Source organism: Gossypium raimondii, chromosome 10 (genome assembly GCF_025698545.1).
Source record: "Gossypium raimondii isolate GPD5lz chromosome 10, ASM2569854v1, whole genome shotgun sequence".
Classification (NCBI taxonomy): Eukaryota; Viridiplantae; Streptophyta; class Magnoliopsida; order Malvales; family Malvaceae; genus Gossypium; species Gossypium raimondii.
Genome location: NC_068574.1, coordinates 60474135 through 60544459, shown reverse-complemented (window position 1 = coordinate 60544459; position 70325 = coordinate 60474135). Strand labels below are relative to the sequence as shown.

The 70325-nt window shown below is 32.1% G+C and overlaps 8 protein-coding genes and 3 long non-coding RNA genes across 47 annotated transcripts in view; 3 read left to right on the top strand and 8 right to left on the bottom strand.

Moving 5' to 3' along the window:
- The window catches only part of LOC105775194 (disease resistance protein RUN1), a 20084-nt gene extending 5969 nt beyond the window's left edge, over positions 1-14115 (bottom strand). For 3 of the 6 annotated variants that reach the window (XM_052622179.1, XM_052622180.1, XM_052622181.1), the window contains exons 1-4: positions 13521-14115; positions 12928-13437; positions 212-721; positions 1-122 (exon numbers count right to left, since the gene is read on the bottom strand). The exon at positions 1-122 is cut by the window's left edge and continues 974 nt beyond it. In XM_052622179.1, the coding sequence (XP_052478139.1) occupies positions 1-122; positions 212-721; positions 12928-13437; positions 13521-14005 (1627 nt within the window). In that variant the 5' untranslated portion in view covers positions 14006-14115. Of the gene's footprint in view, positions 123-211; positions 722-801; positions 1407-12927; positions 13438-13520 lie in introns of those variants that run through there. The other 3 variants (XM_052622184.1, XM_052622183.1, XM_052622182.1) reach the window with 3 other exon arrangements.
- Positions 6496-7114, bottom strand: LOC105775202 (uncharacterized). Its single transcript, XR_008189969.1, has 2 exons — positions 6965-7114; positions 6496-6875 (listed from the first exon to the last, which is right to left on the bottom strand). It is a non-coding gene; the product is annotated as an uncharacterized LOC105775202 (long non-coding RNA).
- A 2594-nt stretch (positions 14116-16709) lies between the features above and the next one.
- Positions 16710-24824, bottom strand: LOC128033848 (disease resistance protein RUN1-like). Of its 8 annotated transcripts, none has more exons than XM_052622215.1 (7): positions 24091-24824; positions 22937-23993; positions 22244-22552; positions 21683-21787; positions 19299-21462; positions 18793-18858; positions 16710-17555 (listed from the first exon to the last, which is right to left on the bottom strand). In XM_052622215.1, the coding sequence occupies exons 1-5, from the start codon at positions 24579-24581 to the stop codon at positions 21427-21429; spliced, it is 1998 nt and encodes a 665-aa protein (XP_052478175.1). In that variant the 5' UTR covers positions 24582-24824; the 3' UTR covers positions 16710-17555; positions 18793-18858; positions 19299-21426. The 8 variants fall into 8 exon arrangements, with proteins under 8 accessions (XP_052478175.1, XP_052478171.1, XP_052478173.1 ...); XM_052622211.1 differs by having other exon boundaries at positions 16710-16859; positions 17054-17555; positions 19299-21829; positions 24091-24820; XM_052622213.1 differs by having other exon boundaries at positions 21683-21829; positions 24091-24820.
- Positions 24825-26866: 2042 nt separating this feature from the next.
- Positions 26867-29789, bottom strand: LOC128034032 (disease resistance protein RPP2B-like). The gene is made up of 4 exons (XM_052622567.1): positions 29760-29789; positions 29361-29675; positions 27030-29065; positions 26867-26943 (listed from the first exon to the last, which is right to left on the bottom strand). The coding sequence occupies exons 1-3, from the start codon at positions 29787-29789 to the stop codon at positions 27623-27625; spliced, it is 1788 nt and encodes a 595-aa protein (XP_052478527.1). The 3' UTR covers positions 26867-26943; positions 27030-27622.
- Positions 29790-30069: 280 nt separating this feature from the next.
- On the bottom strand, positions 30070-32403 carry LOC128033849 (disease resistance protein RUN1-like). Its single transcript, XM_052622218.1, has 3 exons — positions 31690-32403; positions 30529-31603; positions 30070-30441 (listed from the first exon to the last, which is right to left on the bottom strand). Exons 1-3 carry the CDS (start codon positions 32175-32177, stop codon positions 30361-30363), a joined length of 1644 nt encoding a protein of 547 aa, XP_052478178.1. The 5' UTR covers positions 32178-32403; the 3' UTR covers positions 30070-30360.
- Positions 32404-35104: 2701 nt separating this feature from the next.
- Positions 35105-36904, bottom strand: LOC105775216 (uncharacterized). The gene is made up of 2 exons (XR_001127676.2): positions 35794-36904; positions 35105-35651 (listed from the first exon to the last, which is right to left on the bottom strand). It is a non-coding gene; the product is annotated as an uncharacterized LOC105775216 (long non-coding RNA).
- Positions 36905-46120: 9216 nt separating this feature from the next.
- LOC105775217 (disease resistance protein RPV1-like) lies at positions 46121-54033 on the bottom strand. Of its 25 annotated transcripts, none has more exons than XM_052622191.1 (13): positions 53420-54033; positions 52824-53333; positions 51627-52734; positions 50905-51228; positions 49334-50655; positions 48392-48593; positions 48206-48257; positions 48041-48145; positions 47753-47896; positions 47586-47665; positions 47369-47444; positions 47187-47281; positions 46121-46692 (listed from the first exon to the last, which is right to left on the bottom strand). In XM_052622191.1, the coding sequence occupies exons 1-5, from the start codon at positions 53902-53904 to the stop codon at positions 49408-49410; spliced, it is 3675 nt and encodes a 1224-aa protein (XP_052478151.1). In that variant the 5' UTR covers positions 53905-54033; the 3' UTR covers positions 46121-46692; positions 47187-47281; positions 47369-47444; positions 47586-47665; positions 47753-47896; positions 48041-48145; positions 48206-48257; positions 48392-48593; positions 49334-49407. The 25 variants fall into 25 exon arrangements, with proteins under 25 accessions (XP_052478151.1, XP_052478152.1, XP_052478147.1 ...); XM_052622192.1 differs by having other exon boundaries at positions 48041-48134; XM_052622187.1 differs by having other exon boundaries at positions 48206-48593.
- Positions 54034-55366: 1333 nt separating this feature from the next.
- LOC105775221 (uncharacterized) lies at positions 55367-57172 on the top strand. Its single transcript, XR_001127685.2, has 3 exons — positions 55367-55454; positions 55898-55969; positions 56842-57172. It is a non-coding gene; the product is annotated as an uncharacterized LOC105775221 (long non-coding RNA).
- A 3026-nt stretch (positions 57173-60198) lies between these two features.
- Positions 60199-61510, bottom strand: LOC105775204 (protein SRC2 homolog). The gene has a single exon (XM_012597738.2). It carries the CDS (start codon positions 61330-61332, stop codon positions 60415-60417), a length of 918 nt encoding a protein of 305 aa, XP_012453192.1. The 5' UTR covers positions 61333-61510; the 3' UTR covers positions 60199-60414.
- Positions 61511-62907: 1397 nt separating this feature from the next.
- LOC105775203 (peroxisomal nicotinamide adenine dinucleotide carrier) lies at positions 62908-67434 on the top strand. Its single transcript, XM_012597737.2, has 11 exons — positions 62908-63212; positions 63309-63386; positions 63682-63756; positions 64903-65033; positions 65210-65264; positions 65493-65603; positions 65879-65947; positions 66015-66122; positions 66229-66297; positions 66449-66503; positions 67048-67434. Exons 1-11 carry the CDS (start codon positions 63132-63134, stop codon positions 67239-67241), a joined length of 1026 nt encoding a protein of 341 aa, XP_012453191.1. The 5' UTR covers positions 62908-63131; the 3' UTR covers positions 67242-67434.
- Positions 67435-70271: 2837 nt separating this feature from the next.
- Positions 70272-70325, top strand: part of LOC105777832 (signal peptidase complex subunit 2) — a 2862-nt gene continuing 2808 nt past the window's right edge. Inside the window, exon 1 of the mRNA XM_052621549.1 lies at positions 70272-70325. This exon is cut by the window's right edge and continues 113 nt beyond it. The gene's annotated coding sequence lies outside the window, so the exon portion shown is untranslated.

Genomic DNA, 70325 nt, shown 5'->3' with positions numbered 1-70325 from the left:
TCAAAATCGTCCTTTTCTGATCATCTATTCCAACCAATTCTTCAGAAGCACTTTCAAACCCAATATTCGTCAACTTTTTTATAACATATTCGACAACATCTTTAATGTACGCGGTTTCAGGTCTAGAAAACAATAAAAAATGTAAATAAGTAAATATGAAATCTAAAACAAAGATAAGTTGAAAATAACAAGATGAGAAAATTATAGTTACCTGTCAAATTTGCCTCCTTCTATATGCCACCCTTTTAATTTACCGACCTCTGCAAAAGCAGTTTTCCATTGTTGTACTCTTTCAGCTGGTTGCTTTGATTCATGCTCTTCGAAGGATGTCTTAAAATGCCCACCACTATGTCGCACATCGGAAGGATCAACATGGTAAAAGACGGGAAGAACAATATGTTTGTCAGTGGGATTGTGCTTGCGATCCATGATGTCAGAAAGTTGATCTAAGCATGATTCTGAAGAAGCATAGGCTTTAGATAAAACGAGGATTGAGAGATTTGAGGCCGAAATTGTTCGAGAATATGTTGATCGAAGTTTCTCTCCCTTTTTCAGTGTTTCGTTATCGGGGAAGACATTAATTCCTACTTTTTCCAAACCATTGACTAGGTGACTGGAAAAGTTGAGGCATGTGTCTTCACCTAAGCTTAAGAAAACTTGATGCTTCATCAACTTTTGCATAACATACGCAACAATATCCTTGATGTACTGGGTTTCAGGTCTAGCAAATAATAGAAGTATATATATGAAATCCAAAACGAAGATAAGTCAAATATAAGGAGATGAGGCAAATATAGTTACCTATCCGAGATGCTTCCATCTATATGCCACCCTTCTAATTTACCGACTTCAGCAAAAGCAGTTTTCCATTGTTTCACTTTATCAACTGACCACCTTGTTTGGTGATCATCAAAGGATTTCTTAAAACTCCCATCAATATTCTCCACATCGGAGGGGTTAACATGGTAAAAGATGGGAAGAACAATTTGTTGTTTGACGCTATAGAGCTCCATGATGTCAGAGAGTTCAAGCAAGCATGATTTCGAAGAGGCGTAGTCTGCAGACAAAACGATGATTGAGATATTTGAGACTGCAATTGCTCGAGAAAGTGCATCTGAAAGCTGCTCTCCCCTTTCCAGTTTTTCTTCATCGAAGAAAACATCAAGTCCCTCGTCTTTCAAAGCTTGAAGTAAGTGAGTGGTGAAATTAAGGCGCGTGTCTTCACCTCTGAAGCTCAAGAAAACATGATACTTCATTAGAGTAGAAGAAGAAGAAGAAGAAGAAGAAGCCATGGAAGAGTATTGAAGCAAAAGAGAGAAAATTTGCTTGGGTTGTGGTATTATTGTAAGAATAAAAAGTGTAAAACATGCATAATCTTTGGTATCCTTTTATTAAATGGGAAAGAGATTGAAGGCGTTTTCCTTAGACTTCTTAGCCAATTATCTTAGACAACACCACCAGAGAGAATCAATTCTCCTTTTTATCTTTTACCGACAAAAGTGGGAGTGCTTTCATGGTGGGTCCATCAAACCCAAAATGATTCTTATTTGAACGATTAATAAAATATAAATTTAAAAATCGCGATTAATTGAGCTTAGATGAGAGGATAAGTTTACAGTTTTATAATAAAGTCCCTCGTGATAGTTTTAAATTTTTTAAATCAAGATAAAAGGTAAGAGTGCTTTTGATCAATTTAGTTTGATGTAATTTTATTTGTTTGTTTATTTTTTACTAAAAATCAGTTATTTTCTGAAACCGAATCGAATTGAATTTTATTTTTATTTCATACATAATTAATTTTAATTTTATGATATAAAATATATATTTTATATTTAAAATAGTGAAAGTAATTTAAAAATTAAAAAATGAAAATGAATTTAAAATTTATCAAATAATATTTAAAAGCCATAAAATAAAACTCATTTTATCAAAATAAACCTTAAAAATTAAAATAAAAACTTAATATCAAAAATTGTGAACAAATCGAGCCGAATTAAACTATAATAGACGATTCAAAAAATATAAATAACCCGACCCTGTGAACCTCTTAGAAACTTCAGTATCCATGAAATTAGCCAATTTGAAAAGGGGTCAAAATTTGATTTTGAGTCTCTCTACTATTCTCAAATTCGAGATTTAGTCCTTTAACTTAAAATAATCTCTTTATTTATATGTTGTCATTAGTTAATTCAAACAACACAGTTAACTATTTCAATTAAAATTAAAATTTTAGTACATATTATTATTTAAGTGATATAATATCTTGTGAAAGGTCACCAAAATAAACAAATAAAAGAACAAAAAAAAATTGAGAGAGAAGTGATGAAGATAAGGGCATAGTTAACTTTTTCCATGTTTATTAAGGTAAATAATCTTATGAAGCAAATCCAAAAAATTTAATTTGGACCCAATTCTAAGGTTTGGCTGAAGCATAGGCAAAGACTTGAATAACCCACCGCCATAAAAAAATTTACTGGAAAACAGTTAAATTTTAATTTTGATCCCTATATTATTTTCAAATTTAAGATCTAATTTCTAAACATTATATACTAAGTATTCCTATTATGACATTATCGATTTGGAGTATTCTCAAATTTAAAATGGAATCCCTATATTTCAAAATCACTTGTAGTGAAGCATAGGCGACGATTTGAGCTTAGCCAATTATCTTTGACGGCAATAAAAAATACATGTGCTTGTGGAGCTTTGATAAATTGCATAGTGAATCTTGTTTTTTCTTGTCTAGTATGTTAGTATGCATTAACTGAACTATCTGTCCCACACATCTCAAATGTTAAGCTAACATGTGATTTTAAAAGAAATATGGGTTATGGTGAGAAGAATTCAGAACACTTTTGTCTTCAACTCAATTAATCTAGTGGGCTCCAAATTGGCTTTTTTTTGCTTTTTTTCTCCATTGTATTTTACATTGGAGTCTATTTGATAAAACTAAAAATAAGTTCTTTTCATTGTTTTTCAAAGTTGAAACCCCACCACCCATTCAATCCTATCCATTACTTGATAAAAGCTGAAGCATAGGCCACGAATTTAGCTTACCCAATTTTCTTTTACCGACAGAATTGAGCAATAAGATTTACTCTTTCGACAGAATTTTTTTAAATGTCATTCATCATATAGTCGATGCTACCCTCAACAATTGTTCCATATCGAGATTTTGTCCCTAACTTCCACGGAGAGCCATTGTATGGTTCACCGGACAGGAAACCTCGATTGGTGGAGAAGATACGTACTTGTAGGAGAGGTAAAATATTTTTCACGGGCAAAATATTTAAAACCAACATGCTCCCAAGGAGAAGGTTATTTATGCCTTGATTGGTGGTTTGAATCTCCACGTGCATATTTTAAAATGATTAATATTTTTGCATAATGCTCACGCTTCTCTCCTAATCTCCTAAAAGCACGTATCTCCACCAATTGAAGCACTCCACTCCCTAAATCCACAAGGCTCTCCACTTAGTTGAGACGTAAAAACTTCAACACGGGATAATACCTCTAATAGTTGGGTGAAGTACTGACTGCCCGACAAACAACACCTCAAAGACTTCTCTTGAAAGAGTCGGACCCCCTCAACAAATTTAAACCGAAGTTCTTTTTTCATGAAAACCTAAAACAATAAAAGTGGGACAAAATAAAAATTTAGATTACAAACTGTAAATAGTTTGAGCAAAAACATTTAAAATGATGTTTTATAATGAAAACTTATTTTAATTATGAAATTTGATCCATAATCAAACAACACAGCTCGTTTGTATATGTCATGCTACGTACCTTAGCTGTAAAGGGTATCAAGTAACTAGTCGACAATCCAAAATTATAACTTATTTCAAATATGACATTTCCATCATTTTCGGTATCCAAGATATCCAAAATCTTTCGGGGATTGAGTTTTAGCATAGATATCATCGTTGGCATTACAATAATTAAGAGGATGTGTTTAAATATTTTAAAAGTTTGATAGTTTATGATAGAAGTAGGGATTATATAAGAAAATTAAAATTCTTCCAAAATGATGGTGATGATTAGGAATTTCCAAGTCAAGGTCTTCCAATGGGACAAAATTGTTAAGCAAGTGACTAAACTAATAAAAGAGTCGTTGAACTAGTTAACTACTTGTGTTAAATAAGTTCAAAAACTTTCGGTCTACTCAAATAAAACTCTAGTTATTAATTTATATTAAAGATTTTATTTAAGATATAAATTAAAGGTTATTTGGATAACATTTAAAGTTTGAATGCTTATTTGGGGTATAATACAAGTATAAGAAATTATTTAGATAAAGTGATAAAACTTAAGGGCCTATTTCATATATTCATATAAGTAAATTATCTATAGGAAAAATATATTTGTTGATTTTTTTATAGATATTATCTATATTAGTAGTTTCAACAAATTGAAAAAAAATGGGTTTCTTTTTATAGTTAAAATTTATTTTAATTTATGAAATTTCGCTTGTGATCAAGTAGCTCTGCTCTTATGTTGTAGGTATACCTATTCATGGGTCGGGTCATTCGACCCGGTCTGAAGGCTTGTCTGAAAAGTGGGAGAATTTTAGTAAAAATATAGACTCGAAAAATGGAATTGAAAAAAAATAAAGCCTGTTTAAAAAACGGATTAGGCCCCAGGTAAGACATTTTTGGCCCAAGCCTGTCCCAAATTCACTAAATGACAAAAGAATATACTATTTTTTTGTTATTTTAATTATATATTCTTGTTGTTTCCTCCTTATTTTGCTACCATTTCACTATTATGTTGCTAATATTTTGTTGTTATTATTTGGATATTGTATAACACTTGTTTTACTGTTAATTTTGTTATTATTTGAAATATATTTGCTTGTTAAGTTGCATCTATGTTAGTGATATTTAATTATACATATTTTTTAAAATTTGTTTTCAATTTGTTGAGAAATATGTATTTTAATGTTTTTAATATTTTTTATATATTATATATATTTAAAAAATCATATAAAAATTTAATATGGGTGGGCTATGTCGGACCCAAGTTTTACATTTTTATCTAGGCCCGACTTGGATAAATTTTTAGGCCTATTTTTTAGCCAAACCCAGGTCTAATAAATAGACCTAAATTTTTACTTGAGCTCAACTCAGCCTGACCCAGTCCATGAGCACCTCTAGTTTTATGTGATGCTATTTTTTATTTTTGAAGATAATCAATAACTAGTCAGCAATCCAAAATTAGCCATTGTTTCATATATGCATATTTTTGGAATGGGATAAAGCAACATTCAATCTGACATTTTTTCTTAACTTGGTCCTCAACTTGGTTTTTTGTCCATATTAATCTTGAAACATGTCAATTTTTAGCAATTTTGGTACCTGCGATGATGTGGCACTTTTAGATTGAACTACATCATCAATTAAGTTATTATATATTTTAAAGTGCAACATCATTATAGCGATCAAAATTTGAAAAAAAAAATACTCATTTTCATTAAAGTTCCCGATAACAAAAACTAATTTATCAAATATTAGCACGGAAAAATTTATAGACATTCCACTAAATAACTCATAAAAATAATTATATTAGGATAAGTGTAAACTAATTGAACACTTTTAAGAATTTTTACATACAAAAAGTGTTTTCTTTTCTTTTCTTTTTATTTTTTCAAATCAATGCATTAAGTATTTAACTAAGTCATAAACCTTGAGCAGATTCTACATTATACCTAAGACATAGTTATTATGTATCATTATGCATCAATTCTGTCATACCAGGCCCTTGGTGCTTAAGAAAACTTGATGCATCATTTGATGAGAAGAAGATGAAGAAGACGCCATGAAAGTGTATGGATTGTGAGATTGAGGAAAAAGAGCACAAATAAACCGTGGGAGCTTTGCTTTTGCTTCTACTTTTTATTCAAATTCTCTTATATTTTGGATCAACCTTCGAGCTTGACATTTGCATGTTGTTAGTAATACGAGCTGTTATCCTTAGATGAATATCCAATTTAAAGGGACTGTTTTTCTTGCCTAGTCTGTGAAATAATTGTTCCATCCATTAGTGTACTATTTGGTCCCCGACGCCCCACAATTAAGTTCACATAATATTGATTTTCATGTGTTTTTTTCCTTACCTTCATTCATTGATTGCAAAAAAGCAAATCAATACTATGCTACAAAGCCGTCAGTCATCCTCTTGGCTGAATTTTCATGGAAAATCTGCAGATTACAGTCTTATAGCTGTAACTTCATAATGCACCAAAGCATGAAAATTCACCACTTGATATTAGACACCCATCATCCAGTTTGGTTTTTAAATAAGCACTTCGTTTCCTATCATATGAGATTAATTTATTTAAAAATTGTGGATGCAAGCTTACAACATCTATCACTAGCTAATTTGTAATGCTAATGGACCTGAATTTGTGTAATTACTGCAATATATAATAATCAGAGTTGTATAATTTGTGTTTTTTCTTATAGTAGATCATAGTTTAGGATTACAGAAAATTAATTTAATTACTAAGCTTCGAATCTTGAACTTGTTGGATATCATCTCATCAAAACCAATGTACAAACCAATTCCAAAACAGAGTAGAACTCTGGAATTTTAATTACAAAAAGGGAAAATTGATTCAAGTTTTAGCCCAAACTGATGTAACAATCAAGTCAAATATATAGCTTTACCATGAAACCAACTCTTCATTTTGAAGTTCCAACTAAACCAAAATCATTTGGATTTTTTTTTCCAGGTGTTTATGTTGGGTTCCTCTATGGGGTAAACAACAATCTAGCTTGAGAATGAAAACTGTGATAGGGTTGGCATTGAAAATAACATCCAGGCTCCATGTGTTCATTCAACGAGTTTTGAGATGACAGCAACACTGCCAAATTCTGCATGCATTTATATGGTCCATTGATAAAGCAGGGGAAAAGAATGCCATGAGGATACTAATAATCAGAATGAGTCAATAGTAATTTACCCAAGAGCATATGCTTCCTCTCAATGGGATAAACAAGGCAACTCTGTTGACAAGTTGCAGTACTGCTTCAATATCTAAGTCCAACCACAATATAAAGAAATCATTTAGTAGACGAAATTGAAGATCTTAAAAGCTTACTTGTTACAAAAATCTGTTATTTATTCCCTCATCTGCTTTCCTTACATCAATCATTGCCATCTTTATTCCCTTCACATGAATCTCTAGGTAAAAGGGCACATCTATAAATGTGGATTTTGTGGGAACTTCATTTTTTGGTGAGAAAGAACATATCAAAAAACCACCCATAATCTGCAACTTCAATTCCAGTAGAGTATTGAATCTGTGTCTGGCTTGACTTTCATGCAAGTTTTATGAAATCTACAGATCACAGTCATAAAAAAAAAAATAGAACATAACAAATAGAAAATACGTACTCCTAGATCAATATAAAAGCATAGGTTATAAGATTAGCCAATCTCAAACATATGTTGATTATATTTAGGTAATAGTTGGTAGGTTTAGCTAACATGAATGTAAATTAGAAATCATGAACTGAAACATTATATATATATATATATATATATATATATATTTACCAACTTTCAAAGGAAACATGAAACATAAATCAATGGGTGAACAAATCATTGAAGTAAAATGCAGATAGTATTGAGATGCAATATGATTAAATCTCTACTTGCTGCCTATGGCATGAGCACCAATGGTGGAACCTAAACAATTAAGCTGAATGATGTCCACCACTGATCCTATGAATCAAAACCAGCCAATAACAAGTCAACTGTCAAAAAGAATTCAAGTATGAATCTTAATCTCTCCTCACTACAATGCTCAAACAACATGAGAGCAGTAACATACAAAGAAATTTCAGCCCAAACTGATATGATAATCAAAATCCAAGATAAGAAAATATCAACTCCAATAGCTCTACCATGAAACTAACCCAATCTAGCTTGAGAAGAAAACTGTCAAAGGTTGCCTCCAGCTCCATGTGTTTATCCCACAAGTTTTGAGATCTGTTGCAAATTCTGGATTTATATAATCCCATTGATAAATATGGGAAAAATGGCGAGGATTCTGAAAATCATTATATGAACCTAAAATCATGATAATAAGTCAAAGTCAAAAGGAACTTACTTATCCACCAAGACTGAATTGCCAGAACCCAAAAAGGGGCTTAAAAGATTACTTTGACTTTGTGTTGACAAATCTGTTGACAACTTGCATTGTCACCAAATATCAGTTCAAACACTTATATAAAGCAAGCATTCAGTAAATAAAATTGAAGGTCTTACAGCTCAGGTGTTCCTCCTTGTATGGCTAAAGCTCCAATTCAGCAGTGGCATTCCCAAAGATTTGTCATTCCCTAATCTTACATCAACACAGAAGCAAAGGATATAAGAAAAAACAATCTCACAAATAACCAATCTTTCTAATGAATCAAGATATGATTGAAGGAAAATGCAGCAAGCATTGAGATACCAGATGATACCAACGCTGGAACTAAACAATGAAGCTGAACCGAGTCCACCAAATAGCTAAAGCTCCAATTCAGCAGTGGCATTCCCAAAGATTTGTCATTCCCTAATCTTAAATCAACACAGAAGCAAAGGATATAAGAAAAAACAATCTCACAAATAACCAATCTTTCTAATGAATCAAGATATGATTGAAGGAAAATGCAGCAAGTATTGAGATACCAGATGATACCAACGCTGGAACTAAACAATGAAGCTGAACCGAGTCCACCATTGGACCTATGAATTAAAAAAAAAAAAAAAAAAAACCCAATAACAAGTCAACTGTCAATAAGAATTAAGTATGAATTTTAATATCTGAATTTTGGCAACCACCAAAATCCCCTATGGATATTTTATCAACTCCAAAGCAGAATCATTTTGCTACTGTATTGAAATCTCCAGTTACTGTTCAATTTTCCTCTAAATTAATTAATATATATGGAGAATTTCCTTCTTGGACAATATATGCTATATCTACAAAAGAACACAGACACGACAGGGGAATGAAGATGAGAAAAATGATAGTAAGCAACAATCACAACTGTTGAACAAATTTCCAATTTTATGTTTCATAAATTATGCTTTTAACATTTACAATGTGGAACTACAAGGTTTCAGTATGGTAAAGCACCTTCTAGAAGACAAGTAATTTATAAAGCAGAGCAAGTTTAGATTCATCCTGGTCGGTTTTAATTAATTAAAGCACTTCATTTGCTGTTATTAATTTATAAGTTCAAAATTTACTATTAACAATTGTGGAAAACAAAAGCATGGCAATATGAAAAATGAAATGAAAAAACTGAAAAATGTATGATAATATGAAAAAATGAGATGAAATGAAACCCTTACCTATGCATTTGGATGACATAATTGACAAGTTGAAACTCCTCAAAAGCAGAGCCAAAGATGGAAAGAAATACAAACTATTTCAATCTTTTAAGTCCTCCATCCCCTTCTTCACCATCATGGCTAAAGCTTCTTTTGTTCCCAGCATGTCTCTTTTCAGTAGCATCTGTACCATCTGTACCATCTGTAGCATCTGTATCATCTGTAGCATCTCTCTGCATCCACGTAAAATACATGAACACCACATCTCTCCACCTTGATATACTCTTTTCCTCCTCTTCTTAAATCCAAAAGTCTGATGTAGAATTTGAATGATGCCTCCTCATAATTCTGGTCTTCTTTAACCATATCGGCGGTAGATAGAATAAACAAGTGATAATCCTTGTACATCTCTGGCTTAGGAAACAATAACAAAGATATTTTACTTCTTAGCTTTTCATAACCACCACCACCACCATCATTGCCACCATCGGCGGCTGTAAGTTGGTACCTACAAATACATTCAACATTACTAATGTAACGGCAGTGAGTGAGATCTGCCACAAGGCAGAAAACAAAAACCAAAAATCTGCTCCCACCACCCCCATTTGGGGCTATCTTCAAACTTAAGGAAGAATTCATGCTCTGACACTTGAACTTATTTGCTGAAATTTTGTTTCCTGGGAAACAACAAATCAAACTTGACAAATCAGGAATCTTGCCACAGCAATCAAACCTCGCTGCCCATTTCTTAGCTAGGAATCGAATTTTGAGCATGGCATTTTCCTCAATGTTATTAATTGACTCTTGATTCAAGTTGAAGCAATTACAGAATAACATGCGAAACACACCATCACGTTCATCACCTAACGAATCAAACTGATATAAATTTTGATCTGCAAAGGAAACTTTTTTTAATGATGTGCAGCCATGTACATTCAGGTAGAGCAGATATGGTGGAAGCTCTGAGAGTAATTTGAGGCTCTTGCAACGATTCATATGCATATACTTAAGGCTTTTAAACCTAAAGCTAGCTGAGCGCACATCAACAGTTGGAAATTTAACGATTGGACAACCACTAAGATCTAGAACTTCAAGGGATTTCAACTTTGAAATATTGCTTGATACATCTTTTACCATTGAGTTTGTCAAGGTCAACCGTTGAAGTCTGTCGAGACGCTCAATGAAATCAGGTACCTTTTTTATTCCGGTTTCTGATAAATTTAACGTATCAAAGTTATTTGGGATCTCCGGAAACTTCTTGAGACTACGACATCCCTTAAGGCGAAGGTATTTAAGTGATGTCAAATGGGCAAGGGAAGGAAGTTTAACCAAACTTTCGCAATTTCCACAGGCAAGTTTTTCAAGGTTGAGGGCTCCTAATAAATTAGGGATCTTCTTTAAATTTTTGCAACTGAAAAGGTTAATTTGCCGTAAATGAACAAGATCCTGCACATGATGAGAACATAAAGTAGTTAGAGCATCATTTACTTAGACTCTATCAAAATAAAAATTTATATTTGATGTATTGTTTCTTTTAAAAAATAGAATAAAATCTTTTATATTTATTTTTTAAAAATTTAATAAAAATATGTTATTTAAATGCTATATCAATTATAAATTTTTTTTCTTAAAAAAATTCTTGGACGAAGAAAGTATAAAAGTATATATACCTGATGAACTTCGTTCCAAAGTTGTTCCATCTTTCCATATGGTAATTCCAATGCAATAAGGTTCTTTGGATTAAAACTTGATGATAAAGATTTGAAGGGGTAATAATGCCATACAAGATACCTTAGCTCATCCGGAAGAGAGATAATATCATCTTGGTATGTATGTAGCTTCTTATACTCCTCATGCTCTTTCCTCAACCAACTCCGTGGAAAATAGAAGAAAATATATCTAAGTTTAATCATGCTTTCAAAAACAGAAGGTTGGAATAATAGGTTACCCATACGTGACAAATCTACCTTTATTCCTTGAATTCGATCAGTTCCCTGATAACAAAAACCAATTTATCAAATATTAGCATGGAGAAATTTATGGACATCCATTAAATAACTCATAAAAAATATAATTATATTAGGATAGGCGTAGACTAATAGAGCACTTTTAAGAACTTTTACATACAAAAAGTGTTCCCTTTTCTTTTGTTTTTATTTTTCAAATCAATGCAATAAGTCATAAACCTTGAGTAGATTCTACATTATACCTAAGATATAGTCATTATGTGTCCAGTATGATGATAATTCTAAATACTAATTAAAAGGGATAATACTTGATATGATATCAAATGTATGGGTTTATATAGTGGCATTCAACCAAATGACAATATCTCATTAAAGTATATTAAAAATATAAAAGAATATAAATATAATTAGTGCTTACTTTATTATGTTTGAGCACTTCTTCCACGTCTTTCAGATTCCATAGTCTACTGCACTTACCAATGTCCTTTCCCATCTCTTCAAGCATATCATGCATAGAAATTGCATCTCGTAATAATTTACGGGGGCCCATTGTAGAATAACCAAAATAATCAAGAGAGAAATTAGTAGATGAGACATTGATCAGGCATTTGTCAACCAATTTGTTTATTCCACACTCTGCACCCTTATAACAACCACTTAGAATAAGTTTTGCTCTTTCCATGGGTTCCCCTTTAAAGAAGCATGCAATGTCAAGAAATATATTCTGCTCTACTAAATCTAGCCCATCATAACTACTTCTCAAAGCCTCTGAAATTTTTTTTTCTGGGGGACAGTCCTTTAGCTTCTCCGCCTTACTTTTCCAATAATTTATACTTTTATTTAAATCAGAACCCAAATCAGAACCCAAAACTTTAAGAGCAAGTGGATTGCCTTGAGTGTACTTTACAAACCTACCAGATAGATCTTCAAAACCAACTGCGGGATTCAACTGCTTAAACGCAAAGGTAGACAAAAGTTGAAGAGAATGGTTCTTATTTAACCGTTTCACCTCATGTATTGTGTCAGCTCCTCCACTCTCAAGCACTTGTCTATCTCTTGATGTTATAATTGTTTTACTTCCATAACCAAAATGTTTAACACCCATATAATCTATTTGGTCTGAGTCATCAACATCATCAAGGACAACAAGTACTTTCTTCTTGTTGAGTCTCTCTTGAGTTAAAGTGGATCCAATGGAGGGGGTGCCTATATCAACATTTGATTTCAATAATTTCGAAAGAAATTTATTTCGTAAAGATTCCTTCCCTTTTTTTTTTACTTTCACTCTAACATTTTGAAGAAACCAATGACTTTCAAACTCTGAAGAGAATTTTTTATATACAGCCTCAGCAAGGGTTGATTTGCCTTGACCACCCATTCCCCAAAGTCCTATTACACGACAGTCTTTTTGCTTAATCAGCTTCAAAATCGCATTTTTCTGATATTCTATTCCAATCAATTCTTCAGAAGCACTTTCAAACCCAATATTCGTCAACTTTTCTATAACATATTCAACAACATCTTTAATGTACTCGGTTTCAGGTCTAGAAAACAATAAAAAATGTAAATAAGTAAATATGAAATCTAAAACAAAGATAAGTTGAAAATAACAAGATGAGAAAATTATTGTTACCTGTCAAATTTGCCTCCTTCTATATGCCACCCTTTTAATTTACCGACCTCTTCAAAAGCAGTTTTCCATTTTTGTACTCTATCAGCTGGTTGCTCTGATTCATGCACTTCGAAGGATGTCTTAAAATGCCCACCACTATTTCGCACATCGGAAGGATCAACATGGTAAAAGACGGGAAGAACAATATGTTTGTCAGTGGGATTGTGCTTGCGATCCATGATGTCAGAAAGTTCACCTAAGCATGATTTTGAAGAAGCATAGGCTTTAGATAAAACGAGGATTGAGAGATTTGAGGCCGAAATTGCTCGAGAATACGTTGGTGGAAGTTTCTCTCCTTTTTTCAGTGTTTCGTTATCGGGGAAGACATTAATTCCTACTTTTTCCAAAGCATTGACTAGGTGATTGGAGAAGTTGAGGCGTGTGTCTTCACCTAAGCTTAAGAAAACTTGATGCTTCATCAACTTTTGCATAACATACGCAACAATATCCTTGATGTACTGGGTTTCAGGTCTAGCAAATAATAGAAGAAGTATATATATGAAATCCAAAACGAAGATAAGTCAAATATAAGGAGATGAGACAAATATAGTTACCTATCCGAGATGCTTCCATCTATATGCCACCCTTGTAATTTACCAACTTCAGCAAAAGCAGTTTTCCATTGTTTCACTTCATCGACTGGCCTCCTTGTTTCATGCTCATCAAAGGATTTCTTAAAACTCCCATCAATATTCTCCACATCAGAGGGGTTAACATGGTAAAAGATGGGAAGAACAATTTGTTGTTCGACGCTATAGCGGTCCATGATGTCAGAGAGTTCAAGCAAGCATGATTTCGAAGAGGCATAGTCTGCAGACAAAACGATGATTGAGATACTTGAGACTGCAATTGCTCGAGAAAGTGCTTGTGAAAGCTGCTCCCCTTTTTCCAATTTTTCTTCATCGAAGAAAACATCAAGTCCCTCGTCTTTCAAAGCTTGAAGTAAGTGAGTGGTGAAATTAAGGCGCGTGTCTTCACCTCTGAAGCTCAAGAAAACATGATACTTCATTAGAGTAGAAGACGAAGAAGAAGAAGCCATGGAAGAGTATTGAAGCAAAAGAGAGAAAAATATAGCGAGTGAGTTTTGCTTGGGTTGTGGTATTATTGTAAGAAGAAAAAGTGTAAAATTTGCATAATCTTTGGTATCCGTTTATTAAATGGGAAAGAGAGTGAAGGCCTTTTCCTTATACTTGAGCTTAGCCAATTATCTTAGTCAACACCACCAGAGATAGTCAATTCTCCTTTTTATCTTTTACCGACAAAAGTGGGAGTGTTTTCATGGTATTCTTATTTGAACGATTAATAAAATATAAATTTAAAAATCGCGATTAATTGAGCTTAGTTTACAGTTTTATAATAAAGTCCCTCGTGATGTTTTAAATATTTTAAATAAAGATAAAGTTAAGGGTGCTTTTGATAAATTTAGTTTGATGTAATTTTATTTGTTTGTTTGTTTTTTACTAAAAAATATGTTATTATCTGAAATCGAATTGAATTTTATTTTATTTAATATATAATTAATTTTAACTTTTATGATATAAAAATACATATTTTATATTTTAAATAGTGAAAGTAATTTAAAAGTTTTGAAAAATTATTGTATGTTAGAAATATTTATGAAAATAAATTTGAAATTTATCAAATAATATTTAAAAGCCATAAAACAAAACTTATTTTATCAAAATAAACCTTAAAAATCAAAACAAAAAATTAATATAAGAAACTGTGAACCAAACCGAGCCAAATTAAACTATAATGGATGGTTCAAAAAATATAAATAACTCGGCCCTGTGAACCTCTTTGAAACTTCACTATCCATGAAATTAGCCAATTTGGAAAAGGGTCAAATTTTGATTTTGAGTCCTCCTACTATTCTCAAATTCGAGATTTAGTCCTTTAACTTAAAATAATCTCTTTATTTATATGTTGTTATTAGTTTATTCAAACAAGACAGTTCTATTTCAAATAAAATTAAAATTTTAGTACGTATTATTATCAAAGTGATATAATATCTTGTAAAAGGTAACTAAAATAAACAAATAAAGAACAAAAAAAATTGAGAGAGAAGTGAAGATAAGGGCATAGTTAACTTTTTCTATGTTTATTAAGATAAATCATCTTATGGAGCAAATCCAAAAATTAGTTTAGAGTCTACTGTTGGAGAGGATAATGATAGTAGTTATGGATCATCTGTTGGTGATGAAAATGCTGTTGATTTTGCATTAGATGAAGTGGACAATGTTGCGGTTGCAATTAGTGGAAAAGAGGAGGATGGGAATAATACTAAAACTGAGGTATGGGACTTAGATGAACATGGCAGCTTGGTTGGGTTCAATGAAGATGAAGAACATGAAGATGGTGAGAGAAGAAGAAGCAAGTTTCTTTTATACAATGATTGATCTAATCCGTTAAAATTTAGTTTAGGAATGTTGTTTAAAGATGGCAAATAGTTTAAGAGTGCAATTCGAAACTACTCCAAAGAATGTAGAAGACAACGGAAGTTTCTTAAGAATGAATCGAAAAGGGTTGTTGTGAGGTGCATTGCTTCCCCTAACTGTCCATGGAGAATTTTGGCTAGCTACAATCCTATTGCCAAATACTTGCAAGTAAAAACTTTTCAGGAGAAGCATCATTGTTTGGGTAGTTTTGAGAACAAAATGATGATTGCTGCTATGATTGCCCAACATTTTGAAGCAATTATCAATGATCACTTTAAGATGGAACTAAGGAAAATTCAAAGAAGATGTGCTTCAGAGATGCATGTAAATGTGAGCATTCAGTGTTGTTATAGAGCTAAGAAAGTAGTGAAGGAGAAAATGGTTGGGAATTATGAGGAATTTGGTCAGTTATATGACTATACTCATGAGTTAAGGTCAAAGATGTCAAGCAGCACAATAAAAATGGTTGTTCACAGTAGATTTCCCTCCTCATTTTAAAAGGTTTTATCTGTGCTTTGATACACTAAAAAGAGGCTGGAAAGTGAGGTGTAGGCCACTTAGTGGATTAGATGGTTGCTTCCTAAAAGGGCTAATTAAGAGTGAATTTCTCACAATTGTTGGAGGGGACGCAAACAGCCAAATGTTCCCTATTGCATGGGTTGTGGTTGAAGTGGAATACATTGATTCATGGGCCTAGTTTCTTAGTCTACTATCAATTGATTTGGGCTTGGAGGATAGATATGGGTTCACAATTATCAAGGACCAGCAAAAGGTTAGGGAATTAACTAATTTGGGCTTGGTCTTGTCTTTTTATTTTGTTAAGTATAATTAACCATACTTTTCTAACAATCTATCTGCTTCATTAAACACAATTAAAGCCTTTAGATTGCAATTTTTGACATATCACCAAAGGTGGAGCATAGGAATTGTGAGAGGGACATGTTTGCAAATTGGTCAGGAAGGAAGCTCGGGAAATCTTATGAGTAGGATTTCTGGCAGATTGTGAATTCCACGACTGAGAATGAGTGGGAGGAATTATGTGCAGCACTATGTCCGACTTGACTTTCATGAAAATTTTATGGAAACTACGGATCACCGTCATAAAATTCAAAATAATAAAACATAACAAATAGAAAACACCTACTCCGAGATCAATATAAAACCATATGTTAGAAGATTAACCAATCTCAAGCATCTGTTGATTATATATTGGGAACAGTTGGTAGGTTTACCTTATCTAACATGAATATAAATCAGAAATCATGAACTGAAAACATATATATTTACTAACATTTTAAGGAAATATGAAGCATAAATCAATGGGTGAACGAATCATTGAAGTAAAATGCAGATAGTCTTGAGATACAATATGATTAAATCTCTACTTACTGCTCACGGCATGAGCACCAATGGTGGAACATAAACAATTAAGCTGAATGATGTCCACCACAGATCCTATGAATCAAAACCAACCAATAACAAGTCAATTCCCAAAAGGATTCAAGTATGAATCTTAATATCTCTTCACTGCAATGCTCAAACAACATGAGAGGCAGTAATATACAAATAACTTTCAGCCCAAACTGATAAGACAATCAAAATCCAAGGTAAGAAGCTATCAACTCCAATGGCTCTACCATGGAACTAACCCGATCTAGCTTGAGAATGAAAACTGCCGAAGGTTGCATCTAGCTCCACGTATTCATCCCACAAGTTTTGAGATCTGTTGCAAATTCTGGATTTATATAATCCCATTGATAATATGGGAAAACATGGTGAGGATGCTGACAATCATTATATGAACCTAAAATCATGATAATTAAGTCAAAGTCAATGGTAACTTCTTCACCAAGACTGAATTTGCCAGAACCCAGAAAGGGCCTCAAAAGATTACTTTGAAGTTGTGTTGACAAATCTGTTGACAACTGGCATTGTCACCAAATATCAGTTAAAACACTTGTATAAAACAAGCATTCAGCAAAACAAATTGAAGCTCTTACAGTGCATGTGCTCCTCCTTATATGGCTAAAGCTCCAATTCAGCAGTGGCACAAATAACCAATCTTTCCAATAAATCTAGATGTCATTGAAGGAAAATGCGCACCAATGCTGGAAACTAAACAATGAAGCTGAATCGAGTCCACCACTGGTCCTATGAATTAAAAAAACCAACCAATAACAAGTCAACTGTCAATAAGAATTAAGTATGAATCTTAATATCTGAATTTTAAGAACGCAGACACAACAGGGGGATGAAGATGAGAAAATAATAATAATAATAATAATAATAATAATAAGAAGAAGAAGAAGAAGAAGAAGAAGAAGAAGAAGAAGAAGCAAAATGACAAGCTTTTGAACAAATTTCCAATTTTTTTGTTCGTAAGTTATGCTTTTAACATTTACAATGTAGAACTACAAGGTTTCAGTATGGTAAAGCACCTTCTGAAAGACAAGTAATTTATAAAGCAGAGCAAGTTAGATTCCCCTCATCATTTTAAAAGGTTTTATCTCTGCTTTGATGCACTAAAGAGAGGCTGGAAAGTGAGGTGTAGGCCACTTATTGGATTAGATGGTTGCTTCCTAAAAGGGCCATTTAAGAGTGAATTTCTCACAACTGTTGGAAGGGACGCAAACAACCAGATGTTCCCTATTGCATGGGTTGTGGTTGAAGTGGAATACATTGATTCATAGGCCTAGTTTCTTAGTCTCCTATCAACTGATTTGGGCTTGGAAGATGGGTATGGGTACACAATTATCTGGACCAGCAAAAGGTTAGGGAATTAACTAATTTGGGCTTGCTCTTGTCTTTAGATTCTGTTAAGTATAATTAACTATATTTTTCTAACAATCTATCTGGTTCATTAAAACAAAATTAGGGCCTTTAGATTGTAATTTCTGACATATTGCCAAAGGTGGAGTATAGGAATTGTGTGAGGGACATGTTTGCAAATTGGTCAGGAAGGAAGCTAGGGAAATTTTACGAGTATAATTTCTAGCAGATTGTGAATTCCACGACTGAGAATGAGTGGTTGGAATTATGTGCAGCACTATGTCCAACTTGACTTTCATGAAAATTTTATGGAAACTACGGATCACGGTCATAAATTTCAAAATAATAAAACATAACAAATGGAAAACACCTACTCTGTGATCAATATAAAACCATATGTTAGAAGATTAACCAATCTCAAGCATCTGTTGATTATATATAGGGAACAGTTGGTAGGTTTACCTTATCTAACATGAATATAAATCAGAAATCATGAACTGAAAACATATATATTTACTAACATTTTAAGGAAATATGAAGCATAAATCAATGGGTGAACGAATCATTGAAGTAAAATGCAGATAGTCTTGAGATACAATATGATTAAATCTCTACTTACTGCTCACGGCATGAGCACCAATGGTGGAACATAAACAATTAAGCTGAATGATGTCCACCACAGATCCTATGAATCAAAACCAACCAATAACAAGTCAATTGCCAAAAAGAATTCAAGTATGAATCTTAATATCTCTTCACTGCAATGCTCAACCAACATGAGAGGCAGTAACAATATACAAAGAACTTTCAGCCCAAACTGATACGACAAATTTCCAATTTTTATGTTTATAAATTATGCTTTTAACATTTACAATGTAGAACTACAAGGTTTCAGTATGGTAAAGCACCTTCTGAAAGACGAGCAATTTATAAAGCAGAGCAAGTTAGATTCATCCTGGTCGGTTTTAATTAATTAAAGCACTTTATTTGCTGTTATTAATTTATAAGTTCAAAATTTACTATTAATAATTGTGGGAAAAAAAAGTATGGCAATATAAAAAACGAAATGAAAAAACTGAAAAAAATATGATAGTATGAAAAAATGAGATGAAATGAAACCCTTACCGATGCATTTGGATGACATAATTGAGAAGTTGAAACTCCTCAAAAGCAGAGCCAAAGATGGAAAGAAATACAAACTATTTCAATCTTTTAAGTCCTCCATCCCCTTCTTCACCATCATGGCTAAAGCTTCTTTTGTTCCCAGCAACTCTCTTTTCAGTAGCATCCACGTAAAATACATGAACACCACATCTCTCCACCTTGATATACTTTTCTCCTCCATCATTGTCTTCATCGAAATGGAAATTTTTGATGTAGAATTTGAATGATGCCTCCTCATAATTCTTGTCTTCTATAACCATGGCGATGCTAGATAGAATAAACACGTGATAATCCATGTACTTAACTGGCTCACAAAAACTGCGGAAACATATCTCACTTATGAAATTTTCACAACCACCTCCACCATTGCCACCACCGGCGGTTGTAAGTTGGTACTCACAAATACATTCACGTAATTGAAATTCAAGGCAGTTAGTGAGATCAGCCACAAGGCAGATAGCAAAAACCAAAAATCTGCTCCCACTGCCCCCATTTGGGGCTATCTTCAAACATAAGGAAGATTTCATGCTCTGACACTTGAACATATTTGCTGAAATTTTATTTCCTGGGAAACAACAAATCAAACTTGGAGCTCTGTCAGGGTTGTATTGCCAATCATATCTCGCTGCCCATTTCTTAGCTAGGGATCCAATTTTGAGCATGGCATTTGCCTCAATGTTACTAGTTGAGTCTTGATTCAAGTTGAAGCAATTACGGAATCGCGTCAAAAAGTTATGATTTATGCATAACTCATCATCTAAAGAGTCAAACTGATTTAAATTTTGATCTGCGAAGGATACTTTTTCTAATGATGTGCAGTCATTTACACTCAAGACTTCCAGATATGGTGGAAGATCTGAGAGTAATTCGACCTTTGGGCAACCACTATGATCCAGATAATGAAGAGATTCCAACTTGATCGATACATGTTTGACCGCTCAGCCACTCATATTTAAGTGCTTAAGATTACATAGAGAGTCGAAAGGCAACGACACTTCTTCAATTTGAGTGCCAGATAAGTTTAATTCTATTAAGCTTCCCGGGATTTCTGGAAATTCGACCAGTGGGCAACCACTAAGATTCAGTTTACGAAGGGATTCCAATTTGATCGATACATTTTTGACCGCTGAGCTACTCATATTTAAAAGCTGAAGATTACATAGAGAGTCGAAAGGCAACGACACTTCTTCAATTTGAGTGCCAGATAAGTTTAATTTTATTAAGCTTCCTGGGATTTCTGGAAATTTGACCATTGGGCATCCACTAAGATTCAGTTTGCGAAGGGATTCCAACTGGATCGATACATTTTTGACCGCTGAGCCGCTCATTTTTAAGTGCTGAAGATTACATAGGGGGTCGAAAGGCAACGACACTTCTTCAATTGGGCAACCACTAAGATCCAATTTACGAAGGAATTCCAACTTTAAAATATTGATAGATACTTTTTTCACCTTTGACTTCCCTAACCACAAAGTTTCAAGTTTGTGGTGATCCTTAATTGAATCAGACACTTCTTCTATTTTGGTTTCTGATGAATCTAAAGAGCAAAAGGGACGTGGGACCTTAGGAAACTTCTTGAGACTATAACATCCGTTAAGACGAAGACTATATTGATGAAGAGATGCCAAATGATTGAGGCAAGGAAGTTCAACCAAACTTTTACAGTTAGAGCAACCAAGGAATTCAAGGTTGATGGCTCTTGAAAGATTAGGAATCTTCCTTAAATTCACGCACCCATCAAAGTAAATTTTCCTTAAATGAACAAGGTCATGTACAGAAAAAATAATTGTTCTACTTCTAAGCATCCACCACTTATTTTAGACAGTAAAATATGTAAAATAAATAAATAATTATAATACGATAAAAAATAAAAATTTATATTTGATGTATCGGGCCTGAAAATTCACTCGCAGCTAATAAATCAAACTATGTCACTTATCTAAACAAAATAAATTCTTTTATATATATATTTTAAAAACTTTTAAATAAAATGTTATCATATGAATATTTGATACATCAAATTATAAATCATTTTTTCAAAAAAAAAGAGTATAAAATGCATATCATACGATCATCTTCATTCCAAAGTTCAACCAATCGTAAATTTCCTTAAATTAATAAGCTCCTGTATAGAAACAACATTTGTATTGCTTTTAAGCATCAACTACTTACTTTAAGTAGTAAAAATGAAAAGAAAATAAATAATTATAATACTAAGAAAAATAAAAATTCATATTTGATGTATTGGGTGTGAAAATTAACCCACAATCAATAGATCAAATGATTATTTGATAGATTAAATTAAAAAAAATTCTTAAATGAAATAAGTATGAAAGCACACATACTATATGATCATCTTCATTCCAAAGTTCAACCAGACTTTCACAGCCAATGCAACGAAGGAGTTCAAGGTTGATGGCACTTGAAAGATTATGCATCTTCCTTAAATTCTTGCAATATGAAACGTCAATTTCCCTTAAATTAGTAAGGTTCTGTGCAAAAGAAAAATATATAAAAATAATTATATCCTTCTTAAGTATCATCTACTTACTTTAGAAAGTAAGAAATAAAAAGAAAATAAATAATTGACAAGATCCTACACAGGATGATTACTTTAGAGCATCATCTACTTATATTAAGACTATCAAAATAAAATTTATATTGGGTGTATTAATTCACACCCACCATTAATAGATGAAATTGCTTCTTTTAGAAAAATAAAATAAAATTATATATATATTTAAAAAAATTAAATAAAATGATTTCACTTATTTAAATAAATAAAATGTTATATTTTAAAAACTTTAAATAAATATCATCCGATATATTATTTGACACATCAAATTATAAATCCTCTTTCTCCTTAAAAAAAACTTCTTAGATGAAGAAAGTATGAAAGTATATACCATATCGTCGTCTTCATTCCAAAGTTGTTCCATGTTGCCATGTAATAGTTTCAACACGACAAGATTTTTTGGATTAAAACCAGATAAAGATTTGAAAGGGTAAACATCCCAACGGAGAAACCTTAACTCATCAGGAAGAGATATACTCTCAACTTGATTTGCATATAGCTTCTTAAGCCACAACATTTTCTTAGGAAAGCTGATGTTGATATATCTAAGCTTATGCATCTTCTCAAAAGCAGTAGCACAAAACTGTAGACTATCAACTTCAGTCATGTCCACCTTTATTCCTTTAATTAGGTCAGTCCCCTGACAAAAAAAAATGTTTATCATGAATTAACACAAAAAAATTTATGGACATTCCATTAAATCAGTCATAAAAAAGTTAATTAAATTAGGAAATACTTTAAACTAACTTGGCATACCTTTTTATTAGAGGAATTTTTAGATGCACAAAGTTTTTACTGTTTAATTTTTTTAAAGTAAAGCATTATATATTTAACAAACTCAAAAACCTTCAGCAAATTCCATGTTGACTGTTGCATCATAAGACATTTGGTCATTATGTTTATGGGAAGTAATAAATATTTTATTTTTTAAAATAATAATTAAAAAGGATAATATTTTGTACACCACAACATCTATTAAACCATGTGAAAGAATAGAAAGAATATAAATACTATTAACACTTACTTTATCATAGCTGATCACTTCTTCCACATCTTTACAATTCCATAATCTACTGCGCTTTCCAGGGTATTCAGATTCTTGCATAACAATGTCTTTGCCCATCTCTTCAAGCATGCCATGCATAGAAATAGATTCATATTTGACCTCAAGTAGGCACTTGCCGACCAATTTACTTATTCCACATCTTGCACCTTTATAATAATTACTTAGAATTTTTTCTACGTAATTCAAGTGTTGCCCTTTAAAGATGCATGCTACGTCAAGAAATATATTCTTCTCTATCTCATCCAGCCCATCTAAGCTACTCTTCAAAATATGTGAAAGTTTTATTTCTCCACATTGCTTTAGTTTAGTCACCTCGCTCTTCCACTCTTTTATAGACTTTGTATATAATTTCAAACCCAGAACTTTAAGAGCAAGTGGATTACCTTGGGCATATTCTACAAACTTGAATGATAGATATTTGAAATCAACTGGAAGATTCAACAATTGAAATGCATATGTAGAAAAAAGTTGAAAAGAGTCGTTCATGTTTAACTTCTTTACCTCATGTATGTGGTTTGCTCCTCCATTCCTAAGTACTTGTATATCTCTAGATGTTACAATGATTTTACTTCCAGGACCAAAATATTTAACACCCACAAAATCCATTTGGTCTGGGTCAGTAACATCATCAAAGACAAGAAGTATTTTTTTATTATTCAGCCTCTCGTGGTAAGGGTATCCTATGGAAAGAGTATTGTTTAATAGTTTGGAAAGAAGTTCATTTCGTAAAGATTCACTCCCCTGTTTCTTTATTTTCTCACTAATGTTTTGAAGAAACAAACTACATTCAAACTTTGGAGAGACTTCCTTATATACAGCATCAGCAAGGGTAGTTTTGCCTATACCACTCATGCCCCAAAGTCCTATTACATGGATGCCCGCTTGCTCAATCAACACCAAAAGCTTCTTTTTTTGATCATCTATTCCCACCAATTCTTCAGAGACACTTCTACAATTGCTATTCAACTTTTTTAAAACATATTCAACGACATCTTTAATGTACTCAGTTTCAAATCTAGAAAATTAAAAAAAAAAAAAATCAACAGTCAAAAGAGAAAGATATATATATATATAAGTCAAATATAAGAAGATGAGAATGTATGTATTGTTACCTATCGGATTTGCCTCCTTCTATATGCCACCCTTTTGATGCACCGATTTCAGCGAAGGCGACTTTCCATCGCTTCATGTCTTCAATTGGTCTCTTTGATTCATGCTCTTCGAAGGATGTCTTAAAAGTCCCACCAATATTTCGCACATCGGAAGGATCAACATGGTAAAAGATGGGAAGAACAATATGTTTGTCCGTGGGCTTGCGCTTCCGATCCATGATGTCAGAAAGTTCAGCTAAGCATGATTGTGAAGAAGCATAGTCTTTAGATAAAACGAGGATTGAGAGATCTGAGGCTGCAATTGCTTGTGAAAGTGCATGTGAAAGTTCCTCCCCTTTCTCTAGTTTTTCTTCATCGAAGAAGACATTCAGTCCCTTGTCTTTCAAAGCTTGGAGTAGATGAACGGTGAAGTTAAGGCGCGTGTCTTCACCTCTGAAGCTTAAGAAAACTTGATGCTTCATTTGACGAGAAGAAGATGAAGAAGACGCCATGAAGGTGTATGGATTGTGAGATTGAGGAAAAAGAGAACAAAATAAACCGAGGGAGCTTTGCTTTTGCTTCTATCTTTTTAATGGTAAGAAGAAAAAGCGAGTCAATTAAACAGGAATGAGATTGAAAGGGTGAAGCATAGCCAATTTTATGAGTGAAGAATGTGCGTGTGGACCTTAGAAACCGCACCACCAATCAAACTCTATCTCTCCAAAAGCCTTTAACTCTGCTGCCTACCATCAAAAACTCGAACCAAATAAAATTAACTGTGCTGCTTGCTCTGCTCTCTCTTTTTTTTTCTTTTTTTTTTTGAAGTTTGAAATTTTTATAATTAAAATTTATTTTAATATATGAAACTTTGATTTGTAATCAAGTAACTCAGCTCTTGTGTATGTATGTGATGCTATTTTTGTCTTAAAGATTATTATCAACAAGAAAAATTGTTCCAATGATGTTGGGGGGTGTTAATTTCCAAGTCAAGGTCTTCCATTGGCACAAAATTGTTAAGTAAATAAATTTCCATTCTTGAATTTCTTTTTGGGTCCTAACAAAAATATTGACTTCTACACACTTTGTGATTTGGGTCAATTGAACTGAAATCTCATATAATTTTCTTTAAGAATAAGAATCACTTTTAGACAATTTTAAGTGAATTGAACTTAAATTTCCCAAACTTTATAATTTTCACTTTTTTCCCCTAAATGAAAAGTCTTTGGAATGAAGGGTTTCTATTTTCCTAGGTAAAATTATGATAGATTTTCTTTGTGCTTTGGGGGTTTCCTGTTTAATCCTTTATTTTGAGCACAGGTAATGTGAGTTTGGTTAAAAAGACCTCTTTAGTTTCTTTCAATTTTGGAATCGAATAAATTGGTCACTCTCAAAAAAAATTTTAAAGTAATTTAATCATTGTTAATTTTAAAAGTGAGTAACTAAGGACAATTAATCGTGATGTTAACGTCTTTCATCAATTGTACATAATTTTGATTGGTATAACAATAAATTTAGCCTTCAATGTTTCCATTTTTTGTCAATTTGGTCTTGGTTCTAAAAAATCAATAAATTTAGTATCAACATTTACACGAATGTTGTGGGCTAAATTTGTTAAATCAAGACAAAATTGTAAAATTTAAGGGTAAATTTGTTATTATACCAATCAAAATTATGTACGCTTGATGGACAACATTAATGTTGTGATTAATTTACCTTAATTGCTCACTTTCGAAATTGATGGAATTTAAATTGTTCTAATTTTTTAAGAGAGATCAATTTACTAAATATCAACATTGAGAGAGATTGAATAGATCTTTTACCAACAAATATGCTTGCTTACATTTATTTTAAACATAGAATCGAATCAGTTTTCTAATTAAAAAAGGATTCACCTAAATTGTTTAGCAAGTAGGAATGAGCAAAATTCGATTCTATTCGAAAACATTGAAAAAAAAATCGAATTTCAAATTATTCGAATCAAGTTAAGTGAGTTAATCGAATTAATTGACTCAACTTGATTTTTTTTTTCAAATTTCGAGTTCAATTCTAGAATTTTTCGAATTCAAAGAATCCAAATAATTCAAATAAATCGAATACCCAAAAAATTAAGCTAAATGATGTCCACCACAGATCCTATGAATCAAAACCATCCAATAACAAGTCAATTGCCAAAAAGAATTCAAGTATGAATCTTAATATCTCTTCACTGCAAAGCTCAAACAACATGAGAGGCAGTAACATACAAAGAAATTTCAGCCCAAACTCCAATGCCTCTACCATGAAACTAACTCAATCTAGCTTGAGAATGAAAACTGTCAAAGGTTGCCTCCAGCTCCATGTGTTCATCTCACAAGTTTTGAGATCTGTTGCAAATTTTGGATTTATATAATCCCATTGATAAATATGGGAAAAAAAAGATTAAGGATGCTGAAAATCATCATATGAACCTAAAATCATAATAAGAAGTCAAAGTCAAAGGTAACTTACTTCTCCACCAAGACTGAATTGCCAGAACCTAGAAAGGGCCTCAAAAGATTACTCTGCATTTGTGTAGACAACTCTGTTGACAACTTGCATTTTCACCAAATATCAGTTCAAACACTTGTATAAAGCAAGCATTCAGTAAAACAAATTGAAGCTCTTACAGCTCAGGTGTTCCTCCTTGTATGGCTAAAGCTCCAATTCAGCAGTGGCATTCACAAAGATCTGTCATTCCTTCGTCTTACATCAACACAAAAGCAAAGGATATAAGAAAAACGTATCTCACAAATAACCAATCTTTCTAATGGAAGAAAATGCAGCAAGTATTGAGATACCAGATGACACCAATGCTGGAAACTAAACAATGAAGCTGAATCGAGTCCACATTTGGCCCTATGAATTAAAAAAACCAACCAAAAACAAGTCAACTGTCAATAAGAATTAAGTATGAATTTTAATATCTGAGTTTTGGTACCCACCAAAATCCTCTATGGATATTTTATCAACTCCAAAGCAGAATCATTTTGCTACTGTGTTGAAATCTCTAGTTTCCGTTCAATTTTCCTCCAAATTAATTAATATATATGGAGAATTTCGTTCTTGGACAATGTATGCTATATCTACAAAACAACACAGACATTACGGCGGAATGAAGATGAGAAAAAATAATAATAAGCAACTATCACAAACTATTGAACAAATTTCCAATTTTATGTTCATAAATTATGCTTTTAACATTTACAATGTGGAACTACAAGGATTCAGTATGGCAAAGCACCTTCTAAAAGACAAGTAATTTATAAAGCAGAGCAAGTTAGATTCATTCTGGTTGGTTTTAATTAATTAAAGCACTTCATTTTCTGTCACTAATTTATAAGTTGAAAATTTACTATTAACAATTGTGGAAAACAAAAGTATGGCAATATGAAAAATAACATGAAAAATAACATGAAGATTTATGATAATATGAAAAAATGAGATGAAAATGAAACCCCTAACTATGCATTTGGATGACATAATTGAGAAGTTGGAACTCCTCAAAAACAGAGCCAAAGATGAAAAGAAATACAAACTATTTCAATCTTTTAAGTCCTCCATCCCCTTCTTCACCATCATGGCTAAAGCTTCTTTTGTTCCCAGCAACTCTCTTTTCAGTAGCATCCACGTAAAATACATGAACACCACATCTTTCCACCTTGTTATAGTCTTCTTCTTCATTAACTTCATCATCATTGTCGATGATGTAGAATTTAAATGATGCCTCTTCATAGTTCTTGTCTTCTTCAACCATGTCGTTGCTAGATAGAATAAACACGTGATCACCCTTGTACTTATTTGGCTCAGAACAATCGAAGAAAGATATCTTACCTATGTAGCTTTTAGAATCACCACCACCGGCGGCTGTAAGGTGGTACTCACAAATACAATTAAGATATTTAAAGCGATGGCAGTGAGTGAGATCAGCCACAAGGCAAATAGCAAAAACCAAAAATCTGCTCCCACTACCCCTATTTGGGGCAATCTTCAAACTCAAGGAAGAATTCATTCTCTGACACTTGAACTTATCTGCTGAAATTTTGTTTCCTGGGAAACAACAAATCAATCTTGGAAAGTCTTCTCGCTGGTATTTCCAATCATATCTCGCTGCCCATTTCTTAGCTAGGGATCCAATTTTGAGCATGGCATTTTCCTCAATGTTATCAATTGACTCTTGATTCAAGTTGATGCAATTACAGAATAGCATGCCAAACAAATCATCACCTAACGAATCGAACTGATATAAATCTTGATCTGCAAAGGAAACTTTTTCTAATGATGTGCAGCATTGTACATTCAAGTTTTGCATATATGGTGGAAGCTCCGAGAGTAATTTGAGGCTCTCGCAACGATCCATCCTCATATGGTTAAGGATTTTAGACCTCAAGCTTGGTGTGGGCAAATCGACAGTTGGAAACTCTCTGGAACCGAACAGGGTGATATTACACATTAGCTTTTGAATACTTGAGCCGCTCATATTTAAGTATTGAAGATTACTTAAAGAGTCTAACGACAAGGCAGCTTCTTCAATTCCAGTTCCAGATAAGTCTAACCATGTTAAGCTCCTCGGGATTTTTGGAAATTCGACCATTGGGCATTCACTAAGATTCAATTCACTAAGGAGTTCCAACTTTGAAATATTGATCGATACTTTTTCTACCTTTGATTTGCTCAACAACAATCTTTCAAGTTTGTGGAGATACTTAATTGCATCAGGTACTTCTTGTATTTCAGTTTCTCGTAAATCTAAATAACAAAAGTGACTTGGGACCTGAGGAAACTTCTTGAGACTATAACATCCCTCAAGGCGAAGCTTATCCTCATCACGAGATGCCAAATGATTGAGGCAAGGAAGTTCAAACAAACTTTCACAGTAAGAGCAATCAAGGAGTTCAAGGTTGAGGGCTCTTGAAAGATTAGGTATCTTCCTTAATTTTTTGCAATTTGAGACGTCAATTTCCCTTAAATTAACAAGATTCTGTACAGGAAAAAAATTTAAATGTCATCCACTTACTTTAGGCAATAAAAAATGGAAAGGAAATAAATAATTATAATAATAAGAAAAACAAAAACTTATACCGATGTATTGGACTTGAAATTTCACCCACAATTAATAGATCAAATGATGTCACCTATTTAAATAAAATAAAATCTTTTATATTTATTTTTTAAAACTTTAAATAAGATGTCATCATATGATCATTTGATACATCAAATTATAATTTTTTTTCCTTAAAAAAATTCTTAGATGGAGAAAGTATGAAAGCACATACCATATGATCATTTTCATTCCAAAGTTGTTCCATATTGCCACTTCGTAATATCAACATGACAAGATTCTTTGGATTAAAACTTGATAAAGTTTTAAGGGGAAAATAATCCCAACAAAGGTACCTTAGCTTATTAGGAAGAGATATACTATCAACTTGCTCTATAAGAAACTTCGGATTTCGATAGCCCTTCTCAATCTTTGAATCATAGAAGCAAATATATTTAAGATTAAGCATGTTCTGAAAAACAGATGGACATAACTGCAGCTCATCCATTTGAAACATGTCTAATTTTATTCCTTCAATTGATACGGTCCCCTAATAATGAAAAACATTTTATCAAGTATCAGTACATAAAGATACATTTTGCTGTTTTTTAAAAGCAATGCATTAAATAAGTACCAACCCAGTAAATCCTTGAGTAGATCCCATGTTATACTCTTAAGACATTTGTCTTTATTTGTATGGTAAGTAAACTGATATTTTATTTTTTGAAATAATAATTAAAATGATTAACATTTGATACAATATAAATACAAACAATTAAACTTTTAACGTATGAAAACATATAATTAACTGAATTTATATATTTACATGATATCTGTTGGTGCAACAACAGAATCAAGCAGACTCAGCAAGTATCTTGTCGAGCAAGCCTCGAAACTTGCTGAGCAAACAAACAATTTCGAGTTAAAGAAAGAAGAGAATAAGCTGGGGAAATTTGAGAGAATATTGATGAACAAAACTGATTTCATTCATACATAAAACAATGGCTTGAAGCCAGTACATAACTCAAGCATAAGGCTTGTCAAAATCAACAAGTAATTACCTACCTCCACTAATTACATAGAAACTTGAAATCTTAGCTTGTAAACTTATACAAAACTGTGTTTACAGCTCATACATAAGCTAATTACATCAATCAGAAAGCTAACTTAGTTAGAAATGAACTAACACTCATTTCATCAACTAAATATAACAAAATGAACAAAATGAGCTTGCATCAGCAGCCCTTGCATCTGTTCCAGCTTTGCTTGGTCTTCATGGCCTGTATGGAATCGAGTGTTGGCTTCATGCTGACCAACTTCAACAATATCACAAATAAATTTTAATTAAAATAACACAAATATATAAAATAATAGAAAACACTGTAAATACAATTAGCGCTTACTTTATTATATCTGAGCACTTGATCTACGTCTTCAGGAAACCATAACCTGCTACGCTTTCCCGGGTCTTCTTTACATTCTTGGCGAACAATGTCCTTGCCGATCTCTTCAAGCATGTCGTGCATAGAATAACAATCTATGCTATCAAGTAAGCACTTGTCGACTAAGTTTCTTATTCCACTCATTGCATCCATATAATAGTTACTTAGAATTTTTTCTACAGTATCCATTTTTTCTCCTTTAAAGAAGCATGCTATGTCAAGAAATATATTCTTTTCTAGCTCACGCAACCCATCTAAGCTACTCTTCAAAATATGTGACATTTTTGGCTCGGCATATTGCTTTAGACTATCCACTTCGCTCTCCCACTCTTTTCTAGACTTTGTATATAGTTTAGAACCCAAAACTTTAAGTGCAAGTGGATTACCTTGGGCATATCCTGCAAACTTGCATGATAGATCTTGAAAATCAGCTGCGGGAGTCAACAAGTTAAATGCAAGTGTAGAAAAAAGTTGAAGAGAATCATTCTCATTCAACTTCTTCACCTCATATATGTGGTTAGCTCTTCCATTTTTAAGTACCTGTCTATCTCTAGATGTTACAATGATTTTACTTTCTGGACCAAAATGTTTAACACCCATAAATTCTATTTGATCTGGGTTACTAACATCATCAAGGACAACAAGTACTTTTTTATTGTTCAACCGCTCTTGGTAAGGGTGTCCTATGGAAGGGCTGTTGATACAAATTCCTTTTTGGTTTAATAATTTGGAAAAAAGTTCATTTCGTAAAGATTCATTCCCTACATTTTTTATTTTCTCACTAACATTTCGCAGAAACAAGTGGCTTTCAAAATTTTGGCAGATTTCACTATACGCAACATCAGCAAGGGTAGTTTTGCCAATACCACCCATTCCCCAAAGTCCTATTACACGGCTATGCTCTTGCTCAATCAGCCCCAAAATTATCTTTTTTTGATCATCTATTCCAACCAATTCTTCAGAAACACTTGTACAATTGCTATCCAACTCTTTTGAAATATATTCAACCACATCTTCAATGTACTCTGTTTCATATCTAGAAAATAGTTAAAAAATCGACAGTCAAAAGAAAGATATTCGTATAAGTCAAATATAAGGAGATGAGAATATATATATTGTTACCTATCGGATTTGCCTCCTATATGCCACCCTTTTAATGCACCGACCTCTTGAAAAGCAGATTTCCATCGTTGTACTCTATCAGCTGGTTGCTTTGATTCATGCTTTTGGAAGGATGTCTTAAAAGTCCCACCAATTTTTTGCACATGGGAAGGATTAACATGGTAAAAGATGGGAAGAACAATATATTTGTCAGTAGGATTGCGCTTGCGATCCATGATGTCAGAAAGTTCACCTAAGCATGAATTTGAAGAAGCATAGTCTTTAGATAAAATGATGATGGAGAGAATTGAGGCCGCAATTGCATTCGAAAGTGCTGATGAAATTTTCTCCCCTTTCTTTAGTGTATCGTCATCGAAGAAGACAGTCCATCCCTTGTCTTTCAAAGCTTGGAGTAGATGAGCGGTGAAGTTAACGCGCGTGTCTTCACCTCTGAAGCTCAAGAAAACTTGATGTTTCACTTGACGAGAAGAAGATGAAGAAGACGCCATGTAAGTGTATGGATTGTGAGATTGAGGAAAAAGAGAACAAAATAAATTGAGGGAGCTTTGCTTTTGCTTCTATTTTTGTAATGGTAAGAAGAAAAAGTGAGTCAATTAAATGGGAATGAGATTGAAAAGGTGAAGCATAGCGGATGAGTTTTTACTGATAACAATTTTAATACCGCCTCCGCTTGTGGAATCTAGAATCTCCATTATCAATATGCCAAATATTTTCTTATTAATTGAATGCTAAAACTTATCTAAATACAAGTTAAAAATTAAGGGTTATTTAGACTTTAAAGACTTATTTGGGGTATGATAAAAGTACAAAAGATTATTTAAATAATGTGATAATCATCTATAAGAAAAATAAATATTAATTGATTTTGTAATTAAACGTATAACTTCAAAAAAAAAAATTGTCACCATTCTTGAATTTCGTTTTGGGTTATGATAAAATTTCTTATAAATTTCCTAACAAAAATATTGACTTTTATACATTTTGTCATTTGGGTCGATTGAACTGAAATTTGGTATAACTGTCTTAAGAATAATTGCCACTTCTAGATAATTTTAGGTGAATTCAACTTAAGTTTCCTACAACTTTCTCAAGAATAATCGCCACCCTTTTCCCCTAAATGAAAAGTCTTTGGAAGGAAGGATGTTGTGTTTCTATTTTTCTTAGGTGAAACATTAATGATAGATTTTCTTTGTGCGCGCTTTTGGGGGTTTCCAGTTTAGTTCTTTCTTCTGAACATAGGTAAGGTGAGTTTGGGTAAAAATATCTCTCCAATCTCTTTCAATTTTGAAATTGAATAAATCGGTCCCTTTCAAAAAAATCAAAGTAATTTAATAATTCTTAATTTCGAAAGTGAGCAACAAGAACAATTATTCATGACGTTAATATTTTTCGTCAATTGTACATAATTTTGATTGGTATAACAAAAAATTTAGCCATGTTTGCATGTTTTGTTAATTTGGTCTTAATTCTGAAAATTCAACAAATTTAGTATAAACATTTACACAAATATTGCTGGCTAAATTTGTTAAATCAAGACAAGTTTTATAATTGTAAACTTTGAGGGTAAATTTGTTATTATACCAATTAAAATTATTTACATTTGATGGAAAACATCAATGTTGTGATTAATTATCATAATTACTCACTTTAGAAGCTGATGGGATTTAAATTGCTTGATTTTTTAAAAGAATCAATTTGCTCAATACCAAAATTGATTAGAAAGTCTCGATAGATTTTTACGAACAAATATGCTTGCCTACATTTATTTTAAATATAGAATCGAATTGGTTTTCTAATTAATGGTCTATTTGTTTGTATGGAAAATGTTTTCCGTAAAATATTTTCATTGTTTTACCGTCTATGTTTGGTGGAAAATGAATTACTAAAAGAAATAATTCTTGAAAGAAAATGTAACATCAAGACATTTTCAAGGAAAATATCTTACCAATTTTTTTTTTCCGTTAGAGATTTTCCAAACTAATAAGACTATATTGACTGCCTTCACCGTCGAAGAAACAAAAAGGGGAAGCTTCCAGAGCAACAAAAGAAAAGCTCTCTTCACTGTCGAAGAAAATAGTCCATCATATTTCAATTTTATATTTTTACGAATTAGTCCCTGGAATCTAAATTTTTACTATTCTACAATTTAATGCCTCAAAAATAGATTTTATTACTCTACAGTTCAGTTCTAAACCTCTTTTGTACAATTTTGCAAAACAGTCCCTTTTCTAAAATTTCTAGATTTTATAATTTAGTCCTTACAATTAAAATTTTGTTTGGTCCTATTATTATTCCTAAATTTAGATTTTTATTTTTATACTTTAAAATGGAATAATTTGATCCTTTACTACAATAATATCGTCAATTAATCCAAGTAAATATTACTATTAATTATTCCAATTGAAATCTTGACGTGAATTTTTTAAAAAACATTGCTTCCATCATAAAAATTTCAGCATGACTAATATGGAAATACACAATCAATATTCCATTATTGTTTAACAGAAGAGTGATCAATTTCCTTTTGGATGACCAAATTAAACAAAAATATTAGAGCAACCAAAATAGGAATGACCCCTATTTAAAATGACTAACGAGATAATTTACCCATAAAATTTTAAGAGCTTGTTATTATCATCCTTCATTGATTGAAAAAAAAAAAACCAAAAACAAATCAATAGTAGCAAAACAGAGTCAAGAGTCATCTTCTCATCTTTTTTTTCCACGAAGCTATATTACAAGGAATTTCGCTGAAATTTCATGGAAAATCTGCAGATTACAGTCATACATATTGTTCTAAAATGCAAAGCTCATTAGTGCCAAATATCTCCAATAAATGCAGAAAGGGTAGTAGATAAGACCCCTAGAGAATGAATGGTGGAAGAAAACAGTGCCTTAATTTCAGGGGAATCATGAAATGGACATCCATATTTGTATACACAAAAGTATAGGCTGTGGACCATTAAACACAGTTGAGTCTTTATATTTGATGTACAAAATGGGACCCCTTTATGGCAAACTTAAGCTTAGCTCCACTCAATTTCTAACCACCATATTTAAGTATGGTGCATTTCATTGAAAGGACTGCCATTGTTATACTATAAAATATAAATTCTGTTTTAGATCATAGTTTAGGATTCAAGTTTTGAATTTATGGGTAATAAAATACTCAATTCTTACTCACTAAATCCCTGATTACCAATTCAAACAACATTGTTTGCAACAGCTATCACTAGCTAATTTGTAATGATAAAATGAAGAATTAGACATTGTTATCATAGCTTAAACATTTGTAGAATTCGCAATGTATAATTTATCCATGGACCTTTATGTAAAATTAGCAATATCAAATTACAATATACTCTTAAGACTACCTAATTTTACAATCTAATGAAATTGATTAAGTTTCACACAATGAAGTCTACAATCAAGTGGAAAATTTTTGATTAAACATCGTTTGAAGATCATATAAAATAAAGGAAACCAAGTGTAAAAGTTACAGCTTACAAGCAACACAGTAAACAAAAAACAACAGTACAACATAATGTATAATGCCAATAAATACCATTCCATAAACATTAAAATCCAATCCACCCCATCCTTGGCCGCTGCCTTAGCAAGACATTTTCAAAAATCGATATCTTTCACTTGATGGACCAATTAATTAGCTCGGATACGTCCCCCAAAGAATCTGAGGTTGAATTGATACGCAATGAAACTGTCATGCTCTAGTTCGAAGCTTCAAGCACAGTATAATAGCTCGAATCACAGCCACGTTTTACGATTGCTGGAGTTCCAGCACCCCCTTAACATCATTCTCCCAAAACAGTGACTGTAAATTCACAACGAAGACTTACTGTACGCAGCAAATGGCTATAGAAAATCGCATCGCTTGTTTCAAGACACAAACACCACATTGCAGCCGCATAACATGTTCAGCTAAGCTAAACACCTACAGATTTCTGTAAATAATGCAATATAAAATTATCAGAGTTGAATGATATCAACAAGCCAAATCTGTTAACAGGTTGCAATAAAGCCTCAATATCTCAGCTTAACCACAAATATATGACAATAATTCAGTAGAAGAAATTAGAAGCTTACTTATTCCTCTCTTTTTTGTATAGCTAAAATTCCAAGCATAATGGCCTTTCCAAAGATCTGCCATTAATTCCCTCTTGACTTTCTATTTCCTCATCTGTTTTTCTTACGCCGATCACTGCCATCTTCATTCCCTCTCTTTTTTGAATAGCTAAAATTCCAAGCATAATGGCCTTTCCAAAGATCTGCCATTAATTCCCTCTTGACTCTCTGTTTCCTCATCTGTTTTTCTTACACCGATCACTGCCATCTTCATTCCCTTCATAGTAGCATATTTAAAAAGTCAAAGCTTAATCCCCAGGTTTTGGCTGACTTATACTACCTTGCTTTAAACTCTGCAAGTAAAAAGCACATCTATAATGTAAGACAATAAAAAAGTAGGCATACGGCACAACCCTGCTTTATGTTAATATCTACATTAAGTTGAAAGAAAAATAGAATATGCAGAGAATGATTTTTGTATTATTATCTTGAATTTAACCAGTATAACAATAGTATTGATAATATGTGTATGAGTAATTGCTACTAACAATTTCAGTTAACAGCATAACTGCTTGTATAACAGACTAACAACTAATAAACTAATAGAGTCTTTATCTATACTCTAACATTCACTCATCTTCTCGATAGGCAAAACCCGAAGAAGATTACGAAATCGAGCAAAGGGCAAAACAGATAGTGGATTGTGAGATTGAGGAAAAGAGAACAAAATAAACTGAGGGAGCTTTGCTTTTGCTTCTATTTTTGTAATGGTAAGAAGAAAAAGTGAGTCAGTTAAATGGGAATGAGATTGAAAGGGTGAAGCATAGCCGATGAGTTTTTACTGATAAAAATTTGTCAAGTTGTGAAGTCTAAAACCTCTATTATCAATATACTAAATATTTTCCTATAAATTGAATGCTAAAACTTATCTAGATACAGGTAAAAAACTTGAGGGTTATTTAGACTTTAAAGGCTTATTTGGGGTATGATAAAAGTACAAGAGATTATTTAAATAATGCGATGAATCATCTCTACAAAAAGTAAATATTAATTGATTTTGTAATCAAACGTATAACTTCAAAAAAAAAATTTGTCACCATTCTTGAATTTCGTTTTGGGTTGTGATAAAATTTCTTATAAATTTTCTAACAAAAAATATTGACTTTTACACACTTTGTCATTTGGGTCGATTGAACTGAAATTTGGTATAACTTTCTTAAGAATAATTGGACAATTTTAGGTGAATTCAACTTAAATTTCCTACAACTTTCTCAAGAATAATCGCCACTTTTTTCCCCTAAATGAAAAGTCTTTGGAAGGAAGGATGTTGTATTTCTATTTTTCTTAGGTGAAACCATGATAGATTTTCTTTGTGCTTTTGGGGGTTTCCTGTTTAGTCCTTTCTTCTGAACAAAGGTAAGGTGTGTTTGCGTAAAAATATATCTCCAATCTCTTTCAATTTTGAAATTGAATAAATTAGTCCCTCTCAAAAAAATCAAAGCAATTTAATCATTCTTAATTTCAAAAGTGAGCAACAAAGAACAATTATTCACGACATTATAATTTTGATTGATATAACAAAAATTTAGTCATGTTTGCATTTTTGTCAATTTGGTCTTAATTCTGAAAATTCAACAAGTTTAGTATAAACATTTACACAAATATTGCTGGCTAAATTTGTTAAATCAAGACAAGTGATATAATTGTAAACTTTGAGGGGTAAATTTGTTATTATACCAATTAAAATTATTTACATTTGATGGAAAACATCAATGTTGTGATTAATTATCCTTAATTACTCACTGTAGAAACTGATGGGATTTAAATTGCTTCGATTTTTTTAAGCGACTCCAATTTGCTTAATGCCAAAATTGATCAGAGAGTCTAATAGATTTTTTACCAACAAATATGCTTGCCAACATTTATTTTAAATATAGAATCGAATCGATTTTCTAATTAATGGTCTATTTGTTTGTATGTAAAATATTTTCATTGTTTTACCGTCTATATTTGGTGGAAAATGAATTACTAAAGGAAATCATTCTTGAAAAAAAATGTAAAATCAAGACATTTTCAAGGAAAATATCTTACCAATTTTTTTTTTCCATAAGACATTTTCCAAACTAATAAGACTATATTGACTATCTTCACTGTCGAAGAAACAAAAAGGAGAAGCTTTTAGAGCAACAAAAGGAAAGGTCTCTTCACTGTCGAAGAAAATAGTCCCTCATATTTCAATTTTATATTTTTACGAATTAGTCCCTGGAATCTAAAATTCTACTATTCTGCAATTTAATTCCTCAAAAATAGATTTTATTATTCTGCAATTCAGTTCTAAACCTCTTTTTGTACAATTTTACAAAACAGTCCCTTTTCTAAAATTTCTAGATTTTATAATTTAGTCCTTACAATTAAAATTTTGTTTTGGTCCTATTATTATTCCTAAATTTATATTTTTATTTTTATACTTTAAAATGGAATAATTTGATCCTTTACTACAATAATATCATCAATTAATCCAAGTAAATATTACTATTAATTATTCCAATTGAAATCTTGACGTGAATTTTTAAAACAAAATTGCTTCCATCATAAAAATTTCAGCATGACTAATATGGAAATACACAATCAATATTCCATTATCGTTTTACAGAAGAGTGATCAATTTCCTTTTGGATTACCAAATTAACAAAAATATTAGAGCAACCAAAATAGGAATGACCCTTATTTAAAATAACTAACGAGATAATTTACCCATAAAATTTTAAGAGCTTAATTGAATAAAGCTTATGACTTATTTAGTATATTAGTCTAAGCAAATCATCTATAGGAAAAAAAAGTTACAAGTTGATTTTGTAACCAAATCTAGTTGATGGATATTAAGTAAATTTCAAAGCACAAAATATTGATGCCCAAATTAGTTTGGACTATTATAATAATATAAAATTAGGCCCTATTTAGAATCAAATTAAAAATGTAATCCTCTTTTAATAAATGTGAAAAATAGGTCGTACACCAGCATTTGTAGTGGAGCTTTTATTTTAATGCCACGAGTGAGATTAAAAAATTGTCTTATTTTAATTCATTGATTGCAAAAAAAAATATGCTACAAAGATGTCAAGAATCTTCGCCTTTTTTCTTTTGTTTTTTCGCTGAATTTACAAAGAAAATCTGCATATTACAGTCATACATATTGTTCCAAAATGCATAAGGACAAGTAAAAGTTGATAATGCACCAAAGCATGGAAACTCACTTTTTTTTTGGTGAGGTGATAAAGACTTATTAATAAAATATTTTTATTGGCTGAGGAAAAAAAAAGGGTTGCTTTTGCTTTTGACACCAATTTCAAAATGACTAATAAACCTTCTTTGCTTCCTCGAAGCTACATATGTAGGAATTTGGATAAATCAAAGCAGCTACCACCCCTGGGCTGAATTTTCATGGAAGTTCCACAAAAGTTGCACATCACAACCGTACATATAGCTTGTAAAATGCATAAGGAAAAAGGTAAGTTGATAATGCACCAAAGAATAAATCACAAGCTATTTGTAGAGCATGTGATTCTGGTTGGTTTTAATTAATTAAAGCACTTCATATTTCTATCATTGGCAATTAATTTAAAAGCTGGAAAATAATAGTTTATGTGTTAGAACGTAAATGTTGAGTAAAATATTATTCAACTTACCAATATCGGCACATTTCCTAAATAGCTCGGGTCTTGGGCTAGATATTTTGACCCAGCTCGAATTTGACTATTTCTTTTCTGTTGTTGTATGCTGCTGTTATATTGTTGTTTCGTTACAATTTTATTATCGTATTGTTAATATTTTATTGTTATTGTTTGGATATTGAATTTTTTGTTTTATTGTTAATTTTGCTACTATTTAAAAACATTTGATTGTTGAGTTGCAACTGTATTAGTATTATTTAAGTATAAATATTTATTTTAAAAATATATTTTTAATTTATTGAGAAACATTTATTTTAATATTTTTAGTGTATTTGATGTATTATATTTTTTAAATTTATCTTTACATAAAAATAATCTAAAGAAATTAATACGGGTAGGTCAGGCCGGGCTTAGAAAATGGGCCTAAAATTTTGCACCGGCTCGACCCATGATCAAGTCTATATAAACTTAAATCAACTCATTTAATTATCCAACCCAATATCAAGTTTTCATTGTAAAAATATTATTTATATAATTAATTAAAATAAATTTAATTCATTCATTCAATTAAATTATTTTCTCAACTAAATTCTAATTTTATTAAAGTCACGATAATTTTATCATACTAGAACCTATGAGAAAATAAATTTTGAGTTAAGGCATGTGTCTTCACCTCAAAGGTTAAGAAAACTTAACGCATCATTTGACCAGAAGAAGATGAAGAAGATGGGAAGGAGAGAGGAAAGTACACAAAGGGAGCTTTGGTATTCTAGAATTAAATGACAATGAGAAAATGAGATTTAACAAAGGCAACGAGTGGAGGAGATTAGCTAATTATCTGAGTCAAGAAAATTGTCACTTTCACACTTTCCAGGAAATGACAGTCTTCTTTATTTGTATATTTTACCCACAAAAGTCAAGGTCTTCCAATGGGACAATGTTCAGCAAATGGTTAAATTGTTAAAAGAGTCCTTGAACTAGTTTACTTTTGTTGTACCCAAATAAACCCCTATGTTTTTATCTGTGTTTAAATTAGCCCTTATTTCAAATGACACGTTAATTTTAAAATAAGTTGGTGATGAGGGGAGTGTTGAATTTCAACATCAACTTATAATCACCATTTAATATATTTTATTTGTGTTTATTGTTGTGCAAACTTTAACTATTATTGTTAGTTTTTAAAAACCAAGTTTAACTTAAATCTTTTGTTAGTTAAAAGGATAATAAATCTCGTATTGCTTAAGAACAAAGCACAAAGGGATTATGAATCTATATAAAAGCCCATATTTCACATTATTTAGAAAAACAAAGGCAAAAAGATTTTGAGTTTATATAAAGAACCATATTTTAAGCCTTAAGTCTATGTATCAGCCTTCTGGTGATGTGGACTTTGATGAAGAAGAAGGTATGAAAGAGTATTAAAAGGGAGTTTTGACCAACAAGAAAACTTGTTCCAAACGACGATGATGATGATGGGTGTTAATTTCCAAGTCAAGGTCTATGTATTAGCCTTCTGGTGATGTGGGCTTTGATGAAGAAGAAGGCATGAAAGAGTATTAAAAGGGAGTTTTGACCAACAAGAAAAGTACTTATTCCAAATGACGATGGTGATGATGATGGCTGTGTTAATTTCCAAGTCAAGGTCTTCCAATGGAAGACTAAAACTTTTCTAGATACAAGTTAAAAATTAAAAGTTATTTGGATAACAAATAAAGTTTAAAGGCTTATGTGGGGTATGATAAAAGTACACAAGTTTATTTAGATAATGTGATAAAGGTTAAGGGCCTATTTAATATGTTAGTATGAGTAAATCATCTATACCAAAATATATATTAGTTGATTTCGTAACCCAACGTATAACTTCAAAAAATTTGTCACCATTCATGAATTTCATTTTGGGTAACACATTTTTCATTTGGGTCAATTGAAGTGAAATTTTGTATAACTTTCTTAAGAATAATTATCATTTTAGACAATTTTAAGTGAATTGAACTTAAATTTCCTACCACTTTCTTGAAGAATAATTTTCACTTTTTTTTCCCCTAAATAAAAAGTCTTTGGAAGGAAGGGTGTTTTGTTTCTACTTTCCTAGGTGAAATAATGATAGATTTTCTTTGTTAGTCCTTTCTAACATATGGAAGGCAAGTTTGGGTAAAACGACTTCTTTAATCTTTCTTAATTTCAAAATTGAATAAATTGGTCCCTTTAAAAGAAGAGAAATTTAATCTTCGTAAATTCTGAAATTGAGCAACAAATAAATTTTGAAAATTGAATGAGGACATTTCACTACATCGTTAATGTCTTCTATCAAATTCACATAATTTTGATTGGTATAACAATAAATTTAGCCCTATATGTTTGCATTTTTGTCAATTTGATCTTGTTTCTAAAAATCAACAAATTTAGCATTAACATTTACACAAATGTAACGGTCTGAATTTGTTAAATCAAGACAAATTAAACATGAATTCACCTAAACTGCTTAGCAACTGATTTAGAGCTTGATATAATCAAGATCAATAGGAGATACCATTGTTATAGATTAGTAAGTCTTAAAAGCAAATAAATATTTGGATTTGCCTACCCTTGAGAGCTTATATATACTTTGATCCCTTGTGTGATATTTAGTAAGTCTTTACAGTGTCTAATTATTTATATATTTGATGGATTTCTATTGGACTTCAAGAAAATGAAAACTTGAGCTTACCCAATTATCTATCACTCAATGTGCGTATGGACCTTACAAACCCCTCAGATTTTATCTTTTGAAAAGCCTTTTACCTCTGCTGCCTATCATCAGAAGATTACCTAATTTTACAATCTAATGAAAATGATTAAGTTTAATACAATGAAGTTTACAATCAAGTGAAATATATTTGATTAAACATCGTTTGAAGATCATATAAAATAAAGGAAACAAAGTGTATGTAAACCTTAAAATAAAGCCTCAATGGTGTTGGTGTAAAGGGCAGTAAGCAAGCTGGTTTTGACTTGCTCGATCAGCAAGCCTCGTGGCTTGGGGAAGAAACAAAAGCAGAAATTTGCCTTAATAAAACAGAATAAAAAGCAAAGAAGAAATTGTAGAGCATTTGAATGAAATACAAGCTGAAATTTTTCATTAACTGAACATTGGCAAGTTGCCATTACATATATTAAGCATGAGTTAAGTTTACAAGTCAAAATATCACCTAAACATTTACCTAACACCACTTAACACATTGAAATTTGCTAAACTAGCTTGCACAAGTTGCTTTGCTGATTTTTCAGTCAATCAACATAAAAAATTACATCAAAAAGTTTACCAACTTAGTTTAAATCAAACTTGATTACAAAATGATCATTTGAGTAACTAAATGAGCCAAACAAAACAGTAGCACTGTGCCTTAGCTGCTGCAAAGCTTGGCTCGACTACATGTTGCATTTCTTGTTGCATGTGATCTTCATGGCCACCTTTGTTGCTTAACACGATGCATGAGAACTAGCTTCAACACTCCTCCTTAGTTTCCATGCTTGTAACACCTAGCTGCTTCCTTAATTTTATAAACCTTGACACATTAAGTGCCTTTGTAAAAATATCTTCAATTTGCTCAATACCAAAATTGATTAGAGAGTCTGGATAGATTTTTTACCAACAAATATGCTTGCCTAAATTTATTTTAAATATAGAATTGAATCGGTTTTCTATTTAATGGTCTATTTGTTTGTATGTAAAATGTTTTCCGTAAAATATTTTCATTGTTTTACCGCGTATGTTTGGTGGAAAATGAATTACTAAAAGAAATAATTCTTGAAAGAAAATGTAACATCAAGAAATTAATACGGGTACGTCAGCTCGGGCTTAGAAAACGGGCCTAAAATTTTGCATTGGCTCAACTCATGATCAAATCTATATGAACTTTAAATCAACTCATTTAATTTATCCAACCCAATATCAAGTTTTCATTGTAAAAATATTATTTATATAATTAATTAAAATAAATTTAATTCATTGATTCAATTAAATTATTTTCTCAACTAAATTCTAATTTTATTAAAGTCATGATAATTTTATCGTACTAGAACCTATAATTAAATAAATTTTGAGTTAAGGCATGTATAATGTATCATTTGACGAGAAAAAGATGAAGAAGATGCTATGAAAGTGTATGGATTGTGAGATTGAGGAAGAAGAGAGGAAAGTACACAAAGGGAGCTTTGGCATCCTAGTATTAAATGACAATGAGAATATGAGATTTAACAAAGGCAATGACTGGAGGAGATTAGCTAATTATCTGAGTCAAGAAAATTGTCACTCTCACACTTTCCAGGAAATGACAGTCTTCTTTATTTGTATATTTTACCCGCAAAAATCAAGGTCTTCCAATGGGATAATGTTCAGCAAAAGGTTAAATTCTTAAAAGAGTCCTTGAACTGGTTTACTTTTGTTGTACCCAAATAAACCCCAATGTTTTTATCTGTGTTTAAATTAGCCCTTATTTCAAATGACATGTTAATTTTAAACTAAGTTGGTGATGAGGGGAGTGTTGAATTTCAACATCAACTTATAATCACCATTTAATATATGTTATTTGTGTTTATTGTTGTGCAAAGTTTAACTGAAATCTTTTGTTAGTTAAAAGGATAATAAATCTCGTATTGCTTAAGAACAAAGCACAAAGGGATTATGAATCTATATAAAAGCTCATATTTCACATTATTTAGAAAAACAAAGGCAAAAGGATTTTGAGTTTATATAAACAACCATATTTTACGCCTTAAGTCTATATATTAGCCTTCTGGTGATGTGGACTTTGATGAAGAAGAAGGCATGAAAGAGTATTAAAAGGGAGTTTTGACCAGCAAGAAAACTTGTTCCAAATGACGATGATGATAATGATGGGTGTTAATTTCCAAGTCAAGGTCTTCCAATGGGTTTTGACCAACAAGAAAACTTGTTCCAAATGACGATGATGATGAAGGGAGTGTTAATTTCCAAGTCAAGGTCTTCCAATGGGAGACTAAAACTTTTCTAGATACAAGTTAAAAATTAAAAGTTATTTGGATAACAAATAAAGTTTAAAGGCTTATGTCGGGTATGATTAGAGGTGATCATGGGCCGGGCCAAGTTCGGACTGGACTTAGAAAAAATTTGGCCTGTGTCCTAGGTCCAGGCTGGGCCCTACCCGAAATATGGGTTTAAAATTTTATTCAGGCCCGACCCGAGAAAAAATTCCTAAGCCCAAGCCCGGCCCGGCCCAACCCATTTTTTAATAAACATCAAAATTTTATTTTGAAAATAAAAAATAAAAATAAAAGAATTTTAAAATTAAAAAAATTAAAAAATATTTATTTATTATATATTCGGGCTGGGCTAGGTTCGGGCCAAAAAAGTTTTGCCCGAGGCCCAGCTCATTTTCTAAACGGCCCCATTTTTTGCCCAAACTCATATTTCGGGCCTATATTTTTACCCGAGTCCTCTCATATTTCAGGCAAGCCGTCGAGCCGAGCCGTCCAACCCATGATCACCTCTAGGTATGATAAAAGTACACGAGATTATTTAGATAAAGTGATAAAGGTTAAGGGCCTATTTAATGTGTTAGTATGAGTAAATCATCTATAAGAAAATATATATTAGTTGATTTCGTAACCAAACGTTCAACTTCAAAAACAATTGTCACCATTCATGAATTTCTTTTTGGGTTGTGATGAAATTTCTTACGAATTTCCTAACAAAAACAATGACTTGAACACATTTTTTCATTTGAGTCAATTGAACTGAAATTTTGTATAACTTTCTTAAGAATAATTGCCACTTTTGAATTGAACTTAAATTTCCTACCACTTTCTTGAAGAATAATTTTCACTTTTTTCCCCCTAAATAAAAAATCTTTGGAAGGAAGGGTGTGATGTTTCTATTTTCCTAGGTGAAATAATGATAGATTTTCTTTGTTAGTCCTTTCTAACATAGGGAAGGCAAGTTTGGGTAAAATGACTTCTTTAGTTTTTCTTAATTTCAAAATTGACTAAATTGATCCATTTAAAAGAAGAAAAATTTAATCTTTGTTAATTTTGAAAGTGAGCAACAAATAAATTTTGAAAATTGAATAAGGACATTTAACTACTTCATTAATGCCTTCTATCAAATTCACATAATTTTGATATTGGAATAACAATAAATTTAGCCCTCCATGTTTGCATTTTTGTCAATTTGATCTTGATTCTAAAAAATCAACAAATTTAGCATTAACATTTGCACATTTACACAAATGTAGCTGTCTGAATTTGTTAAATGAAGACAAATTAAACATGAATTCACCTAAACTGCTTAGCAACTGATTTAGAGCTTGATGTAATCAAGATCAATAGGAGATACCATTGTTATAGATTAGTAAGTCTTAAAAGCAAATAAATATTTGGATTTGCCTACCCTTGAGAGCTTATATATACTTTGATCCCTTGTGTGATATTTAGTAAGTCTTTACAGTGTCTAATTATTTAGATATTTGATGGGTTTCTATTGCTCTGCAAGAAAAATGAAAACTTGAGCTTACCCAATTATCTATCACTCAATGTGCGTATGGACCTTACAAACCCATCAGATTCTATCTTTTGAAAAGCCTTTTAAATCTGCTGCCTATCATCATAAGATTACCTAATTTTACAATCTAATGAAAATGATTAAGTTTAATACAATGAAGTTTACAATCAAGTGGAATAAATTTGATTAAACATCGTTTGAAGATCATATAAAATAAAGGAAACAAAGTGTAAACCTTAAAATAAAGCCTCAATGGCTTCAACTGCTAACTTGAGTCGGAGCTTACAAACAACACGTAAAACAAAAAACAACAATACAACATAATGTATAATGTCAATAAATACAATGCCATGAACATTAAAATCCGATCCACCCCATCCTTGGCTGATATGCCTTGGCAAGACATTTACGAAAATCAATATCTTTCACTTGAAGGATCAATCGATTAGCTCGGATACGTCCCCAAAAGTATCCGAGGTTGAATTGATACACAATGAAACTGTCATGCTCTAGTTGGAAGCTTCAAGCACAGTATAATAGCTGAATCACAGCCACGTTCTACGACTGCTGGAATTCCGGCACCCGCTTAACATCATTCTCCCAAAACAGTGACTGTAAATTCACAACGAAGAATCACTGTATGCAGCAAATGGTTATGGAAAATGGCATCGTTTGTTTCAAGACACAAACATCACACTGCAACCGCATAACATGTTCAGCTAAGATCAACACCTACAGATTTGTGTAAATAATGCAATATAAAATAATCAGAGTAGTATAATTTGTGTTTTCTCTTGTAGTAAAATCATAGTTTAGGATTAGAGAAAGTGACTGTAAAGACAAAGTTTCGAAGCTCATAAAAATGAATGCATGAACCAAATGGATTAAATCCAAATTATATGAAGAACATAAGGTGATAGAATAGTTAATGCTTAGTGACTAAAGTCCCTGATTGCCAATTCCAGTATTCATCCTTTCTATCCAAAAAGAGAGTAAAACTCTGGAATTTTAATCACAAAAATCAAATCAAAGTTCAACCTCTGATAATCTAAAATACAAAAAAAGGAAAATTAATTCAAATTTCAGCCCAAACTGATATGATAATGAAGTCAAATGGCTCTACCTTGAAACCAACTCAAACTAAACCCAAATCATTTGTGTTTAAAAAATCAGATGGCCATGAAGGTTGTAAAAGATCACGATGAAACAAAGGTAATTAAGCTCACCAGGAAGGCTAAATGGGCAAGAGCATATGGCTTCTCCAAAGCTCCAAAAACCAGAAAGCATTGAAGCAAAGTTGAATGATATCAACTGGGAAAATCTGTTAACAAATTGCAATACAGCCTCGACGTCTCAGTTCAGCCACAAATATATGGCAGTAAGTCAATAGAAGGAATTAGAAGCTTACTCATCTGCCATTAATGTCGTCTTGACTCTGTTTCCTCATCTGCTTTTCTTAAACCAATCACTGACATCTTCATTCCCTTCACAGTAGCATATTTAAAAAGTCAAAGCTTTAATCTCTAGGTTTTGGCTGACTTATACTACATTGCTTTAAACTCTGCAAGTAAAAAGCACTCTACAAAATGAGATTAAAAAAGATTAGGCATAGGGCACAACCGTACATTAACACTAGAAATTTAGTGGAACTTGCTTTTGTTGGTGAGAAAGAAGATATCATATCAAACCCAGCCTTAATCTGCGACTACAATTCCAGTATAAATAGAAATGAATCATAAATCAACGAATCAAGATATCATTGAAGGAAAATGCAATGAGTATATTGAGATACCAGATGATTAAATCTCTACTTTTCAATGAAGCTGAATGAAGTTCTCCACAGATCCTATGGAGTCAACTGCCGAAAAGAATAAAGCATGAATCTTAATATCTCCTCACCACAATAACATACAAAGAGACTTCAGCCCCAACTGATCTGATAATCAAAATCCAAGATAAGAATATATCAATTCCAATGGCTCTACCATGGAACCAGCTCTTCACTTCAAACTAAACTCAAATCATTTAATATTTTTCCAGTATCTTCTTGGGTTCCTCAATGGGATAAACATAAGCTCACCAATCCAACTTGAGAATGATAGCCGTCAAACGCTTGCCTCCAGCTCCATGTGTTCATACCACAAGATTTGAGATACGAGCAACTCTCGGAATTTCTTTGATAAATCTAGAAAAAATAAGCATTAGATGAACCTAAAATCATAATAATAAGTCAAAGGTAACTTACTTCTCCACCAAGACTGAATTGCCAGAGCCCAGAAAAGGTATTCAAAAGATTCCTTCAATTTTGCGTTGAACCATCATATGAATAGAATCAAAAAGGAAAATATGTTGACAACTTGCATTGTCTCAAAATATCAGTTCAAACAAATAAATAAAATAAGCATCAAGTAAAAGAAATTGAAGCTCTTACAGCTTAGGTGTTCCTCCTTATATGGCTGAAGCTCCAACTCATTATTGGCTAAAAATTTTTTGCATTGGTCACAAACTTGACTTTAATACCAGAAATTTCATGGGAACTTGTTTTGTTGGTGAGAAAGAGGATATCAGAACCATCCATAATCTGCAAGTTCTGTTGAGTATCGAATCTCACAACAAATAGGAAACACCTACTCCTGAATCAACATAAAAGCAAAGGTTATAAGAGAAACCAATCTTTCTAATTAACATGAAATCATGTAATCATGAGTTGATAACATATGAGCACCGATGTTAGAAACTAAACAATGAGGCTGAATAATTTAAGTATGAATCTTAATATCTAAAGTTGGGCACCTACCACTAACCCCTATTTATAATACTCTAAAATGACGTACTTTTATGAGCTAATTACATATATATTTTGAGTACGATCCTATTAATTTGGGCTGTTTATGGATATTTTATCAACTCCAAAGCAGGATCTTTTTGTTACTGTATTGAAATCTCTCCAGTTGACATTCAATTTTCCTCCAAATCAATTAATATGGAGAATTTCCTTCTTGGACAATATATTCTATACCTACAAAAGAACACAGACACAACAGGGGAATGGATAAGAGAAAAATAATAAGAAGAAGCTAACACAAACTATAGAACAAATTTCCATTTTATGTTCATAAACTATGCTTTTAACATTTACAATGTGGAACTACAAGTTTTCAATTTCTCGAAGATGGTAAAGCACCTTCTAAATGACTAGCAATTTATAAAGCAGAGCAAGCTAGCTTCATCCTGGTTTGTTTTAATTAAGTAAATTGAAAATTTAGTTTTAACAATTGTGAAAAACAAAAGTATGGCAATATAAAAAATGAAATAAAAAAACTGAAAAATGTATGATAATATGAAAAAAATGAGACGAAAATGAAAACCTTACCTATGCGTTTGGATGACATAATTGAGAAGCTGTAACTCCTGAAAACCAGAGCCAAAGATGAAAAGAAATAAAAACTATTTCAATCGTTTAGGGCATCCATCCCCTTCTTCACCGTCATGTCTAAAGCTTCTTTTGGTCCATTTGACCATTTCTATAGCATCAGTTTCACTCTCTGCATCAACGTAAGATACATGAACACCACATCTCTTCACCTTGATAAAATTTTCTTTGTACCACCTATTTCTGATATAGAATTCAAATGATGCCTCCTCATAATTCTGGTCTCTTTTAACCATTTCGATGGTAGATAGAATAAACACGTGATCACCCATGCATTTCTCTGGCTTACTAGCAGCCGAGAAAGGTATGGTACTTTCGAACTTTTCATAACCACCATCGGCGACTGTAAGTTGGTAGTCACAAAAACATTCAACATGACTAAAGCTATAGCAGTGAGTGAGATCAGGCACAAGGCAGATAGAAAAAACCAAAAATCTGCTCCCACTACCCCCATTTGGGGCTATCTTCAAACTTAAGGAAGAATTCATGCTCTGACACTTGAACTTATTTGCTGAAATTTTGTTTCCAGGGAAACAACAAAACAAACCTAACCAAACAGAAAACCTGAACCAATCATATCTCGCTGCCCATTTCTTAGCTAGGGATCTAATTTTGAGCATGGCATTTGCCTCAATGTTATTAATTGACTCTTGATTCAAGTTGAAGCAATTAAAGAATAGCATGGTAAACTCGTTAGAATAACCATCATCAGCATCTAAATAACCAAACTGATATAAATTTTGATCTGCAAAGGAAACTTTTTCCAATGATGTGCAATCATTTACATTCAAGTAGGTCAGATATGGTGGAAGCTCTGAGAGTAAATTGAGGCTCCTGCAACGATCCATATGCATATACTTCAAGCTTGGTGAGGGCATATCAACAGTTGGAAACAAGGATTTGACGATTGGACAACCTCTAAGATTTAGATAATTAAGGGATTTCAACTTTGAAAAATTGCTTGATACTTTCTTTACCATTGAGTTTGTCAAGTTCAATTCTCGAAGTCTGTCGAGATGCTCAATGAAATCAGGAACTTCTTTTATTCCGGTTTCTGATAAATCTAACTCATAAAAGTTATTTGGGATCTCCGGAAACTTCTTGAGACTAAGTGATGTCAAATGGGCGAGGGAAGGAAGTTTAACCAAACTTTCGCATTCTACACAGGCAAGTTTTTCAAGGTTGACGGCTCCTAATAAATTAGGGATCTTCTTTAAATTTTTACATCTAAAAAGGTTAATTTTCCGTAAATGAACAAGATCCTGCAGATGATGAGAACATAAAGTAGTTAGAGCATCATTTACTTAGACTCTATCAAAATAAAAATTTATATTTGATGTATTGGGTGTATTAATTCACCCACCATTGTTTATTTTAAAAAATAGAATAATATCTTTTATATTTATTTTTTTTAAAATTTAATAAAAATATGTTATTTAAATGCTATATCAATTATAAATTATTTTTCTTAAAAAAAAATTTCGATGAAGAAAGTACGAAAGTATACATACCTGATGACCTTCGTTCCAAAGTTGTTCCATATTTCCATATGGTAATTTCAATGCAACAAGGTTCTTTGGATTAAAACTTGATGATAAAGATTTGAAGGGGTAATAATCCCATCGAAGATACCTTAGCTCATCCGGAAGAGATATAATATCATCTTGGTATGTATATAGCTTCTTACAATCCTCGTCCTCTTCCTCCAAAAAATACCAAGGAAAATAGAAGACAGTATATCTAAGATTAATCATGCTTTCAAAAACAGAAGGTTGGAATAATAGGTCACTTATACGTGAAATGTCTACTTGTATTCCTTGAATTCGATCAGTTCCCTGATAACAAAAACCAATTTATCAAATATTAGCATGGAGAAATTTGTGGACATTCCGTTAAATAACTCATAAAAAAAATAATTATATTAGGATAGGAGTAGACTAATTGAGCACTTTTAGGAAATTTTACATACCAAAAGTGTTTTCTTCTCTTTGTTTTTATTTTTCAAATCAATGCATTAAGTATTTAACTAAGTCATAATCCTTGAGCAGACTCTATATTATACCTAAGACATAGTCATTATGTGTCCAGTATGATGATAATTATTTTATTTTCTAAATACTAATTGAAAGGGATAATACTTCATATGATATCAAATGTATAGGTTTATATACTGGCATTCAACCAAATGACAATATCTCATTCAAGTATATTAAAAAATATAATTAGTGCTTACTTTATTATATTTGAGCACTTTTTCCACGTGTTTCGGATTCCATAGTCTACTGCACTTACCAAGGGTTTTAGATTCTTGACAAACAATGTCCTTTCCCATCTCTTCAAGCATATCATGCATAGAAATTTCATATCCAAAATAAAAATCAGATAACTCTTTATATGAGACATTGATCAGGCATTTGTCAACCAATTTATTTATTCCACACTCTGCACCCTTATAACAGCCACTTAGAAAAAGTTTTGTTTTTTCTAAGGGTTCCCCTTTAAAGAAGCATGCGATGTCAAGAAATATATTCTGCTCTACCAAATCTAGCCCATCATAACTACTTTTCAAAGTCTCTGAAATTTTCTTTTCTGGGGGACAGTCCTTTAGCTTCTCCACCTTACTTTCCCAATAATTCTTACTTCTTTTATTTAAATCAGAACCCAAAACTTTAAGAGCAAGTGGATTGCCTTGAGTGTACTTTACAAACCTACGGGATAGATCTTGAAAGCCAACTGCGGGATTCAACTGCTTAAACGCAAAGGTAGAAAAAAGTTGAAGAGAATCGTTCTCATTTAACCCTTTCACCTCATGTATTGTGTCAGCTCCTCCACTCTCAAGCACTTGTCTATCTCTTGATGTTATAATGGTTTTACTTCCATAACCAAAATGTTTAACACCCATACAAACTATTTGGTCTGAGTCATCAACATCATCAAGGACAACAAGTACTTTCTTCATGTTGAGTCTCTCTTGAGAAAAACTGGGTCCAATGGTGGGGGTGCTTATATCAACATTTGACTTCAATAATTTCGAAAGAAATTCATTTCGTAAAGATTCCTTCCCTTGTTTTTTTATTTCCTCTCTAACATTTTGAAGATACCAATGACTTTCAAACTCTGAAGAGAGTTTTTTATATACAGCCTCAGCAAGTGTTGATTTGCCTTGACCACCCATTCCCCAAAGTCCTATTACACGACAGTCTTTTTGCTTAATCAGCTTCAAAATCGCATTTTTCTGATATTCTATTCCAACCAATTCTTCAGAAGCACTTTCAAACCCAATATTCGTCAACTTTTTTATAACATCTTCAACAACATCTTTAATGTACGCGGTTTCAGGTCTAGAAAACAACAAAAAATGTAAATAAGTAAATACGAAATCTAAAACAAAGATAAGTTGAAAATAACAAGATAAGAAAAATATAGTTACCTGTCAAATTTGCCTCCTTCTATATGCCAACCTTTTAATTTACCGACCTCTGCAAAGGCAGTTTTCCATTGTTCTACTCTATCAGCTGGTTGCTCTGATTCATGTTCTTCGAAGGATGTCTTAAAATGCCCACCACTATTTCGCACATCGGAAGGATCAACATGGTAAAAGACGGGAAGAACAATATGTTTGTCAGTAGGATTGTGCTTGCGATCCATGATGTCAGAAAGTTCATCTAAGCGTGATTCTGAAGAAGCATAGGCTTTAGATAAAACGAGAATTGAGAGATTTGAGGCCGAAATTGCTCGAGAATATGTTGGTGGAAGTTTCTCTCCTTTTTTCAGTGTTTCGTTATCGGGGAAGACATTAATTCCTACTTTTTCCAAAGCATTGACTAGGTGATTGGAGAAGTTGAGGCGTGTGTCTTCACCTAAGCTTAAGAAAACTTGATGCTTCATCAACTTTTGCATAACATACGCAACAATATCCTCGATGGACTGGGTTTCAGGTCTAGCAAATAATAGAAGAAGTATATATATGAAATCCAAAACGAAGATAAGTCAATTAATATAAGGAGATGAGACAAATAGAGTTACCTATCCGAGATGCTTCCATCTATATGCCACCCTTCTAATTTACCAACTTCAGCAAAAGCAGTTTTCCATTGCTTCACTTCATCAACTGACCTCCTTGTTTCATGCTCATCAAAGGATTTCTTAAAACTCCCACCAATATTCTCCACATCAGAGGGGTTAACATGGTAAAAGATGGGACGAACAATTTGTTGTCCGACGCGATAGCGGTCCATGATGTCAGAGAGTTCAACCAAGCATGATTTCGAAGAGGCATAGTCTTCAGACAAAACGATGATTGAGATATTTGAGACTGCAATTGCTCGAGAAAGTGCTTGTGAAAGCTGCTCCCCCCTTTCCAGTTTTTCTTCATCGAAGGAAACATCAAGTCCCTTGTCTTCCAAAGCTTGAAGTAAGTGAGTGGTGAAATTAAGGCGCGTGTCTTCACCTCTGAAGCTCAAGAAAACATGATACTTCATTAGAGTAGAATATGAAGAAGAAGAAGCCATGAAAGAGTATTGATAGTGTGCTTGAAGCAAAAGAGAGAACAAATATAGCAAGTGAGTTTAGCTTGGGTTGTGGTATGATTGTAAGAAGAAAAAGTGTAAATGGGAAAGAGATTGAAGGCTTAGGCAAAAGCACAGGTGACGACTTGAGCTTAGCCAATTATCTTTTAGTCAACAAAGGTGGATGGGTAATTAATGTGCGTGCGGACCCCATGAAATTTGGGTTGTGGTATTATTGTAAGAAGAAAAAGTGTAAATGGGAAAGAGATTGAAGGCTTAGGCAAAAGCACAGGCGACGACTTGAGCTTAGCCAATTATCTTTTAGTCAACAAAGGTGGATCGGTAACTAACGTGCGTGCGGACCCCATGAAATTAGCCAATTAGGAAAGGGTCAAATTTTGTTTCAGGTCCCTCTACTATTCTCAAATTTGAGATTTAGTCCTTCTACTTTAAAATGATCTCTTTATTTTTATGTTGTCATTAATTAATTCAAATAGGTAAGGTTGTTAACTATTCAGGTTAAAATTTTAGAGTGGATGAAAAAAAAAAACTCTTTTATCATAAAAGAATATTGTAATTTTAAGAAAAAAATCATGTTATAGTATTATTTATTTATATTAATTAGTTACACAAAAATTTATTTAAAATCTTTAATCACAAAAGAAATTCCAGAAAAGGTTGAGATAACAAGAGAAATATGTGGGTTATCATACATGTTTATCATTTTTCACTATTTTTTAGAAAACCATTTATCGTGTAATTTTATTCTAGGTTATCAAACATGTTTAAAATTTTAAATTACTAAAATATAATTTCTCAATTAAAATTTTTAATATTAGTAAAGTTAAGCTAAACATTTTACGTCAAGATTTGATTGGAGAAGTGGTTAAAATCAACTTAATTGAACGTGACTAATTTGATCAATGTGTTAAAATGATTTTTATCGATAAATAATATATTTTAGCAATTATGAGAGAAGTTTAATTCTTAATTGATAATTTGAAAACTTTTCATTACCGTTCATGAATTTTCTATCTAAGTTGTCATCACTTAAATTTTGGGGAGTATTTTTTTTTCAAGCCAAAGACTTTTTCTTTTGGATCTCTAGAAGGCTCGTGTTATATAGAAAATGTGTAACGACCCGATAGTTGGGGGTGTCGAAAAGTGTATTCTCGTGACTTCGATCCCTTAAATCAAACTTGTAGATATTAATAAATATTTACGAAGCTAGTTGTATACTTAATTAGGTTTCGGTTAAGTGAATTTGCTCAAATTAAGAGTAATTAGGTATAAATACTAAATTGCATATAAGGTGAAAGTTGAAGTATAGATTAAAGAATAATTAAAGGGACTAAAGAATAAATTATACCTTTGCCTCTTTAGTAGGACGGCATTAATTAAAGTTATCTTAAGTATTAAGAAAATATATATTATATAATGATAAATCCATTAAGTAAAAGAAAAAGAAAGACAAAGCCAAGCAAATTAAAAAGAAAGGAGAAAAGAAGAGACGCAAGCAAGGCTAGGGCTCCAAAATTTTCCAAGTTTAATTGGTTAGTAAATTTAGTCTATTTCTTGAAATCTTCATGTTTTTGGAATCCTAGTACTAAGTATTACTCGATTCATGTTGAAATTTTAGCATTGATTGAGTTTTTAAAGGTTGTTAATGTTGAATAATTTTAGTATTAATGATTAAATTGATAGATTTTAAGCTAAAAGTAAAAAGGATTAAATTGTAGAATAGATTCTAAAATTTGAGTAATAGGGATTAAATTGTAAAATTTTCAAAATTTAGGGATTTAAGTGAAAATAGGAAGTTAAATTTAGTTTAAAATGGAATTTGTATGAAAATATATAATTAAATGTGAAGAATAAAAATGGAGTCTTGGTTTAGGGGCTAAATTAAAATTTAGGCAAATATTGAGTAAAATTAAAATATTCAATATGAAATTGAATTATGTTGTATTGATCAATTTTCATTGTTTTAATTCCGTAGCTAACGTTATACCGGAATCCTCAATTAAAAAAGGAAAAGATAAGGTCGACGTCGAATAGTTCGGAATTCTTGGTTTGTATTTCTATAATCTGAATTAAGTTGTAAAATTATTGCATTTTGATTTCTTGTATATGGTAAGTATTGAAGGTGAAAACTATTGTGTTTTACGATTGAAATTGATTGATTCAGTAAGTGATAAATTTATTAAATTTATATGAATTGAATTAAATTCATATGTATACATGTGATAATGTGATTATATGAAAATTTGATATTGGATATTGGTTATATTTGAAAAGTGAATTGGAACTCTATTAACTGTATTGGGCTAGTCGGATATAAATGGCATGTCATAGGATAGGAAGAGTTCAGGAATTTATTTGACTTTGATTCGATGAGGCACTAGGTGCCAATTTACTTCGGTTTAACCGATGGGACACTAGGTGTCAATGTATATAGTGCTGGGCGCATATTACTTCGGATTTATCCGATGAGACACTGAGTGCCAAACATGTGTGTTGGTTAAATCCGTGTATCCGTCCGAATCTGAGTTGCGTTAATAGGGTAATTAAATAAAACGATACTATGATTGATATTGGATGATATTGCATGTGAATTGAAAATGAGATAGTGAATTGAAACATGAAAATGAGATACATGAATTATGTATTCATGAATTGGATATGGAATAGATCATGTTATGTGGATCAAATTGTGAAAAGCTATTATATAGCAAGTGACGAGAATTGAGTCTGGTATGAAATGGTGTATTTATGAATTGAGTATTAAATGGCTAATGTCATTGTATGAATAAATGTGGTTTTAATTATTCAATTGTCCTTATAATTAATATGTCCATATTATATTATTATATTTTTAAATATTCGGATTATAGAAATATCACTGAGTTTTACTCAGCGTACAATTTTGTTTTCTGTGTACAGATTAGGTTCTTAACTTTTGATCGCCAATTCAGCATCCAACAACGATCCTAACCTCAAATGTAGTGATGTTTATCTTTTGTGTTGGCATGTACCTAGGGTGTCTAAATAACAGTTATTTTGTGGATTGATTGTAAATAATATTATAAGTTTAATATTAGTTTGATATATATAAACGTGTTTGTTTTTGAAGCCATATTATGGCATGGTATATTGAATTAAACTTAGATATGTGTATATGAGTTTAAGTTGATGTATAAGTGCTCATGAACTAGGCAAAATGGATTAAATTTGGTATTTTTATAATTTAGATTTGAATGATGCTTTGATGATATGTTTTGATGCTATAAATGTGATACCAATGAGGATACATTGGTTAGGCACCTAGGATGATTGTTTTGGCATGTTTTGAATGTCTTTGATCATGTTTTGAACTTTGAATGAATGATTTTTGAGTTATTTAATGTCCTAACTTGTAGGAAATGGTAAATATGTTATTTAAGGAACATTTTAGGTCCACACGGCCAAACACACGGGCGCGTGACTCGATCGTGTAAGACACAAGGCTAGCACACGGGCATGCGAAGCCATTTCGAAAGGGAACACGACCTGGCACACAAGTGTGTGGCCAAAGCCAGGGAATTACATGGGCATGAACACGGGCTAGGACACAACCGTGTGTCCCTATTTCGAATGCCCACACGGCTTGGCCACACGACCGTATGACCCCTACAGTTTTGACAATTTTTAATGTATTTTGAAAAAATTCTCTAAGTCTCCAAATTAGTCTCGACTTGTTTCTAATGCGTATTTAAAGCCTCGAGGGCTTGAATATGGGACAGTATATATAAGTTTAATTGGTTTCTGACCTAAATATTATATGATATGAAATATTTGAAATTTCTGCCTTTTTAATCTGTAAACTCTGGTAATACTCTATATGATATGAAATATTATATGATAAGAAATATTTGAAAACAAGTCTTAAATTTTATTTAAATTTACTTTTAAACTTCATAGTTTATACAATATCTTCAAATTTGAATGATTAATTTTTTTTTTTGGTAGAAAAGAACTTAGGACTAGCCTAAGGGAACAACAAGATTACACCCTTTTTACCAAGGGCAGTCGAGAAACAAAACCGGCAAAATCCCTAAAAAGGCATTGATGTCAAACCACCATGAAACATGGAGGACAAAAACGAGGTCAGAAGCACCCCTCCCACCATTCCAGCGACTAACCTCAAACAACTTACACTTAAATTGCCTTCAAATCAACTTACAAGCTAACTATAATTAACTAAAAAGATAGTTCTCTTTTGTTCTAAAGTTCAATGTAATGTCAAACACCCCGGACAAATTGCAAAGCCTAAGACAACAAATTGTGACAATGTGACAGCTAAACAGTTAAAAACATACCTAGTTCTCTTTTGTTCTAAAGTTCAATGTAATGTCAAACACCCCGGACAAATTGCAAAGCCTAAGACAACAAATTGTGACAATGTGACAGCTAAACAGTTAAAAACATACCTGGGAAACAACATGAACTGGTGCGGAGAAGAACAATCTAGGTAAAAGATGTAATAAGTCAATGAAAGAACTCATTTCTGGTTCATGTTACCTTAGTGTCCAACTGTGAGTGTCGGATCCACATATTCAACACTTGCACGAGATCATAGTAGCAAATACGTGTCCAACTTTAAAACACCCATTTAACATAAATTTATGAATATAGCCTGGTCCTTGACCTATTACCCCCTAACTATACCCCTCCTTTTCCATAAAAAACATGATTAAATTACCTTAATAAGATGTTTTAGGCAGTATTTTAGTATGTAATTCAGCTCAATTCCCTACTAAATTCCCAACATTTGCCACCAAAATGATTTTAAAATACCATAGTCATACATAAGTCACAAGCAAAACTCATTCTACCATAGTCTTATATTGCCTTATATTGCCAACAGTGCAAGGTGCACCGTAGACGTTAGAACCCTTATATTGCCTCGAGTGCAAGGCGCAAAAAGACTAGCCTGAGTGAAGTAAAGCGCAATATACATATGTGCATTTTTGGTGTCTATACACACAAACATATACGTATATATATAGCTTAAGATATATAATAAACTCTACATTGTGGTCTTTATCTACAACATATGCATTTTATTTATTGGTCAATATAAATGATTTCTTATCATCCATGTCTGCCGTTGAACACTCATGATTGAGAAGTACAGAGTTTGATACTGTGCCTTTCTTACTAGCAAAGGAATATCAAATGAAAAAAGCGAAAAATAGAAGAAAGTAAAGGGAACTTCAATGAGGCAGTTTTTTCTTAATGCCTACCGTCTTACAAAAAAGTGCGCCTAGGCACACTGCGCATGCATCTGATTAAACGAGCCTGACCCAAAAGGGTCTGACACACTTCTATTATCTAATGCTCAGGCACGAGGCAACAGAGTGCCTAGGTGCACACCTTGACAATACTGATCTTCCAAATGCGTTGCATCCAGTTCAACATATGCAGATAAAAGTCTTTGTTTATATAGCTAAAGCTCAAAGCATACTTCCCAAATATCTGTCATTCCCTCTTGACTCTGTTTTTATAAACTCTACAGGTCGCAGTCATATAATTCTAAGAGATAAAGCACAACAAAAAACAACCAAGTAGATCAAGATAAAATCACAGATTATAACACAAACCAATCTCACACATGAGAAAATCACAGATTACAACAAAAAGCAAGCTCACACATAAGCAGACTTTCAAATTAACATATAGATATAGGGAATAGTTGGATGGAATAAAAATCAGATATCAGGTGATCCGAATTAATAGCATATTCCCTAACTTTTAAAAGAAATATGAAACAGAAATCAATGGATGAAGATATCATTGAAGTAAAATGTAGTGAGTATTAGATACGAGATTACTAAATCTCTACTTACTGCCTATCGCATGAGCACCAAAGCTGCAAACTAAAACAATTAGGCTGAATGAAGTCCACCACTGATCCTATGAATTAAAACCAATCAATATCGATACAAAACCATTATTGTAACTGTATAGAATTAAGCATGAATCTTAATATCTGAATTTTGGTACCCACCACAGCCTCCAGCTGCCTTCAACTTGATAACAAACATATAATCACATAAAGATCACATTCTATCATAATCTTATAAATGCATCTAGTTCAACATAAGCAAAGCACGATGAAGCAAGCAGTGTGAATCACACAGTGTCAATCCTAATTTCCAAGTTCAATCGCCTATGATCATTATTCAATAAAGCCAGAAAGAAACTATTCAATAACTAACTAACAAAAACTAAAAGATTAAACATAAAACGAACAGAAAATGTTAAAACTTAGATTTATTCTTGAAGCAGAAGAAATTAGCACATAATAAACATCAACAAGTTGTTCTCAGCTCACATTTTATTTGATCATTTTAATCCCAAACATTAAAAGCACAGACATGTTATCAGATCACAAATTATATACACAAATATCTATAAATATAAGCCATGATCATCATAACCTTCATCAGCATCATCATTGCCTTAAAAAACCCATCAATATTCTGGGCGATGATAATCACCATAATCATCCCTTTCCTTTGAAGTCACTTCATGCTCAACCCTTTCACTAATCTTTTCTTCTTCGTATTTCAATCCTTCTTCTAACGCCATTCCACCTAAAGCCCCTGCAACCGCTCCAACAGATAATCCAGTTCCTACCCCAATTTTAGAACCTCCCCGAGGCTTCTGATCGTACGGCGAGTAATCTACTGGCGCCGATGGGGTTCCATAGCTGGAAGCTCGTTCGAAGAAAGGACGTGGAGGCATGGGCGGTGGCGGAGAGGAATAGTAATGGCTGGAGTAGTAGGGAGGGTAACCCTCGGGGATGGAGGAGTAAGGCGGATTTGGCGGAGGAGGAGAGGATGACGGTGGAGGAGGCGGCGGGGGAAGAGAAACGTAAGGCGGAGCAGAGTATCTTGGTGGAGGAGGGGCATTTGTGTAATAATAGCTAGGAGGGGCAAAATGGTAATCATGAGGTGGTGGAAGAGGACGTTCCCGGATCCCAAGTTTCAACCGGATCTTACCTTGGGGACGACCCGAGGGTCGGAGCAAAGAAAAGGTTCGGATCTTGGAACCATCATCCAGGTCGGGTAATTCCTTGAGCTCAACCCGGAGAGTAGCCACCAAAGGCTTCGGAGTTTCAGAGGGTTTGGAATGAAAGATCTCGAGGGTCAAAACGGTTTCGTGTGGAGGAACAACAAGGGGAAGGGTGAAGCGCTCATTCCAGACAGGTCGAGTTGAGCCAGAATCGTCCGACCGGGTTGATAAACGTCGGTCTGGATCAACCCAGAAGACTGCGTAGGGTTTTAGATCGCCGTTTTGCCAGTTGACGTTCTTTAGATGCTTGGCTGACACGATCGTCAAGTCGAGGTCAAGTGGTCTTGGTGGCGGAGGTCGAGAGTGAGTAGCCATGATGGTAGCTGCGACGGCAGTGGTGGTGGCGCTGGTCGTTGCTTTTGGTTGGTGGTGATGCTAACGTGCACCGGATAACTTCGGTGCGTAGGATAGCTGGAATATTTTTTGAAAGAATTTGGAGAGTGGACTGGACTTGATGGCTTTGCTTAAGATTTAGGAAGTGGAGAAAAGAAAAAGAGCAGTAAAATGACGATTTTAACAAATGAGATCATTCGTGCATTCGTCTTGGGAATCGTATACTTTTAGTTTTGGTAATATTTTGTAAAAGGTCCCTGTATTTTTTTACGGTTTTTACTATAATACAATCATTTTAATTCTTCTACTTATCGAAATACGTACTTTTAGCAAAACAAGGAGTTGTTCCGGTGCATCGTTTTGGATTTATTGCTATTATTAAAAAATATTTTACATATGTATATAAAAAATATGTACAAATATTAAATAATAAAATTAAATAAATATTAAATAAAAATACGTATATAATATATTCTTTAATAAACTTCACATATAATTACAAGTTATCATTTAACAATTTTAAAAATAAGTAAAAAATTCACATAAATTAAACAATAAGATCATCTTATATCTTGCATATTACAATCTATAATTCAAGAAATTCAACATAAATAATAAAAAATTAAATTTATTTTTGTACTAATTGATATGAGTGAAATCAACGATACATATCGGTATGATCGATGTTGATTAGGATTTGTATTTGAATGAAACCTAGAGTTTATTGTTCTGTTTACTCTTGGAACGGAACTTTCCGATAACATAGACATTATTGGAATGGAATTCACTACCTTAATTTTAGTTTTGAAATTATTTTTGTTATTAATTGTGATAAATAGTTTAAAGTGGCTTATTTTTCAATATTAGGTGGAAAGATTAAATTATAAAATTTATTAAACTACAGGGACAGTTAATTTTAACCTTTTAATTTATAATAAGAGTTAATTACACTAAACATTTCAAAATTATGATTTTATTTTAAATTTATCCTTAAATTTTAAATCATTCTAATTACATCCTAAACTATTAATGTTATGTCAATTAGGTTTTTCAGGTTGCTAAAATCGTTAATTTAACTATTAAATAACATATCAAATCTTATGTGACATAATTTAAAATGAAATATTAGAGAAAAATGTTTTAAAAATATTAATTCTGATTTTTTCAAGCTTTTGTAAAAGTTTTATCATCTATTATTTCTTTTTTTAATTTTTACTTTATTTTTAATTTTTACTTTAAAAGTTACATGACAACGTTCTATTTAAAAAATTCATTTTAAATTCAGTTACATAACACTTGATGTTTCATTTAGCTGTTTTAAAAATAAAAGGATCTGATTGATATAATATTAATAGTTTAGAGACGTAATTAGAATGTTTTAAAATTTGAAAACTAATTTAGAATAAGATCATAGTTTGAGGATGTATGATACAATTAACTCTTATAATAATCACGTCATAATTGTGTATAGTCCAATTAAATTCATAAATTTTTTTAATATTTTGAAGGGAAAAAAATCCAAAATCCCTTTCATTTGCTTTCTTAAAGGGAACGAAAACAAGCAAAATAAAAAAGAACAAAGAAAATTGCAATGTCTTGTACGCTTCTTCGCTAGTCGCTACATACAAAGTCACAGATACCCTCCGCTGTTTCTCTTTTTTTTTTTCCCTCTCTTTCTTTCATTTTCCCTCTCCTAAAGTCCTTAGATCTCTTTAACACGTCTTCAAACACCAAATTTTCTCGAGAAAATTTTTAGTTTTTTTCTCGGGGATCAGAAAACGATGTCGGACGCTTTGATTAATGGACTAGCTGGAGCCGGTGGAGGGATCATAGCTCAAATCATCACATATCCTCTTCAAACTGTACGATTCTTTCTTCTTCTTTTTTTTTAACTTCCGTTTTCAAATTCAAAATTTTCAAATTAAATTTATTTTACTCTTTTTTGCTTTGATCTGCAGGTAAATGCTCGTCAACAAACAGAGCGTGATCTCAAGAAAGAGAAACGGAAAGTCGGCGCCATTGAACAAATGTGCCAGGTTTTTTTTCTCAAATAGTTGACGGCTTTACGTTATAGTTAACGGAAAGTTCTGAATACTTAACGGAATATGCTAATTGAGCTGTTTTAAGTTAGCCACTGTTTACTTGTTTGATTTTTCAACTTTCTTTTTTGAATATTAGTAATTAGATTATTACTGATATTGCATCTTAACGATTTCCTTATTTTTTTAATCAATTTTTTGTTTTGATTTTGCAGTAACAAGTGAAGAGTGTTAGTAATTTTGTGTTTAGTTTTGATTTTATTTTATTTTTTTGGCTTAATTTTGTTAATAGGTTGTAAAACAAGAAGGATGGGAACGGTTATATGGAGGCTTAACTCCTTCTTTAGTTGGTACAGCTGCTTCTCAGGTGATAACCTTTTAGATTTATATAGCATGATTGTTCTTGTTATTTTATTGGTTTAATTTCAGTAATGATAATGTTGCCAAGTGAAATAAATGAAATTGAATCTTCTATTAATAAGGATAGGAAGTGGGAAGTAATTTTTTCCCCTTTTACTTGTTTTACACTGTTTCATTATTTGTTTGGTTGCTGAGAAAGTGATGGGAAAAGATAGAAGTGGATTTATGAACTTAAGAATTGTTAGAATGGACCCAGTTTAGTATTGGTAGTTCCCCCGAGGTGTTCGTGCTTTTTACCTTGAGAATCGTTCATTTTGGATGTATTCTATTTGGCAAATTGCTACTGTAAACCGGCTAAGAGAGCTTACTGATAAATGAATTGCGAGTTTCAATGTAAATGATAAGTGGTCCCATGTGGGGAAATTCTAGGGTGAGCTTCACTGAAAAAAAGCTTAGAAGAAGCTTTTACCAAAATATCTAAGAATTTACTAAACCTCTTAGAAAAATTGGTAAATCCACAAAAATATTGGTAAATAATTAGATATTTTGGTAGAAGGCTAATTTTAGTAAAGTCTCAGAAACATTGATAAATCTTATTTATTTTGGTAAAAGCTTTTTCTAAGCTTTTTTTAGTGAAGCTCACCCTAAAATTCCCCATTTGATGACAGATCTGTACCAGTGCATTTATTTATTTTTTATTTCTAGATTTTTTCTTTATTCTTTAGTTTTGTTAATATTTTTGAAAACCAATATCTTGAATACCATATTCCATGTAAAATTCAAACTGTAGCTGGAACATTTATGAAAAGAATATCAGAAATACCGTGTTCCCTAACCCAAAATGTAACTGGTATGAGATTAATTACCATACAAGTTAGGACTGACATGTTCTTATTGATGTTAAGTTGCTATTGAACTAAATCAAATTCTTGATCACTATCTTATGAGCATGGAGCCATTTTTGTTTCTTAACTACACACTTTATGGATGTTTTCAAACTGGATTTCTTATTGATCTATCGTTGAAATGGATTGCTTGTTATTGGCTTTCATAAACTGTTTTTCTTTTCGTTGAGTGACTGTGTAAAGTAGTAGTATTCTGTTTGTTTATTTTCCTTCTGGATTCATAAAGCTTACACATTTCTATGATACAGGGTGTTTATTATTATTTCTATCAAATATTCAGGAACAAAGCTGAAACCGCAGCACTTCAAAGCCAGAAAAAAGGGATTGGTGATGGATCAGTTGGGATGCTTTCTTCACTTGTTGTAGCAGCTTTATCTGGGTAATCTAATTTTATGTGTTTCTAATGTTTGCCCCATATCAGCTTTTTAAAAGCTCTTACATGAATTTTAAAGCATATGTGTGAATTACTTTCACATAATATCCTCAATTGAGTCGTAATTTTCTCTTCTTTGTATGTCTGTGAACTAATATATGCTTACCCATTTGTCTGTGTAGGTGCGTAAATGTTCTGTTGACAAATCCTATTTGGGTAGTTGTGACACGCATGCAGGTAAAAAATTATGCCTTGAGAAAATATGGCCCCGTGAATGTGTTAAATGTGTTCTTTATCACTGTGCCCAGCATCATTTTATGCTTACCATCTGCTCTTTTCTTTTAGTTCACGCAAAGAGTTGCATTTTTTTCAAGTACTAAATGACACATGAAATTTGAGGATCTCTATTTCTTGTTTAGTTTACATGTTTGTTAATGTTTAAATTAAACAACTATTGTAATGCAGACTCACACAAAAATCTCTAAGAAAGACCATTCTAATAGGTTGGCAACGACTGCTCCAGAGGAAACAGCTCTTCCGGTCATTGAGCCTCTTTCTTATGGAACGAGCCATGTGGTATGCACAGTCACTCCATCTATATTGTTCATTATGTAATTCACTTATTGAAACTCATACAAGTTATCTCAAGGCAGTGAAAACAGCAATGGTCATATTATATTATAAATATTTTCTTATTGTTTGGACATGGAGTTTCATTTTATTATACTGGCCTGGTCAGTACTCGTAAATATCTTAAAATTTTGGATTTCTTACTTTGAATCTTTGTTCTTATTGATTTCAACTAAAATGTTAGATTTTCTGACATTCTTTTGCAAATGGAGTACTTGTAGATTCAAGAAGTCTATGATGAAGCTGGATTATTTGGTTTCTGGAAAGGTGTATTCCCAACACTGATAATGGTATGTAAGACGTGACCCTTCCACCTTTTATGCGTCTTTCATTGATTGTTCTTGATGTTTCTCTCAGGTGAGCAATCCGTCTATACAATTTATGCTGTATGAAACGATGTTGAAGAAGTTGAAGAAAAGACGAGCTCTTAGTAAGCAGGGCAACAATGGAGTAACTGCTTTGGAGGTTGACTCTGAGTTAATCTCCCTTTGCTAATAATCATGTCAGCATTCCTTGAGAATTTCGTCTTCTCTAGATTTTAATCTCAGCACGAACTGTCCAATTATTCTAGATATTTCTTCTTGGAGCTTTGGCCAAACTCGGAGCTACTGTTGTGACATATCCTCTTCTCGTTGTAAAGGTATGATTGTGTGACATGTAGACATGCATTTTTTAGAAGAGAAAACTTGTTCTTAACTATTCTGAATCAATCTTATGAATCGATATGTCTTAGAAGACTACGAAATAAAGAAAAAATGCGGTCTTACCCATTTCCTTGGTGCTTTTTACAGTCAAGGCTTCAAGCTAAACAGGTTACAACCGGGGACAAACGGCATCATTACAAAGGTACATTATACTAATATTTGAATAATTAGTGGTAAAAGTACCATAGAGGCCCTGTACTAAGAGTCAGATTACATTTTGCACAATTTACTCAAAAAATGAGCAAATTAGTCATTGTATGTTAGATTGAGGAGTAAATTGGTTTTTTTTTTGTTAAAAATTGGCTTGGCTTGGTTGATGGAATAACCATGCAGTTACACGTGGCATGCTTATGCTGATGTACAAGAACCAGTTTTTAACAATAAAAATAGATGAAATTTTTAACAAAATGACTAGTTTGCTATTTGATCTAACATACAATAACTAATTTGCCCTTTTTTTAAGTAGAGGGGGCAAATGCAATCTAATTCCTAATAGAATGGTCTAACAATTAGCTAAAAACTTCTGGGGTCTTTAAGTACGAACACCTAACAGTGGCAACCTGATAACGATACCGCATCAGAGTTGGTCTTTATAAAAAAAAAAGATGATGACGAAACCACATTTCCATGTCTCGATTTAAGGTTCAGATTAATTTGTTATATTTCCATCATTTGAATCAATATAGGGACTCTGGATGCTATTCTAAAGATGATCCGATACGAAGGTTTCGCCGGTTTTTACAAAGGTATGAACACGAAAATCATACAAAGCGTTCTCGCAGCTGCCGTGTTGTTCATGGTTAAAGAGGAACTTGTCAAGGGTGTTCGATTATTGCTTATTAAAGACGGCATTAATACCATGAAACCAAAGCCTCTTTAGTGAAAAACTAGTATGCTTCTTCCCCTACTCATCCTCTATTTATTTTCAACAATTTGTTGTTTGGTCAAAATATTAAATTCGAACTATAGCATATATTTAAATATATATATATTATAAACATTATTTCTCCTTGAAATAAACCTGTAATATTTGAATGGAATTTGGAAATCCCAAGATTTAATTTGTGTTCAAATTTTGTACATCAATTTTAGGTAAATTGTTTTGTTTATGAATAACAAAGAGGAAAACAAGAAGTAAATAGAATGAAAAAAAGGTTCCAGCAAAACCATTTCCCTCTTTGGTAAGAGAAAAAAAGTAAATGCGAAAATAATTAAACCATAATAAAACAATGTAATCCTTTTAAAATTTAGGGTTAAAATGTCTTTGTAAATTTGAATTTAATATATATGTTTTATTTTTAAGAATTTAATTCCTATATTTTTAAATTTCAAAATTAAAGTTCAATTGTTTACATTGATAAATTTATTTTGTTGAATTCAAACTCATTCAACATTTTTAATTACATTATTATCAAATGATTTTTTATATTTTAAAATGTTACATTAACAAATTCAATGAAAAATTTAATGGTATTAACAATTGGATTTAAAATTTAAAATTTAAAATTTAAAAATTTAAAACTTAAAATAAAAGTGCAAAGATTAAATTTTAAATTTATAAAAAGTACAATAATTGATAAAATATTAATCAGAATTTAAATCTCTCCTTAAATGTGATTTCTAGACTGTTAATTTTATGATAATTATTCATACACTTCTTTTAAAAAAATAATAATAATATGATACTTTAAATACCTAAAAGAATTTAAAGTACCAATCTAAAATTAGAGTTTAATTTAAAGGTGAATTTGTTAATAAAGTTAAAAGTAAATAGGCCAATCTTCATAATGTTAAATAAAATAGACAAGTCAAGATCATGTGCAGCAGTCCCTAGAAGCAATGAATTAAACAGAAAAATAAACCACACAATGAACATAAAAAAAATTGACATGGATGGGTTCAAAATATATCAAATGATTCAAATTTTATTATTTCTAAATTTATTAAATATATTATATAAGAGTAAAATAATAATTTCAAAATATCAAAACAGGTGAATGCGAATAAATATTAAAACTATATTGTAGTCTCTTTGTAAACAAACAAACAAAAAATCACACCTCGTAATCTCTCTCTCACTATTAAAAAATAATATATACATTCGAAGTAAATTAATTCAAAATTTATGGAATGATTCGAAGTTTTATCATCTCAATTTTGCCTTATTTATACCCAAAATTATTTTGATGATGATGATGATGATGATGTAAGAGATTAGAGTAAGGCCATACCTCTTCAACGTTTATTGGAAGTAGAGCTTTATCAATAGCCTCTGGTGTCCACATCTTGATGCCCTCATCTCCACAGCTAACCACAGCTGCGGTATGTGGATGAGACTCCATACATTTAACCCCACGTTTATTTGCTGTTATTACTTGAATAAGCTATCCTCCTTTCTTCTTCCAAGTGAATATCCGGCCAAACCAGTCAGATTCATTAACCACGTACTCCGATTTAGGTCCAAGGAAGCTCACATCCTCCACCAACTCAGATGGTCCATGTCGCTTGTAAACTTGAGGAGTAGCTTTTTCAACAGCTTCAATTCCACTGTGTCCCAACCCCATATCCCTAGTAAAGAGGTAAATGGACTTATCACGGTATGATACGAGAAGCTCACTATCATCTGAAATGGCCAAGCCTTCTACTCCAACTTGACGATCACCAATCAACTGAGGGGATGGAAATAATCTATAGATTGACCAAAATCAGTTGAGCTATCACACTTATAATTGCAGATATCATAAAGGCGAGTATACCCATCCGATCCCGCAACTACAAAGAGATTTGGGTTCCTTGGATCAACATCAATAGCTTTAAGATAAGCCCTGCAGTGATCATCACTTTGATAGCACGTAAAAAGCTCTTTCTAAGATCAATCTGAAAAGACAGAAGTATAAAAGGGCTCTGAAAGTCAGTTTTGCTAAAGCATAGACAAAAGAATTATGGGTTTGATTCTCGAGAATTTAATTTCCCCACTTTTTTTTAATTTAATGAATGAAATTTAAATGACGACACCCTAAAAGGATTTACATGATCGATTTTAAATCACATAAAATCCATATGCAGCAAATAAAAAGTGTCGACTTTCACAATGCTTCTATAAAACAATTTTGAAAAACCTTACAACTCTGAGGTCCAACATATTTATTTATTTCAACATCCATGTGTATAATACTTTATATCAAAGATGCCATATAACCAATTTATTGCTATTATTTTGATGGCAATATCAATAAGACTTCAATTACTAAATCAAAATAATAAAAGGTTAAATCTTGGGATCAAAAGTATAAATATTAAATTTTAAATTTTAAACTTGTGAAGAGTATAGGGACTAAAAAATAATTAGACCGAAATCAAGTTATAATAGCTAGATCATCATAGAATAAAACAAGAAGAAGACTAACATGAGAATGGAGATTATATTCTCCTATCCAAGACAACTTTTTTATGTCCAATAGTCATTTGATAAGAGAAAACATGTAAAAAATCACAAAAGAAGAAAAGAAAAGAACCAATTCTACCTGGAGTATAATCAACTCGAGCCGAGTTTGAATATTTTCAAGTTCAAGTTCAACTTGAAATTCGAAATTCAATATTTAACTCACACTTAATCAAACATAAAATACAAAATAACATATTATAAAACTAGAAACGAGCTGAGTTTAAATCTTCAAGATGCTTAAATCTGATCCATATTTTAAACAGACTTAATTATTTACTCAATTCTATTTTTCAAGCTTAATATTTTATCTAAAACTTTTTAAATTTTGGATAAATTTACGAGTTTAGACAAATAGTTGTACCCTGGAACAGATTTATGAAAATCATCCTATTTAAAAAAAAATGGCCCAAAAGGCAAACGACGTCGTCTGAACACTCCATAAGCCCCTATATAAACCTTGACTTCTCTATTTTTGTGCCAGTCTCCTCCAGTCTCAGAAATACCAGCAACGCTTATTTT

Excerpts from the sequence above, each read along its gene's own strand:
- LOC128033848 (XM_052622210.1), bottom strand. The coding sequence starts at position 24,581 with ATGGCGTCTTCTTCATCTTCTTCTCGTCAAATGAAGCATCAAGTTTTC. Across the intron at positions 23,994-24,090 it reads GAAGGAGGCAAATCCGATAG|ATTTGAAACTGAGTACATTA; the intron begins GTAACAATACAT and ends TTAATTTTCTAG. Across the intron at positions 22,553-22,936 it reads AAGTGATCAGCTATGATAAA|GGGACTGACCTAATTAAAGG; the intron begins GTAAGTGTTAAT and ends TTTTTTTGTCAG.
- LOC128034032 (XM_052622567.1), bottom strand. The coding sequence starts at position 29,789 with ATGGGATCTACTCAAGGATTTACTGGGTTG. Across the intron at positions 29,676-29,759 it reads CTCAAGGATTTACTGGGTTG|GGGACCGTATCAATTGAAGG; the intron begins GTACTTATTTAA and ends TTTCATTATTAG. Across the intron at positions 29,066-29,360 it reads GGAATGAAAATGATCATATG|AATCTTGTTAATTTAAGGGA; the intron begins GTATGTGCTTTC and ends TTTCCTGTACAG.
- LOC128033849 (XM_052622218.1), bottom strand. The coding sequence starts at position 32,177 with ATGGCGTCTTCTTCATCTTCTTCTCGTCAAGTGAAACATCAAGTTTTC. Across the intron at positions 31,604-31,689 it reads ATAGGAGGCAAATCCGATAG|ATATGAAACAGAGTACATTG; the intron begins GTAACAATATAT and ends ACTATTTTCTAG. Across the intron at positions 30,442-30,528 it reads AAGTGCTCAGATATAATAAA|TTGGTCAGCATGAAGCCAAC; the intron begins GTAAGCGCTAAT and ends ATATTGTTGAAG.
- LOC105775217 (XM_052622196.1), bottom strand. The coding sequence starts at position 53,904 with ATGGCTTCTTCTTCTTCATATTCTACTCTAATGAAGTATCATGTTTTC. Across the intron at positions 52,735-52,823 it reads GAAGGAGGCAAATTTGACAG|ACCTGAAACCGCGTACATTA; the intron begins GTAACTATATTT and ends GTTGTTTTCTAG. Across the intron at positions 51,229-51,626 it reads AAGTGCTCAAATATAATAAA|GGAACTGATCGAATTCAAGG; the intron begins GTAAGCACTAAT and ends TTTTGTTATCAG.
- LOC105775204 (XM_012597738.2), bottom strand. The coding sequence starts at position 61,332 with ATGGCTACTCACTCTCGACCTCCGCCACCAAGACCACTTGACCTCGAC.
- LOC105775203 (XM_012597737.2), top strand. The coding sequence starts at position 63,132 with ATGTCGGACGCTTTGATTAATGGACTAGCTGGAGCCGGTGGAGGGATC. Across the intron at positions 65,034-65,209 it reads GTTGTAGCAGCTTTATCTGG|GTGCGTAAATGTTCTGTTGA; the intron begins GTAATCTAATTT and ends TTGTCTGTGTAG. Across the intron at positions 65,265-65,492 it reads TAGTTGTGACACGCATGCAG|ACTCACACAAAAATCTCTAA; the intron begins GTAAAAAATTAT and ends ATTGTAATGCAG.